At 36.1% G+C, this 72,089-nt stretch overlaps 2 protein-coding genes across 4 annotated transcripts in view; one reads left to right on the top strand and one right to left on the bottom strand.

The window, feature by feature from the left end:
* Positions 1 to 977, top strand: part of IL12B (interleukin 12B) — a 16,966-nt gene extending 15,989 nt beyond the window's left edge. The window contains exon 8 of the mRNA XM_072630872.1: positions 1 to 977. This exon is cut by the window's left edge and continues 1,006 nt beyond it. The gene's annotated coding sequence lies outside the window, so the exon portion shown is untranslated.
* Positions 978 to 49,384: 48,407 nt separating this feature from the next.
* UBLCP1 (ubiquitin like domain containing CTD phosphatase 1) lies at positions 49,385 to 71,465 on the bottom strand. 3 transcript variants are annotated; one of them, XM_072630869.1, is made up of 11 exons: positions 71,380 to 71,465; positions 68,681 to 68,870; positions 67,751 to 67,842; positions 67,226 to 67,311; positions 67,029 to 67,144; positions 65,534 to 65,632; positions 63,894 to 63,931; positions 63,225 to 63,323; positions 56,266 to 56,382; positions 52,047 to 52,174; positions 49,385 to 50,550 (listed from the first exon to the last, which is right to left on the bottom strand). In XM_072630869.1, the coding sequence occupies exons 2-11, from the start codon at positions 68,832 to 68,834 to the stop codon at positions 50,523 to 50,525; spliced, it is 957 nt and encodes a 318-aa protein (XP_072486970.1). In that variant the 5' UTR covers positions 68,835 to 68,870; positions 71,380 to 71,465; the 3' UTR covers positions 49,385 to 50,522. The 3 variants fall into 3 exon arrangements, with proteins under 3 accessions (XP_072486970.1, XP_072486972.1, XP_072486971.1); XM_072630871.1 differs by lacking the exon at positions 71,380 to 71,465 and adding an exon at positions 71,205 to 71,284; XM_072630870.1 differs by lacking the exon at positions 71,380 to 71,465 and adding an exon at positions 70,409 to 71,209.
* Between the last annotated feature and the right edge of the window lie 624 nt (positions 71,466 to 72,089).

The following is a 72,089-nucleotide window of genomic DNA, read 5'->3' as shown; positions in this document are numbered from 1 at the left end:
AAGAACATAATGTTCTGGACTTTGCCACAAGAAAAGGGCAAATGGAGTAATACATCTGTGAGAGATGGAAAGATTTTAATATTAGTAACTAGATACAAAGACAACATATTTAATGAGACCCTGGAGAAAGGGATCTCTTTTCTGTACTCAGATCTATTTCCTGATATCTCATACATGCTTTCTCAATATGACCTGAGTTCAAGAACAACCTTTTAGTGGCCAGATGAACTTTATTTGCAAGTGTTGCTACCAGAGTAGAAATTAAGCTTCTAACTTCCTATAAATTTCTAATTCCCACCCAGTAGTAAAGAACTAGACATGGGTAGGATATAAAATTGCAAAGGTCTCAGAAAAATGTCCTTACATTGTCTATAAAGGATGTTTTGAATCAGATGGGAGGAGAGATTCTGTGATTGTTGATGTTGTCTTGCTAATAACATCAAGACCAAGGCACTGATTACTAGACATTAAATTGACTAAGCCAAGAATGATCCATTCGGCTGAAACAAGGAAATGAGGATGAGCTTCCCAGGTGGGTCAAAAAGAAAGAAAATAAATATGTTTACATTATTCTTAAGCTCACCTTTGGAAAAATTCAAAGGAGATTCTGTACCGTAGAAGAACATAAGCCAGAATTATTCAATATGTATAAAAATATAGAAAGAAGATGATGCTGAACTAAAATAGAGAAAATAAAAAACGAATTGAGAACCAGACATCTATACTCCCATGTGAAGCTGTTTGCTGGGATACCAGACTTTATTTTACATGTGAAAATGCACAGATATACCTGTGAGAAAAACTTTTGTTCTTCAAAGAACAGTCCAACGTCATCAATGTATCTGATATTTAGATATGGACCTTATACCTTTCAATGTGTTACTTTTAAGTGTATGGAATATGCTTTTTAAAATAACATAATTAAATTTATTTATTTATTTTTATATATGTGATAAGCCTGAACTAATAAAAAATATCCTTTGCAAAATCTTCTGGGCTGAGAATTTATTTGTTAGGCTACAGTCAAGCACCAAAGGGTGAGGGAGAGAATGTGAGGGAGAGTTCAGGAACTTCCCTTTCAAGAAACATTTGTTTGCAGTTTTAAAAAGTTACCTTTATTCTTTCTAATCTAGCTTCGTGAGCTATCTCCTGAGCTCACAAGCTGTCCTCTAAACTGGTAGGAGTAAAAGGAATTCTTAGCAAGGCTGTGGATTTGTTATGCTTTATTTTTGTGGTTCAGATGGCCCTCCTTGTTCACTTTCCACTTTGGAAAACGCTATTTTTTTCCTTTATAAAATAATAAAAACCTATCCTCATAGGATCACAGGTGCTCTTTTTAATGAAGAATATCTCTTTTTTAAAAAAAAATAAATTTTCATTAACAAAAATTTATTTTTTCTTCCTACCACCCCTCCATCATGAAAGAAAGAAAAAGAGAAACAGAAAAAAGCTCTTACAACAAATGCACAGTTAAGCAAAAGAGATTCTCTTTTACTATAAGCAAAAATTTTTTCTCATTCAGCTGCTGAATCTATTAGCTCTCTGTCAAGTGGTATGCTTCTTCAGTGATATCCTGGAATCAGGGTTGGTTATAACATTAATCAGGGTTCTTGCAACTTTCTAAGTTGTTAGTTTTTAGCATTGCTGTGGTATAATTTATTCTGAAGTGGTGCTCACTTGACTCTGAATCAGTTAATAAAAGTCTTCCCAGATTTCTCTTTTGTAAATTTCCTATGGCACAATGATGTTCCATTATGTTCTATACCATAATTTGTTTAATTGATCCCTAATTGGTACCCTGTTAGTTTCCAGTTTTTTGCTACCACAAAAAGGGCTAATATAAATATTTTCGTACCTATGGGTACATGTCCTCTTTCTTTGATTTCTTTGGGATAGAGGCCCAGTAGTGATATTGCTGAGACAAAGGATACATACAGTTTCAAAACCTTATGCCTGAGTAACTGTCACTGGGCAAAGGTGAAATCTATTCCTCTTAGGTAAAGAGGAGTTTGAGGAGGATAACAAAGGAAAGAGTAATTACTAAAGGCAAATTTTATCTCCTTCAACATTTTGTCAAGAACTGGACCAACAGTCTAAGAACCATCACCTTACTACTCTCTCCCATACCCCAACATGAAATTAATTCATAAAATCATGACTTTACAGATGGAAAGGACCTTTGAGGTTATCTAGTATAACAGCCTTATTTTACAGATAGGGAAACTGAGGCCCAGAGAGATTAAGTGATTTTCCCAAAATGGAAGAGCTGGAATTTGAAGCCAAGTCCTCTGATGCCAGACCCAGTGCTCTTTCCACTGAACCACACTGCCTTTCTTCCTTCTGATAGAGGGCTTTCACCTTTCACATGACAAGCCCATTTTTTCTCACCTTCCTGGCTGTAATAATTTCAGCACCTATTTACTAAGCTATCCTGCCTATAAAAAAGATCTGATCATCTCTTTCTATTCCATTTAAGCATGGTCCTTCTACTAGGGCAGGATTTGTGAGCAAAATATATTTGGACATGTCTTTCTCTAGAGTGTTATATTTTAGGAGAGAAATTAATTCCCTCTCTCACCCTCATAAATGCTAAAATAAAATAAACATTCAGTGTGAAAGCAGGGAAAACCCAGAATGCATACTGAATAACCTGATTATGCTCCCAGTCCTTCTCTCTGCTTCTAATTTGCATTTACCTTCAGCAGTGGCTTGGTGTTAGGAGGAGTTTTGCCTCATCTGTATTCCTAGGTGCAGCTGCTTGCTAGCAACATCTTCAGGATGGTTTATGTCTATTGTAATAGGTTGTGAAGCTACCCAGCTACCATTAATCTCTCTCATCCCCTTAGATAAGGAATGCTAACCATTTATCTCCTGTCTTTCTGGGCAAATCAGAAAGCTCCTGTGACTGGGTTTATAATCAGAGCCAGACTCATAAGGAAGGAAAGATGGCTCTGGCCTACACATTGTGATTTCAGGGTCATGGAGAGGCCTGCCCAGAACTCTCCCCATAGAGATGAAGAATGATTTCTGGGCCATCTCCAGAGGGGTGATGGTAATGCCAGAGGCAAAGCTTTCTTTGTGAGCTCCTGGTTCTCATTTCCATAGGATTTGCATAGAAGGAAGAAAGGGAAGTGCTTCCTTCTTTGCCTTGTGGCTAGTGAAGAAATTATGAATTGGTTCAATATATAAAATTTTTTATACTATCTTGCCAGACCTACCTCCTTCTCCACTGGAGGGGTTAGGCAGTTGACCTACTCATTCCCCAATAGACAATATTTAGTAAGTCTCCCCCAAACTCAAGAACCAAGGTGAATATCCCAGTTTGATTACCATGGGATGGAAAGATTCTTCTGCTCTGGATACTTCTCATCTCTAATGTTAATACTTGGTTGCCAAATTTATTATGGGAGAAATATTTCCTCTCCAAGTTCATATAGATGATTAACTACTGCCAAATATATTCATTTACCACAATCCAGAAATTACAGAGGTAAAAAATTAGGTTTTATTATAACGCTCAAGCATAGATTCAGGCTTCAAAGAAAACCTGAACCCCATTAGGACTCTTACAAGTGCTCCTGTAGGCAAAATTACATCATACAAATTACATTATGAATGTAATCTGACAAGAAATATGACAAAAGAAATAATCCTTTTGCATATTGCAATCTTGTACATTCCTCTTGGGCCATGTGACAAATGAAAACCTCAAGAGATAGAGTTTCTGGGTAATTATTAATCAGTTTATTAATTGGGCTAACCAGCAATCAATAAATTAATGGTCAGTGGTTTCTCTCAGTAACCAAAGATGTCAAGGGAGACTCTGAAATGCCCTAAATCGGTTCTGAAAGGGAACTCCTTTGACAAGTGAAAATCAATCCTGATTAGTGAACATTTAATGAGGAGATAGGCTAAAAGTCTTCAGCTCCTCCTGCTGAGAACATGGCTTGATCAGCAGCCTCAAGGCATCCAGGCAGGGCAAGCCATCTCCAGCTGGTCCTTTCTAGCTAGTTTTCTCCTTCATGAGCTGGGTTGCTCATGAACTCTAATGGAGGGGATCAGGAACAAGGGGTTCTTCCCTCAGCCAAAGGCTGATTCAGAATGGATTCCATTTATACTGTAAACAGAAATGGATCTCCCAGTTAATTGAGATCCCACTCAACGAGCAGGAGCCTTGAGAGCTAGGAGAACCTCATCAGCCAGCAATGCCCTTCAGAGGCTGGCTGACCTTTTCAGGAGTTGAGCCTTGACAAAAATGGGAAGAAAAGAGTAGATTCCAAATTAACAATTTGTTGTTAATATAATAGTATAATATTAATTTCTCTTAGTCATAATAGTTAAAAAGAAAGTATATCTGCAATCCCATATTCCCATCAACGTCATAAAAGTTGAAACTACTTAGTTACACAGAGTCATAATTTTATATATTCCCTAAGGAGACAAACTTCACCAAACAAACTCTATGGATAAACTAAGTCGGGTTTCAGACTAAACAACATTTAGAGGATTCTCAAATAGGATGACTGAAAAAAAATTATTTATCTCCAAGGAGTCAAGAACACTTTAAATCCCTCCTCTGACTTCTTAACTAAGGAATAATATTTAAGGCTCTAAGTATAATTTCACATCCCATGGGACAAGCTTTAGCAAGATATGGTTAATATTAAGACAGATTTTTAGTTAATCAAAATTTGCAGGAGGATTGGTTCTGAGTCCCAAATAATAAAAGGAAATCAAAAACTCCCATAACAAGTAAGTCACTTACCCTCCATGGGCCTCACTAGGTTTCCTTATCTGTAAAATGGGGGACAGTGAGGGGAAGGGTGGGACTATATGGCCTCTGAGGTCTCTTCCACCCTAAATCTACAATCCTATAGTAATGACATTGGTAATAATAACCAGCATTTTTATAGTGCTTTAAGGTTTGCAATATACTTAACAAATGTTATCCAATGTATCCTCACAACTGAGAGTTAAGTGCTATTATTATACCTATTTCACAGATGAGGAAACTGAGGCAGACAGAAGTGAAGTGACCTGCTCAGGGTCATGAAGGTGGAAAGAACTCTCACTTAGAGACAGAAAAAAATACCAAATCAAACTGCCCAGAATTCAAAGGCACAGTTATAAAGTAAATATTAGAAACACCAGAAGTTTAATTGAAGGGGGCAGAAAGAATAAACATGAGGTCACACTCACTTGGAATTAAGAGAGGCCCCTGTTGCATGCCTGTGGACAGTCTGAAGCCCTCCTGCAACTCTGCTCTCCCTCTATGCCCTAACAAGAAGGCCACCAAGTTGACACGGTGAGTGAGTTCAGACCAGCCCTCTTTGCTGTTGTTGAGTTATTCTCCACTCTTCATGACCCCAGTAGGGGTTTTCTTGGAAAGATACTGGAGAAGTTTCCCAATTTCCTTCTCCAACTCACTTTCTAGATGAGGAAACAGAAGCAAACAGGATTAAGTATCTTAGCCAGGGTCACACAGATAATACATGTCTGAAGCCAGATTTGAACTCGGGAAGATGAGACTTCCTGACTCCAGGCCCAGCACTCTATCCATTGTGCCATCTAGCCATTCTTAGAGCAGCCAGGGGAAGCAAATAACTAGGAATTTACTATCAGAGACACCTAGCCTGAACTTCTGTGTCTTCAGAAGAGACTCCTCAGGTGTTACTGACCGTGCCATAGTTTCAGTCCTCCATCCTCTAGGATCCATGAAGGTGGGGCCCTGATCAACTGTTATGCAAGAAAATTATGAAAAAAGAATCAGGGGGAGAAGCAAAGCTTGGAAAAGGAAGCACAAAAATTGACTGAAGAAAACAACTCCTTAAATATAGAATTGATCAAATGAAAAAATTCACAAAAATCCTTTAAAAGTAGAATTGGCCAAATGGAAAAAGAGATACAAAAGCTAACTGAAAACAATAACTTCAAAATTGAACTGGGCAAATGGGAGGTAATGACATCAAGAAACATTCAAACAAAATAAAAAGAATGAAAAAATAGAAGAAATTGCAAAATACTTCACTGGAAAAAACAACTGATGTGGAAAATAGACCCAGGAGAGATAATGTAAGAATTTATTTACAATTTTATATATATAATTTACATATTATATTTATATAATTTAAGAATTATTGGACTACTTGAAAGCTATGATTAAAAAAGAAGCCTGAACAGAATCTTTCAACAAATTATCAAGAAAAACTCCAATATCCTGGAACCAGAGGGGAAAATGGTCATTGAAAAAATCCACAGATCACTTCCTGAGATACCAAAATGAAAACTCCCAGGAATATTGTTACCAAATTCCAGAGCTATCAGGCAAAGGAGAAAATACTACAAGCAGCCAGAAACAGTTTAAATATCAAGAAGCCACAATCAGGATTACAGAGGGCTTAGTATCTTCTACCATCAGAGGGCTTGGAATGTGATATTGCAGAAGGCAAAGAAGTTTGGATTACAACCAAGAATCAACTACTCAGCAAATCTGAGCATAATCTTTCAGAGGAAAAGATGGGCATTCAATGAAATTGGGGACTTTCAAACTGTCCTGATGAAAAGACTAGAGTTTATCAGAAAATTTGATCTTCAAATACAAGACTCAAGAGAAACATAAAAAGGTAAACAGGAAAGAAATGTTCATTAAGGTTAAACTGTTTACATCCCTACATGGGAAGATGATACTTGTAACTCTTAAGAACTGTATCTCTATGCAACATGACTAATGTGAAAATGTGTTTAATAGGAATGCATGTGTAGAACCCATATAAGAATTCATGCTGTCTTGGGAAGGGAGAAGGGAGGAAGGAGGAGAAAATTTGGAACTTATGAAAGTGATTTTTGAAAACTGCAAACAAATAAATTAATAAATTGGGGGGGAAGAACTGTATCTCTATTAGGAGAATTAGAAGGAGTATACTTGGACAGAGAGTGTAGGCAGACTTTGATGTGATGATAAAAAAAATTAAGGGGTGAAAAAAGGATTGTATTGGGAGGAGAGTGAGGCAGAAGAGCGTAAAATATACATCACATGAAGAGGCACAAAAGATCTATTACAGTAGAGGGAAAGAAGGTAGATGGGGTGAATATTGTTTGAACCTTACTCTCATTTGATTTGACTCAAAGAGGGAATAACATACCCACTCATTTGGATAAAGAAATCTATTTTACTCTATTGGGAATCTGAAGAGGAAAGGGGAAAGAAAGTAGGGGGAGGGATGATAAAAGGGAGGGGAAAAGTAGGAAAGGAAAAGGGAAAAAAAAAGGAGGCAGGGGCTGATAGAAGGGATGGCAAAAGTAGGAGGGGAAGGGGAAAAAGGGAGGGGGGCTGATAGAAAGGAGGGCAGATTGATGGAGGTAGTGTTAAGAAGCAAAACACTGGTGAGGAGAGATAGTGTGAGAGGAGAGACAAAAGTATAAATGGGGGAAAATAAGATGGAGAGAAATACATAGCTAGTAATTATAACTGTAATGTTAATGGGATGAACTCTCCCATAAAATGAAAGCAGATAGTAGAGTGGATTAAAAACCAGAATCCTACAATACAGTGTTTACAAGAAACACATTTGAATCAAAGAGACACACACAGAATAAAGGTAAAAGGCTGGAGCAGGATATATTATACTTGAGATGAAGAACAAATTTAAAATCTCCAATTGAACTTCAAATTAGAAATTCTGAAAATCAAAGGAAACCTTAATAAAATTGAGAGTAAGAAAACTATTGAACTAATAAAACTAAAAACTATTTTCATGAAAAAAACAATAAAATAGATAAACCTTTGGTTAATTTCTAGTATCAAAAATTAAAAGGGTGAATTTACCAACAAAGAAGAGGAAAATTAAAGGAGTAATTAAGAGCTATTTTGCCCAGCTTTATGCCAACAAATCTGGCAATCTAAGTGAAGTGGATGAATATTTAAAAGAATATAAATTATCCAGATTAATACAAGAGGGAATGAAACACTTAACCCCACTTTTGAAAAAGAAAATGAACAAGCCATTAATGAACTCCCTAAGAAAATATCTCCAGGGCAAGATGGATTTTACAAGTGATTTCTACCAAACATTTAAAGAACAATTATCTATATAAACTATTTGGAAAAATAGGTGAAGAAGTCCTACAAAATTCCTTTTATGACATAAATATGGTGCTGATACCTAAACCAAGAAGGGCCAAAACAGAGGAAGAAAATTATAGACCAATTTCCCTAATGAGTTGTGATGCAAAAATGTTAAATAAAATATTAGCAAAGAGATTACAGTGATTTATTACAAGTATAGTACATTATTCCCAGGTGGAATTTATACTAGGACTGCAAGACTGGTTCAGTATTGGGGAGACTATCATCATAATTGACCATATCAATATCAAAACCAACAGAAATCATATTACTATCTCAATAGATGCAGAATAAGTTTTTGACAAAATACAGCACCCATTCCTATTAAAAGCACTGAGGAGCACAGGAATAAATGGAGCTTTTCTTAAAACAATACATAGTATCTATGAACCATCAGCAAGCATAATCTGTAATGGGGATAAGTTAAAAGCCTTCCCAATAAGATTGGGGTGAAATAAAGATGCCCATGATTGTTATTATTATTCAATATTGTACTAGAAATGTTAACTATAACAATAAGAGAAAAAAAGAAATTGAAGGAACTGTAATAGGCAATGAGAAAACAAAACTATCACTTTTTGAAGATGAGATGGTATACTTAGAGAATCTTAGAGAATTAACTACAAAACTATAAATAATTAACAACATTAGCAAAATAACAGGATATTAAATAAACCCATATATCAGCAATTTTATATATTACCTCAAAGTTCAGCATCAAAAGATAGAAAGAGATATTCCATTTAAAATAACTGTAGACAATATAAAATATTTGGTAGTCTACTTGCCAAGGCAAACCCAAGAACTGTATGAACACAATTATAAAACAATTTTCATGCAAATAAAGTCAGATCTAAACAACTGAAAAAACAGCAATTGTTCATGGATAGGTGAAGCCAATATAATAAAAATGACAATTCTACATAAATTAATTTACTTATTTGGTGCCATACCAACCAAACTACCAAAAATTATTTTGTAAAACTAGAAAAAAATAATAACAAAATTCATCTGGAAGAACAAAATGTCAAGAATATCAAGGGAATTAAGGGAAAAAAATACAAAAGAAGGTGGCCTAAGAGTTCCAGATCTAAAACTACATTATAAAGCAACAATCATCTATTTGGTACTGGCTAAGAAAAAGAATGGTGAATCAGTGTAATAGATTAGATACACAAGACACAGTAGTCAATGACTATAGTAATTTGCTGTTTGAAAAACCGAAAGTCTCCAGCTTTATATGTCATTCTTCAATATTTGACAAAACTGCTGGGAAAACTGAAAAATAGTATGGCAGAAAGTAGGCATAGACCCACATATCACACCATATACTAAGATAAGGTCAAAATGGGTATGTGATTTACACATAAAGAGTAATACCATAAGAAAATTAGAAGAGCAAAGAATAGTTTACCTGTCAGATTTATGGAGAAGGGAAGCATTTATGACAAAACAAGAGGTAGAGAACATTATGAAATGAAAAACTGATAATTTTGGTCACCTTAAATTGTAAAGTTTTGCACAAACAAAACCAATGCAACCAAGGTTAGAAGGAAAGCAGAAAGATGGGAAACATTTACAGTCAATGTTTCTGATAAGGGCCTCATTTCTGGAATATGTAAAGAACTGAGTCAGATTTATATGAATACAAGTCTTTTCCCATTTGATAAATGGACAAATGATATGAACAAGCAGTTTTCAGATGAAGAAATCATTGCTATGTTCTAAAAAATGTTCTAAATCACTATTGATTAGAGAAATACAAATTAAAACAACTCTGAGGTACCATTTCACACAGACTGGTTAATATGATAGAAAAAGAAAATGAAAAATGCAGAATAAGTGATAAATGTTGGAGAAGCTGTGGGAAAATTAGGACATTAATGTATTTTTGGTATAGTTGTGAACTAATCCAACTATTCTAGAGAGCAATTTGGTACTATTTCCAAAGGGCTATAAAACTGTCTCTGGAGAAGAGAGTAAGGCTTGTGACTTTGCACAGCCTTCCCTCACCTAAATCTAATTCACTTGAAAGTCATGGCATCCCCTTCCTGATGCCATGGTCCACTTTGAGAATGAAGGACAAACAGTGGTAGCATCAGCAAGATTCACTGGGGTAATGCATATATGATCTTCCCAGGCTAGAAAACACTCCACAAAGGCTTTCTGACTAACTGCTATAAATGTAAGGTATTATTGTTATCATCATCATCATCATCATCATCATCATCACAGAGGGAGCATGAGGTAGTGGATTGAATGCTGGGCTTAGAGTCAGGAAGACCCATATTCAAACCCAACCTCTGATCCTGGATGAGTCATTTATCCTCTACTTGCCTCCAGTAACAACCTAGAATTTTTCTTCTAATATTTGCTGATGGAGATATTTGCTGTTGGAGAAAGCTCCCTAATTATTGATCTAAAGATCAGAGGCCATGTAATCTAACCTCTTCCTTTTACAAATGAGGAAAATGAAACCTAGGGAAGTTTAGTGGCTCGCCCAAGGTCAACCAAGTAATAAGTGTCAAAAGTAGGATTTAAACCAAGTTTTTCTGACTCCAGATCAGTGTTTCATCCACAGTACCAAGCCTCTCCCCTCTAATCTTGAGTTAATTATAATCATCAGAACCAGTTCTGGATATGAAATAGGCTTATTAAATGAAAATAGATATTTTTCTTCCTATTTCACATCCCAAAAATACTCCAGTTCCTGGAATAATGCCAAAAAACTGAGGGGTATACGATAATTTAATAGAGTAAAAAATAATTAGTTACTCAAGGGGGATAAATAATGAAAGTGAAAGGAGAATTATTTTTCTTAAATATATAAATATGATGATGGTAGATAGATATGGAATCAGGTACATGCTGCCAGAAGTGGTCAGTTGGTTTTGTCTAACTACTTTGTTACAAGAGAGGAAGATTCTAGGGATGTAAGATTTTGGAAATGACAGCATTTCTGTTCCTTTTTTTAATGTCAACACAACATTTTTTAAACTGTGCAACAGAGAAAAGGCATGCGCTCTCTTTTTCTTAACCAAATTAACAGCTCACCCACCCCAGAAGCTATTCTCCCAAAGGTTTGTGCTTAATGAACTGAAGGAGGAAGTGGCAAATCACTCCAGTATCTTTGCCAAAAAAATCCCCAACTGGGGTCATGGAGAGTTGGACATGACTGAAATGACTGAGCAACAACAAAATTTATCCCACATTTTCACTTCAATTGGCTGTGCACTCTGAAAGTAGAAACCAGCTTCAGATGGCTAAGGCTCTTTTCCTGCTAAGGTTGTTTCACAAGATAAGCTTTCAGTGTTTCCAAGTAAGCAGAGATTCGTTTTCATTCATTTGTAGTCAGGGCTGCTCCCCACACGTAGTATGGAGAGTGTTGTGGGACTCAAAGGGGCGCAAAACATCTCTAGTCTCTTCTCCCTCCATCCTCCTTCAAGGAAGATTTTAATTTCTGCCAGAAGGGGAAGCAAGCTGGAAGCTGGAGCCAGAAGCTTGGTCCCTCTGCTCTTCTTAGAAAGAGGGAGTACCATGTTAGAATTATATCCATTTAATTCCTTAAATAGTGTTGCTCTAGGGAAGGAATGTAATTTTTAAGTTTAGGCTAATATTCTGAGTACTGTTCATTCATTATGGAGAAAGAAGAATGTCAAGCTTTATATCAAAGGCTTGACTCCCTTTCAATCAAATATCGTGTTCCCCAGTGGAAACATAAGTAGCAAAGAAACCAATATATGCAAATCAATGAGAAAACAGAAATCAGAGAAAGTATATATATAGAAGAATATATATATACCAGATAATACAGAATGAAGCAGCTCTCGCATTGGTAGCAAGACAACTCTGCTCAACCAAGAGGGTCCCAGATCTCACTAGAAGGGGAAATTCCCTGAAGTCTCTATTGTAGCAAACTGGTGACAGACACATGACAAAGACTACACACTCCTTTCATGTCAGCTTCTTCTGAGAGTTTTATTTTCCCCTCAGCAACCTGAAGTGAAGTTGGCATCATTCATCTTCTTTCTCAAATCTGGAAGCTAGAAGTGCACAGAGTGATTGCAGAGATCAAAGAAGCTGCATAGACTGAAGAGATACCAAAGAAGTAGAGACTGAATTTTTCTTCTCTCCAACTTTATTCTAGGAATAGGTCATTGATCCCCATCAGTGAGGAGAAAATCTCATACCAATGGACTTTGAGACTTGAGCAATAATAGCAAAGCAAGTCTCTGTTTTAGTCTCAGGGGAGAGCACAGAAAATATATCACAAGGAAGCAGGGAATGATCAGGAAATTTTTTTCATTTCACTAACATATGTGGGTCATAAAGGAAAATGATCTAAATATAACCAGATTGATGGACAATTTCATGTTAAATGGAAACTCTTCTTACGGGTAAATGTCATTTTGCAGCCACTCTTTGCTTTGTCAAGGTAAGTGACATTCCCCCCACCACCCTCACACCACTTAATAGCATTTTATTTTTTTTCAGTTACATGTAAAGATAGTTTTCAACATTCACTTTTATAAAATTTTGAGTTACAAATTTTTCCTTTCCTCCCCAAGAGAGCAAGCAATCTGTACAAGCAAGCATGTACAGTTAAGTCAGTCATATTTCTATTAATCATGTTGTGAAAGAAGAATCAGAACAAAAGGAAAAAAACACAAGAAAAAAATTTTAAGTGAAAATAGTATGCTTTGATCTGCATTCAGACTCCATAGTTTTTCTCTGGATATGGATAGGATTTTCCATCCTGAGTCTTTCGGAGTTGTCTTAGCTCCTTGCATTGCTGAGAAGAACTAGGTCTATCAGAGTGGATGATTTCACAATGTGATGCTGCTGTGTAAAATGTTCTCCTGGTTCTGCCCACTTCACTTAGCATCAGTTCATGTCACTCCTTCCAGGTTCTTCTGAAATCCACTTGCTCATCATTTCTCATAGAATAATAGTATTCCATTATATTCATATACCACAACTTGTTCAGTCATTCCCCAATTGATGGGCATCCCCTCAATTTCCAATTCTTTAAGGCAAATAACTTTAGAAGGTCAGTAGGAGGAGGAAGTCACACACTGTCCCCAATGTTCCCTAGGAAATGGGAGAGCTGGTTCAAAAAAAATGCCAATGAAGAATAGCGATATCTATCAGACAGATTATGAAGCTAGATAGTGTAAGAATCATACTTAGAAGGACAATTCTTCTGAACTTAGTTTTAGGACTGTATAAGAACATTTCTATTCTAGCGCAAAACCTCATGAGTTCAAACTCCATTAACATAGAATCTGTGATTGTTTGGTCATGTTTTCTTGAAGTTTAACTTTTATTATCTCTGAAGAAAGTCTGCCAAATACCTTGGCACCAAAAGGGGGGATTGCTTGATGCTCTAGTGACCCCAGGTTCTGTCCTTATACTCCTTCCCTGAAGGGAAAGGAAGGAGAATCCTCAGCACTACAAATTTAGAGGATTACATAGGGCTCTTTGGGAAGGTGGAGGTCTCTGAAAAGACTAAGGGAATTTTCTTGCCTTTCCAGGACCTTGGGTGCAGATCTATATTCTTCATATTATGTTAAATAAAATCTGTCCCATTTTGGGGAGGAGCCCAGAGCAGTCAACCTTCATTTCCCTCCCTACTATATTTTTCAATTTACAGTCTTCAATACCATGTCACTGCACTGCGTTCTTCATCTCATCCTACCATTCTATTCTACTTTTCAACTCCTTTGTAAGCATTGTCTTCCTCTGTTAGAATGAAAGCTTTTTGAGGGTATAGACTGTCTCTTTGCTTGTATTTATATCCCCAGTGCTTAGCATAGTCCTAACATAGTAAGTACTTAATAAATGTTTCTCAATTTGCCTTCTTGCCATCTATATTTTACATATTTTTAGCCTATGTGTTTGCAGAGGGGCTGATAAGACCTTTTTTTCGAGAGGTGCCATAAGTTGTTGCTTCCAAATGCTTCTTGGACTGGGGCAAAATAAGCTAGACCCTGAAGTTCCCAAGGCTTACCTGAGTAGAGACAAATGAGCCCAAGAGAATGTGTGAAAGTTCCTCTGACATCTGGACTTTCATATCTAGAGCCAGATCTTCCTGCAGTAGAGTTACACTTTTTTTTTTAAAGTAGGACCAAAAATATGCTCGTGACATTTAGTCAACCTCGTTAAAAAATGTTTATTGAACTGAATGATTAGTGCTATTTAACACACTTGAAAATAATAAGACTGTATTGTTTTTAACCAGGGATTCTTAACCTGAGATTCATTCATTTTATTTTGTTTTTAATTTTGATAACTATATTTCAACAGAGGTGGCTTCTTTTGTAATCCTATCTATTTTATTTTATGTATTTAAAAAATATTATTCTGATGAGGGGTCGTTAGACTTCTCCATACTACCAAAGAAGTCCATGACACAAGCAAGATTAAGAATCACTGTTTTAAACTATGTGTCAATTCAGACTTTTCAAAAACACTCATTTACATTGGCCTTCCCCAATTAGTCCACATTCGTGGTATGTGTAAGTCCCTCTTTTGTGTAGCTATAAGCTTCCAATTCAACCTCTTAATCTATTCCTTTCCCCTTCAAATGAAAAAGTTTTACAAGCCCTACCTACTGTATGACTCCCCAAATCAATATATTGACAGGCACAATTTGCCCCCTCTCTTCCCCCTCATCAATGCCCATCAGTCAGCATTTCAGTAACTGAGAAGTGACTTGTTGATCATTGATGTGGCCACAGTCACAAGAAATATTCTTAAGTGTAAATCTGTTTTCATAGTAACTAAGTTAATGTATATGATGATAGTTTCTGATAAATAATGGAACCCTACTTGGTTTTTTCCATTCAGGTAAGAAACTTGTAGGTTTAGGATTCTGAATTAGTCAGGTAAGAAAATGTGGAATCCTCTTCTCCTTAATATGTACCATTGAAACTGTTGTCATTTTGGTTCAAGAGGCATAATAGTACCGTGGGAAAAGTGATGGATTTGGAGCTGAACACTTGGGTTCCAATCTCAGTGCTGAACCTTATAACTTATATGACTTTATCCCCTCTGTGCCTGACTATCCTCATTTGTAAAATGAAGAGACTGGACTTAGATGACCTTTGAGTTCCCTTTCAGCTCCAAATCACTGATCCTGTAAGATGATGATGAAGTTAATAATAACAATGAGGATATGGATGATTGCAGATGAGAAACATTTGAGAAACAATGTGGTGTAACAGAGATTTGGACTTATAATCAAGAATATAGAAGCAGCTGGGTGGCATCATGTATGGAGCACTGGACCTAGAACAAGGAATCTGAATTCAAATCTGGCCTCAGACCCTCACTAACTGTGTGACCCTCCACAAGTCACTTAACCTCTGTTTGCCTTGGTTTCCTCATCTTTAAAATGGCGAAAATAATAGCACCTGCTTCCCAGGGTTGTTGCAAAAATCAAAAGAGGTAACATTTGTAAAGCACTTTGTAAACCTTAAAGCACTAGGAAAATGTTAGCTATCATTATCATTATTATTATTAAGAATAAGTTTCAAATCCCAACTCCTCTAGCTGGTCATCTATGTGACCGTGGGCAAGTCATTACCCATTTTGATGCACAGCTTCCTCATCTATAAAATAAGGATGAAAATTCTTGCACAATATGCCTTTGTCTTGGTGTGAGATGTATTTTATAAAGCCTAAAGCATATACAAATCTGTTATTACTTATGTACTACATTACGATTTAAGAAATATTTTCACAGAGACTCAGAGAACAGAATGAGACATATTCTTACACATGCATGTATGTGTGTATGTATGTGTATGTATGCATGTATATATGTGTATACATGTATATTTTTTCTTTTAGATATAGCCAATAGGATAATTTGTTTTGCTTAACTATATTCATTTGTAACAGGGGTTTTGCTTTTATTGCATTCTCAATGGGAGGATGGGTGGAAATGATGGGGTGAAGGGACCTGAACCCTTAAAAAAGAATAGACCTTGTCTTTGAACGCAGCCCAGTCCCTGAATTTTTCCACATATTTCAGCAGTCCAGATCACTGGCATCTCACCCAAGGCTTCTGGCTCAGCCCAGCCTACCTAGATACTCAACAATCCTTTCACAGTAGCAATCAGACCACCCTTTCACTGTCCTCTTGACCTACCCCAGAACATACCTGGGCCACCCTAGGCTATCCACCAGTCCTTAATCCCAACCAGATCTCCTTACTGGTGTTTTTGTATATAAGTATCAATCTCAGCCCTATCAGGGTGCAGATTCACTAGTAATCTCAGCAGCACTATTGGCGTTACAATAAACCTTGCTACTTTAACTGAAGAAGGCTTGAGTGTTTGAATTTTTTCCAGACTTGCCCTGTACTCTGAAATTTCAGGGTTCCCAGCACCCCAAACTGTATCAGAGATGGGAGGGAGAGAGAATGGATTTTTGCTGGTTGAAAAACATTAATTTTAAAAAAGGAAGTATTTTCACATTCATTTTCTCACTTAATTCTGATAATATCCTTATGCTTATAAGTCATTGCACTCTGTTCCTTGAGAGCAAGCTCTGCCTTCTGCCTTTCTTTGTGTCCCCAGCGCCTAGCACAGTAGGTGCTTCATAAATGCTAGCTGACTCACTGGTTGACCACAAAGTAGTTACTGGATTATAGGATATACCATCTTAACAAGTTGAGCTATTAAAAATTAGAACAGGCTTCTTTAAAAGATGAGTTCTTCTTCCTTGGAGACCTTTTAGTCAAAGCCTGGATGACCATTTATATGGAATGTTGTTCCACTCCATGAGTATTCAATAAATGCTTTTTCAGGTATTCATTTTCTCCTGGTCAGATACAAGTTGAACCAGTCCTTTCCATCTCTGACATTCAATGACTATAATTCAGATTATTTTGGCTAGACACAACCCACATTCTGTTTAAAACCCAAGCTCCAGACTTCCATGTGCTTTCTTATAAATAAATACAAGTGCAATTGGCTTAGGAAGGCCATTTAGCACAGCTGGTGCTACTTTGCAAGGAAATGGTTCAAAACAAATGCTGTAAGCTAAAGCAGGCAAGAATTTTATGCCATGAAATAGGTCAGAGCTCAGGCTAAAAAGAGGTTGGTCAGACAACCCAGCTTTATCACTTGGTAACTCTAAGGAAGGGAGTTGGGGGAGAGATATAAAAACCTCACAACTGCCTATTTGGAGTTTAACAGTTTCTTTCTATTAGGGTCCTTTCCTCTACTCTGATTCTTTCCATTAATAAAAATGACATTTAAAAAAGAAAACTGCTAGGGCTTTTATGTGTGTGAACATGGAGTCAGTTATACCGGAGTGAAAATCCTGCCTCAGACAATTCACTAGCCCTGTGACTCTGAGCAAGTGACTGAATCTCTGAGCTGCTGTTTTCTCATTTTTATTTTATTTTATTTTATTTTTTTAACTTTTAATATTCATTTTCACAAAATTTTGGGTTCCACACTTTCTCCCCTTTTGTCCCCTCCCCCCACCCCAAAACACCGAGCGTTCTAATTGCCCCTGTCTGCCAGTCTGCCCTCCCTCCCTCCCCACCCCTTCCCTTTGGAAGGCAAGCAATTCAATATAGGCCAGATCTGTGTAGTTTTGCAAATGACTTCCATAATAGTAGTGTTGTGTAAGAACTAATTATATTTCCCTCCATCCTATCCTGTCCCCCATTACTTCTGTTCTCTCTTTTGATCCTGACCCTCCCCATGAGTGTTGACCTCAAATTGCTCCCTCCTCCCCATGCCCTCCCTTCCAGCATCCCTCCCACCCTGCTTATCCCCTTCTCCCCCACTTTCCTGTATTGTAAGATAGGTTTTCATACCAAAATGACTGTGCATTTTATTCCTTCCTTTAGTGGAATGTGATGGGAGTAAACTTCATGTTTTTCTCTCACCTCCCCTCTTTTTCCCTTCACTAAAAAGTCTTTTGCTTGCCTCTTCTATGAGAGATAATTTGCCCCATTCCATTTCTCCCTTTCTCCTCCCAATATCTTTCTCTCTCACTGCTTGATTTCATTTTTTTTTTAAGATATGATCCCCTCCTCTTCAGTTCACTCTGTGCACTCTGTCTCTATGTGTGTGTGCATATGCGTGTGCATGTGTGTGTGTGTTATCCCACCCTGTACCCAGATGCTGAATAGTTTCAAGAGTTACAAATATTGTCTTTCCATGTAGGAATGTAAATAGTTCAACTTTTGTAAAGTCCCTTATGACTTCTCTTTGCTATTTACTTTTTCATGCTTCTCTTCATTCTTGTGTTTGAAAGTCAAATTTTCTTTTCAGCTCTGGTCTTTTCATCAAGAATGACTGGAAGTCCTCTATTTCAGTGAAAGACCAATTTTTCCCCTGAAGTATTATATTCAGTTTTGCTGGGTAGGTGATTCTTGGTTTTAGTCCTAGTTCCTTTGACTTCTGGAATATCCTATTCCACACCCTTTGATCCCTTAATGTGGAAGCTGCTAGATCTTGTGTTATCCTGATTGCATTTCCACAATACTTGAATTGTTTCTTTCTAGCTGCTTGCAATATTTTCTCCTTGATCTGGGAACTCTGGAATTTGGCCACAATGTTCCTAAGAGTTTCTCTTTTTGGATCTCTTTCAGGCAGTGATCTGTGGATTCCTTGAATACTTATTTTGCCCTCTGGTTCTAGAATCTCAGGGCAGTTTTCCTTGATAATTTCATGAAAGATGATGTCTAGGCTCTTTTTTTTGATCATGGCTTTCAGGTAGGCCCATAATTTTTAAATTGTCTCTCCTGGATCTATTCTCCAGGTCAGTTGTTTTTCCAATGAGATATTTCACATTATCTTCCATTTTTTCATTCTTTTGGTTTTGTTTTGTGATTTCTTGGTTTCTCATAAAGTCATTAGCCTCCATCTGTTCCAATCTAATTTTGAAAGAATTATTTTCTTCAGTGAGCTTTTGAATCTCCTTTTCCATCTGGCTAATTCTGCTTTTGAAAGCATTCTTCTCCTCATTGGCTTCTTGAACCTCTTTTGCTAATTGAGTTAGCCTATTTTTCAAAATGTTATTTTCTTCAGCATTTTTTTGGGTCTCCTTTAGCAGGGAGCTAATCTGCTGTTCATGCTTTGACTGCATGTCTCTCATTTCTCTTCCCAGCTTTTCTTCCACCTCTCTAACTTGATTTTCTATGAGCCCTTCTATGGCCTGAGCCCATTGAGTGGGCTGGGATATAGAGGCCTTGACTTCTGTGTCTTTGCCTGATGGTAAGCATTGTTCTTCCTCATCAGAAAGGAAGGGAGGAAATGCCTGTTCCCCAAGAAAGTAACCTTCTATAGTCTTATTTCTTTTCCCTTTTCTGGGCATTTTCCCAGCCAGTGATTTGACTTCTGAATATTCTCTTCACACCCACTTCGCCTCTGGATCCTCCCAGCCAGCGTTTGGGGTTTGAGATTCAAATGCTGCTTGCCAGCCTCAGGGCTTTTGGCGGGGGCAGGGCTGCTATTCAGTGTGTGATTAAGTTCAGGTGCTCAGGTCAGGGCAGGGCCGCCTCTTAGGCTCAGTTCCCTCAGGGGGTTTATGCAGAGACCTTCAACAATGGATCCAGGCTCCTGCCTGCTTTGGGAGCCCAGGTCTGCTCTGCTCCCGTCTCTGCTGTTGCCTCCCGAGGGGGCCTGAGTTATGGGGGCACCCCACTCCCCTCTGAACCCGCCAAAGAGACCCTCTCACTGACCCCTGTCACCTGTGGGTGGAGGGACCCGCGCGGCCGCTGGAGATTCTGTCCCTGAAGCCTGCTTGGATCTTTTCCTCTCGGTGCCGGGGCTGCGGCAGGGCTGTACTCAGCTCCCAGTCCCGGCGCCCAGTCCGCAGCGCGAATGACCTTTTGTGAGAGGTTTGCAGGTCTCTCTGGAACAGAAATCTCCCTCGCTCCAATATTCTGTGGCCTCTGGGTACAGAATTCGCCGTGAGTTACTTTTTTGTAGATGTTCTATGGGTTGTGGGTTTGGAGCTATGTGTATGTGCGTCTTTCTACTCCGCCATCTTGGCTCCCCCCTCCTGTTTTCTCATTTTTAAAATGTAGCTGAAGTCCTCCTGTTCATCATTTCTTATAGCACAAGAGTATTCCATTACATTCATATACCACAACTTGTGCAGCCATTCCACAACTGATAAGCTTCCCCTCAAATTTCCAGTTTGGGGCCACCACAAAAAAGAGCAGTACATGCGGATCTTCTTCCCATTTTTATGATCTCTTTGGGATACAGCCCTAGAAGTGATATTGCTGGGTCAAAGGGTATGCACATTTTTGTAGCCCTTTGGGCATAGTTCCAAATTGCTCTCTAGAATGGTTGGATCAGCTCACAGCTCCACCAACAATGAATTAGCTTTCCTATTCCCCCACATCTTCTCCAACATGTATTATTTTCCTGTTTTTTTATGTTAGCCAATCTGATAGGTGTGACGTGGTACCTCAGAGCTGCTTTGATTTGCATTTCTCCAATCCATACTGACTTAGAGAATTTTTTCACCTGACTCTGGCCTGGAAAAATTTATATGAACTGATGCTGAGTAAAGAGAGCAGAACCAGGAGAACATTATACACAGTAAAAGCCACAGTATTTGAGGACTGTATCTAATAAACTTAGCTCTTCACAGGAAAGAAAGGACCTAAAATGTTTCCAAAGAACTCATAATGCAAAATGCCATCCACAGCCAGAGAAGAACTATAGAGCCAGAGTGCAGAATGAAGCAGACCATTTTCTCTTTTGTTAAAAACAATGAAGATGAAAACAGCACCTACTTCACAGGGTTGCTGTGAACTTCAAATGACAAAGCATTCTAACTCTTGAGTTCACACACTAGCACAATAGCCCTATCAATTTTCAGAGAAATTCACTCTCCACGATCATTCCAAAGGCATTTCCTCCCAAAATGAAGAATTTTATTTGCATGAGAATTACAAAATCAAATTGGAACAATTTCAAGTCTAAAGGTAAAATACATCACTAAGGTAAAGGCACATAAGTATAATCATCTCAATATTAGATTTATAAACAGATAAAGTGCTGCCTTTTATTCTATCTAATACATTCTCCAGGAATATAGAAGGATAGAATTTCACCCTGGGATAAAAGAATAGATATTCAAAAATTTGAATTAAAAAAGAAACCACCTGCATGACTTTACCATTCCAGTCATACTGAGTAATGCCCACCATTCAAAGGGAATGACATTACTTACATGGTATAATTCATAAGGATATTATGTAAACCTTGAGTAACCTCACCTTGACATTGTTATAAAACCCTTTTTCAAATTGTTAGAATTGTTTTGAATGACCTTTCGTGGTCCTCAGAACCAAGAGAAGGCATAGTCTATAAACAATGCAAGTTCTTTATGACCAGGATTTGGTTTAAAAATCAGGTAACAAGGGAAACATGACAAAACAGTGAATTTTGGAATCAGATAACTTGCGATCACATCCTACCTCTCATTTATTGGTTGTATAACTTTGGGCAAATCACATAGTCTCTTGTCTCACTTTCCTCATCTCTAAGAAAAAGGAAGTAGACTAGTTAGCCTCATTCAGCTCTAATTCAACAACACTATAAACCTGAACTTTGGGTTTCAACAACACTGACCATAAAATAAATTGATATATAACCCTGTGGGAAAATCTGATCTCGAATCAAGGTAACCATAGAGATGCAGATACTTTCCCTGAATTCTACTAGTTGCTTAATTCATTAAGACTTTTAGAAATATTCAGGGGGGATTCTGAAAGAAAGGAGAAAGAAGACAAGAACACAACTTCCATTTTGGGAACACATGGGAAGACTCTGGTGCCTAGGTCCCTCCCTGAGTTCCTCATCAAGACTGTGATGAGGTAGCTGAAGACAAACAGAACCTATGCTACTTATGAAACAGACCTAATGCCATGATAATCTCATGCCCTTGTGACTCCAAGCTACAGAGAAAGCTGTTGTGTTAAATGGTCCCCACTTCCTCCTCCCACCAGTGACTGAGCACGAAAAAGGCATTCTCTGCCCATTCATGTGTGTTTTGCAATGGCTACCATCTTTTACTAACTGTTAGTAAAAATGCCAGCGTCTTCTATAATGCAGAGAGAAGCATAAAAGTAGAAAGGGGAGAGGCTATTAAGGATTTTATTTGATTCTGGACATGATAGGAAGTTCTTATTACTACCATTTCATACTTTACAAGCAGGTGCAACCATCCAACATATTATGTACATGAATCTGAAAATTCCTTAAGTTTGAGGCTTTTTTTTAATAAAATGAACTACAGACCACTCTAAGTTACTTGCACAATGATTTTTCTATGACAAATATTTTATCCTTAGAATGTGAGCAACTTGAGAATAAGGGTTGTTTCATTTTATTTACTTAATATGCCCATAGGGCAAGGCATATAGTGGCAAATACTTCATGACTGATTGATTAACAGAGAATCCTAATTTATATGTGTCAGTAGTATATTAATCAACAAGTTTTTATTAAGTGCTTTCTATCTTTCAGATACTGGGGACATTCACTGATAAAATTTTTAGATGTCTAGTCTGTTATTACAACACATGCTCAAATGTTTCACCACAGTCTTCCTCTGAACTTTTAATCTAAAGTATCCACCAGCAATAACTTACCTTGAGGCCCATCATCTTTCCATCTTGCTGTGTCCTCTCACTGTAAAATTCAATATAATGTGTGTTTCTCTGGGATCCTGAGGATGAGGAATTTGTTACCACTAAGTCCTGGAAAGTCAGCAAGTCAATCAGTAATTATGGTGCTAAATTATTTATTTACTGGTTGACTTTCCAGGACTAGTGATAGCAACATCTTCATACCATAGTTGTGCCTCCACGGTGGGTGTAGCGCAGACAGCTGCATCCCGGGCCATCATCAGTTGTCTTGACTTTTGTCCTGCCTCTTGACTTCCATGATTCCAGAAGATAAAGTGAGGCTGCCTCACTTAAGTCCAATTTGCACACAAGTCAAGATATGACCCATCACATCATGATACGTTGGCCTGCGAAGGATAAACATTAAGCTCCTACTATATACCAGCCACTGTGCTATCCACTGGGAATACAAAAGAAAGGCAAATCACCTCAAGGAGCTCACAATATAATGGTGGAAACAGCAAGCAAACAATTACATAGAAGTAAGTTATATACACGATAAGTAGGAAATAATTAAAAGAGGGAAAATACTAGAATTAAGAGGAACTGGGAAAGGCTTCTTATAAAAGGTGGGACTTTAGCTGGGACTTGAAGGAAGCTCAGGAAGTCAGGAGGCAGAGTTGAGGAGAGAGAATATCCCAGGCCTAGGGAACAGCTAAGGAAAATGCCCAATCCTGAGTAATGGAGTGTCTTACTTGAGAAGTGGCAAGGGCAATGGCAGTGGATCAAAGAGGTGGTATAAAAAGACTGGTAAGGAGGAGGGTAAAGGGGACTTCAGTTATGAAGGGTTTTGAACAATAAACAAAGAATTTTGTATTTGATCTTGGAAACCATAGGGAGTTTATTGAGTGGTAGGATGATATGGTTAGAGCTATGCTTTTGGCAAGTTAATTCAGTGCATCCTGTTCTTTAGGTGAAGTGAAAGTGAAAATGAAATGTGGATGCAAAAAGGAGAGAGGAACACACTCTCTTCTTAGTTGAATTTAATTATGGTGCCTTTAAAGAAGTAACTTCAAAAAATCACATATTTATCACTAAATATTATGACTCATAGGGACTCTGGCTGCCCATTTATAATTCGGTTGATTCATTCGTGCCCTTTAATTCAGTAAGCATTTATTAAGTACTAACTATATCCAGTTCTCTGCTGATAATGAAGCTAGAAAGAAAATAGAAGCAAGTTTTGCCCCTCCCAGAGTTACCATCTTCACCCACTGTCAAATAATGAGATAGATACTATCTATGTACACAGAAAAATTTAAGGTACTGAAATCTAGTAAAAATTAATTATGACACACAGACTTTTCTCAATTGATTTTGAAAGGGTAAAAAACTGGTTCACATTAAGGAAGATATAATCTATCAAATTTAAGTCAGAAACCAACCAATTCATTTCAATAGGCATTTGTTATATGTAAGGTACTGTTTTGAGCTCTGGAGATTCAAAAACAAAGGAAAAATTCCTGTTCTCAAAGAGTTTACATGGGGAGAGGATTTGGGGTATAGAGAGTTGGGAAAGGTATAATTTTTGTACAAAGTAAATATCAAGCATGTAAAAAGTAAGTGAAAAGTAGTTCAGTAACAGGGAAAGCACTAACAGCTTTAGGTCAGGAAAGATCTCATGAACTACTTGAAAAAATAAGCAACTTTAGTAAAGTTGCAGGATATAAAATAAACCATCAGAATTTCTATATAATTACCAACAAAACAGGAAGAGACAGAAAGAGAAATCATTTCAAATAAGTACAGACAATATCTTGGGAGTCTATCTGCCAAGACAAAGCCAGGAACTACATGAACATAATCACAAAATACTTTTAATACAAATAAAAACAAATCTAAACAACTAAAGAGATATTTATCGTTCGTAAGTGGTCCAAGTCAATATAATAAAATGACAATTCTACCTAAGTTAATTTACTTATTCAGTGCCACACCAAACTACAAAAGAATTTTTATACAGAGCTAGAAAAAATAATAACATAATTCATCTGGAAGAACAAAAGGTCAAGAATATCAAGGGAATCAGTGGGGAAAAAGTGAAGGAAGGTGGCCAACAAGAACTCGATTTCAAACCATATTAAAAAGTAGAAATCATCAAAATAATCTGGTACTGGCTAGGAAATAGAGTGGTGGATCAGTGGAAGAGATTAGATATACAATATACAGAAGTAAGTGACCATAGTAATTCAGTGTTTGATAAACCCAAAGATTCAAGTTTCAGGGGAAGAACTCACAATTTGACAAAAATTGCTGGGGAAACTAGAAAATTATGCATAGACCATTACCTCACACCTTGTACCAAGATAAAATCAAAATGGGTAGGTGATTTAGGCATAAAGGATGATATAAGCAAATCAAGGGAGCAGGGAAAATTTTACTTGTCAAATCTATGGATAAGGGAAGTTTATGACCAAACAAGAGAGAGAGGATCATAGGAAGTATAATGGATAATTTTGATTACATGAAATTAAAAATCTTTTACATACTCACACACACACATACACACACTCACACACACCAATGCAGGTAAAATCAGAAGGAAAACAGAAAACTGGGGAAGGGGGCAGAATTTGCAGTGATTTTCTCTGACAAAGGACTCATTTCTGAAATACATATAGGGAACTGAGTCCAATTTATAAAAATAATAGCCATTCCCCAATTGATAGACAGTCAAAGGATGTGAACAAGCAGTTTTCAGAAGTCTAAGTTATCAATAGTCACCCAAAAAATTCTCTAAATCATGACTGATTACAGAAATGCATGTTAAAACAACTTTACAGAACCATATTCAGCCTACCAGTTTGACTAACATGATAGAAAAGGAAAATGACAAATGCTGGAGAGGACAAGGGAAAATAGGGACACAAATACACTATTGGTGGAGTTGTGAATTGGTTGTGGTTGAATTATTATGGAAGACAATTTGGAACTATGGCCAATGGACCATAAAACTGTACATACCCTTTGATCCAGTGATACCATTATTAGATCTGTATCCCAAAAAAATCAAGGAAAAGGAAAAGGATATGTTTGTACAAAAATATTTATAGCAGCTTTTATTGTGGTGGCAAAGAATTGGAAATTATGGGGATGTTCATCAGTTGAGCAACGGCTAAAGAAATTGTGATAGATGAACATGGTGGAATACTTTTGTGCTATAAGAAATAACAAGCTGGATGGTTTCAGAAAGACCTAGGAAGACTTTTGTGAATCTATGCAAAGTGAAGTGATGCAAGAGAACATTACACACAGTATGAGCAATATGGTAAGCATGATCAAATGTAAAACACTTAGTAACTATAATCAATACAATAATCCAAGATGAGTCCAAAGGATTCATGATGGAAAATGCTAACTACCTCCTAAGAGAGAACTGATAAACTCTGAGTGTAAGTTGAAGCATAATTTCTTTTTTCTTGCTGCTTCTTTTTGTAACATAGCTGACATGAAAATATGTTATATGATTTCCAATATATAATTGATATCATATTGCAATGCATGGGGAAGAAGCTAGAGGGAAGGAGTGAATTTGGAACTCAGATTTTTTTAAATTAACATTAAGAAATTTTTTAAATGACGATTTTAAAAAAATACAAAGAAAAGGTCTCATGTACGAAATAGCACCTGAGTCGAGCCAGGGATTCCAAGAGGTAGAGACAATAAAGGGAATTCTAGGCATAATGTAAGTGCAGAGGCATGAGGTGGTTGGTTGAATGTTGTATGCAAGAAACACCAAGTAAACTAGTGTGGTTGGAATACAGATGGCTAAGGGGGGAATAAAGAGAATTTGGTTTAGAAAGATAAACTGGGAAACAAATCATAAAGGGTCTTAAATAGTAGAGTACTTTGAATTTTGTCCTGTTAAGTAAGAGGGAGGCATTAAAGATTCTTGAGCAAAGTAATAACATGGTAGGTTGTGTCTGTGCTGTGGAAATGTCAATTTTGTAGCTGTATAGGAGATGGAAATGAAAACCTAGAAGTAAGGAGATTATGATATTTGAATTACAGAAGGAATTTGTTAGAGCCTCTTCTTTTCCTATTTTTTCAAAACAGCTTATGTAATATTAGAATTAAGTTTTTAAAACGTTTGATAGAATTTGCTGCTGCTGTTTGTGGGGTTATTTTCTTAAGAGCTCATTTTTTACTTCAATTATTTCTGAGATTGAGTTATTTAAAGCTTCTATTCATTGTTCTATTTACATTGTAATGGTTCGGTCATTTCATTTAAATTGTCATTGTTTCATTTAAATTGCATGTAATTGGGCAAAATAGTTTACAGTAGTTTCTTTTATTTCTTCTTCATTTGTTGTGAGCTTACTTTTTTCATTTTTGATTCTAATAATTTGATTTTCTTCTTTCTTTTTTAAACATCAAATTAATAATTATTTATCAATTTTTAAGAATAGATTCTAGTTTTATTTATTAGTTCAATGTAAGGAGTTTTTTGTTTCAATTTTGTTAATTTCCTTTTTGATTTTTAGGATATATATTTTGGTATTTAATGGGGTTTTTAATTTGGTTAACTATCAAAATTTTTAAAATTGTATGCCCAGTTTGTTAATCTGTTCTTATTCCCTTATATTGATGAAAGTGCTTAGAGATATAAATTAACTTCTAAAGGCTCTTTGCCTGCATTCCAAAAATTTTGTTATGTTGTTTCATTGTACCTCTTCTCTTTAGTGAAACTATAAATTGTTTCTATGAACCTTTAACCACTTAGATGGTGTAGTGCCAATGTGATAACCACAGTGGCCACTATGGAAATGCATGTGTATTTCCAGGGTAAATTTGCAAAATATAAACTCTCTTTCTCAAAGACAAAACCAAGACATTTGTTCAAACACCAAAAAGCTAAATCCACCATAGTACAAAGTACTATATACTACAGTACATAATACAAAGAAATCTATACACATTATCAATGCAAGGAGCACAACCATCCCCAAGCCTTCCCCACAAAGAAGCTCCTTAGGCAAAATCTTTCTCTCTCTCACTCATGCTAGCTGTTCTCCTCTGCTCTGCCTGCTCTCTTCCAGCTCTGCCCTTCCTGCTCCACCCCTTCAGCAAGTCCCTCCCACCATCGGTTCCATGTGACTCAGACTGTGAGCTGGACCAAGGCTCAAAGCAGCTCACAGAGGCCTATTAAGGGGCAGGGAAGATCTTCAAATTCCCTTACCATTACAGATGTTTTACCATTTTGTGTATATTTGTTTAATATTGATGTTGCCTACAACACCTTTGAAAATGTAGTTTCTATGTTCCTTTTAATAAATTCTATTTTTGCTGTTTCCTTGTCTGACTTCATGTTTGTTCCCTCTGTCCTTTTTTACTTCGTCTGAAACATAAATAATCTTGCTCCAGCTGCCTTTTTTAAACTCTGTGTGAATCTTTGTGCTCAACGGTTTATCTTAAACACACTTAATGATTCCTAATCAATTCTGCTTTTTCCATTTTATGGGTAAGCTTGTCCCATTTGCATTCATAATTATGATTGCCTGTTCTATTCTATTTCTATTTCTATTCTATTTCCCTCAAATCTATTCCCTTATCCTTTTCCCTCTCTTCACCCCACTCCCTTTATAAAAAAGTAAAAGGGTCGTAAGGGAGGAGCATATTCAGTAGGAGTGCTCTAGTGGATAAATCCAGTGGCCTTTTCTCTATCTTCGCTCTCCTTAATGTCTCTATAGCCTTTGACGCTGCTTCTCATTCTCTCTTTCTTGATACTTTATTCTTTCTTGGTCTTCTGGATACTACTCTGTCCTGGTTTTCCTCCTACCTACCTACCTGGCTGCTATTTCTGTCACCTTTACTGGATCTTCTTCAAGATTATGCCCTCTAACCATAGGTGTCCCTCAGGATTCTGTCCTGGACCTTTTTCTCTTTTCCCTCTATACTATTTCACTTGATGATCAAATCAGCTCCCATAGATTTAATTACCATCTCTGATGATTTTTAAAATCTACCTATCCTGCCCTACATTTTCTGCTAACCTTCAGTCTTGTATCTCCAACTGCTTTTTAGACATCTCAAACTGACTGTTCAACAGATATCTTAAGATTAACATGTACAAAACCAGACTTATTATCTTTTCTCCCTAAAGCTGCCCTCCCACACACACACATTTACATCTTCTAATACAATAGATACCACCATCATCCCAGTCCTTCAGGCTTGCACCATTAAGCGTTATCCTTGACTCCTCATTATGTCTCATTCCCCATATCCAATATGGGGATAAGGCCTATTGATTTCATCTTTGCAACATCTCTCAATTACATTCCCTTCTGTCCTCTGACCCTGACTCTAATACAGGCCCTCTCTCCTCACATTTGGACTTTTGCAGTAGCTGCTGGTAGGTCTGTCTACCTCAGTCTTTTCCCACTCTAACCCATCCTCCATTCAGCTATCAAAGTGATTTTCCTTAAACGCAAGTCCAATCAAGTCACCTTCTTATTCAATAAACTCCAGTGGCTCCCTATGGCCTCCAGGATCAAATACAAAGTGATCCAGTTGACACTCAAAGTTGCTCATATCCTAATACCCTCCTGCCTTTCCAGTTTCCTTATACCTTACTCCCTGACATGCACTCTTCAATCCAGTGGCCCTGGCCTCCTGGCTGTTCCATGAACAAGATTCCATCTCTTCACTTTGGGAATTTTCTCTGTCTATTCCCTATGCCTGGAATGTTCCACTTCCTCCATTTTATCTACTGATCTCCCTGGCTTCTTTTAAGTCCCAAAGTCTCAATTATAATCCCTTATTTTGCTGAAAGCTTTCCCCATCCTTTCTTAATTCAAGTGCCTTCTCTTTTAATAATTTTCTACTTATCTGTACGTAGCTTTGTTTTGTATATATGTTTGCATGTTATCTCTCCCATTAGATTGTGAACTCCTTGAGAGCAAGGTCTGTCTTTTGTCTCCTTTTGTATCACCAGTGTTTTAGTGTAATGCCTGGCACATAGTAGGAGCTGAGTAACTGTTTAATGATTGATTGGTTCAATTTTTCTTCTCCCTTATTCATCTTTTCTTTCCCTGGCCCATAGACCAATCATACGTTCTAATCTTTTCTCATACTCTTTACTTTTCCAATTATTTCCTCCAAAATTTTCATTTCATTTGTAAAAATATTTTTAAAATTTACATTATTTCTTCTAGGAACTCTAGTTGAACCTCAAGGAACACTATATCTGACTTAGCTTTGGGGTATGAGAAACAGATCTTCCAGTTAACACTTGTTTTTCCTCCTTGCACAAGGTCATGCATGATTCTGGCTAGACTCATTCTCAGTGTTGGCATATTTCACTATTTCCCTATGCCAACCTAGACTGGGAAACTTACTCCCTGTGATTTTTTTTTTCTTGGATTTCCCAATCAAGACTTGGTCCAGTGCATTTTCTGGATCTTTGTGGAGTGCCTATGGTATAGAGCTGAGCCATACTGTTTCCTTCTACTCTGTCGTCTTGGCTGGTCTTCCTTCTCTTATTTCTTTTCTACTTCTTTACTGCTTTCATTTCATTTTCATTTTAATTTTTTTAAAGCTTCATGCTGAATTTCTTCTAGGAATTTCAGTTGATCTTGTAGGCATACTGTGTTTTTCTTCAAAGCTTAGCTTGTAGGTGTTTTCAAGTTATTCTTTCCGTGGGTTTGTGTCTCAAACATCTTGGGATCACAATGAGCTCTATCTTTTTTTTATTCTTTCTTCTCAGATTGAGACTTTATATTAAGGTCAGGCTCTAACCACTTCTATTAGGATTATCATTGCCTTGTATGGTCCTAGCATGTTTCCTCCAGAATCTTGATACAATATTGCCCAGGTACTAAGGATCATAGGGAAGGTTCAGGGCAGGAATAGCAAACTTTCAATGAATTGCCTGAGATTGGATCAAGGTCAAGGTATGATTACTGCCCTCCTGGACTTTCCAGGCTCCTAATTCTGATTTGCCTGTGGGCAACATAGCAGATTTGCACCTAGGTAGAAATCCCATAGACAGCTACAAACCTCATTCTCTCTCAGGAAGTTGCAAAGCTTTGTAGCTTGAGTTACAGTGTTGCCTGTTTGCTTGTTCTAACTTTGAGGACTGAGATACTGTTCTAGGGTCACGAAGATAGCCAGGGCTGCAAGCCCCTGTCTGAGTCCGAGGGACAGAACTGCAGTCCTTTCCTTTGTCCTGGATCTGGAGATCCTGGACCACTCCTTTTCTATTGTTCTTGTTCTGGTTACTTTTTATGGGTTAATTTTTGTGATTTTCAACTGGAAAGTTGACCGATTACAGTTTTTCTTATATATTCCAATCACGAGTCCATCTGGCACTCTTCTAAGAACTTTTTTGGAGTAGCTATGAAAGGAGCTGGGCTATACTGCTTCCTCCCACTCTACCATGTTGACTGGCCTCCCTTGTCCCTTGTATAAAGGAAAATTAGGACTTTTGAATTGCTTTATCCTCATATATTGATAGAATATCTTTTACAGTATATAATAATGTGCTTTTAGGTCAAAGAATGTAAGTCTTATAAAGGGTGGATGGAAACCTACCTTTTTTGCTGACAGGCTTTCCTTGGTTCTGAGAAAAACAAAAATCATTTGAAACAAGTATAAATTTTTACATGTTGAAAAAGAGTTGTTTCTTGGGGGGTGGAGCCAAGATGGCGGAGTGAAAGCAACGACTCACCTAAGCTCCTGGAAAAACTCCTCTGGATATCTCTGGGGGGAGAGTCTGACCAGACTTTGGAGGTGTAGAATCCAGTGGGTGATGGACTTTGACGGATTCGGAGCCCAGGTTGGACTGGAGGGTCCACGGGAGGGATCTGTTCTGCGGGGGTAAGACCCTGGCGCACAGCACAGCATGGTCAGCGCGGCAGGGCGGAGGGGACCTGAGGGGCCCGAGAGTGGCGGGCGAGACCAGCGGAGCAGGAGATAAGCCAGGCCGAGCCAATGAGAGCCGCTGAGCGCCAGATATCAGCGCAGCAGCTCTTGAAACCTTCAGCCTGAAGACTGGACTTCGGTGGGTCAACTACTTGAACTTCCAGGAGCTGGGATGGCGGAGTGATCAGTAAGTGCTCTCTCCTCCCCCCTGATGACCGTGAGGGAACCATAAAATTCTTCCCCAGATTAATCCTGGATCAGTGGGAACAGCAGAAGGGGGCAGGTGGTCTCATAACACCAGAGGCTGGAAAAGTGGCAAGGGGGGATTCTTCCTACTGTGGCAGAGGCGATCTGGAGGGACAGACGACCCAGGGCAGAGAAAATTCGCACTGAGACCCAGGCAAGCCTCAGCGCCGGGAGACGAGCCCCAGGAGGGGCGGGAACACGCATTAGCTTCTAGGCGTGCCCCAGCCCTCCAGGGGAAAAGGGAAGACAATAGGGAAGCTGGGATCACCATCCCCTGACCTTGCCTTTGCCTCAAGTCAGCTGAGGAGATCTCCTGAGACCAGACCACCCCTCCCACACACCTAACAAGCTAACCCCAGGGTTGATCTGGGAAACAAAAAAAAAAAAAAAAAAATCAAAAAAGCCTGCTTTTAGCCTAGACACACATCAACTCAACTTAAAAGATCTGTATCTTCTGACTGAAAGAACCAAAAGCTACAACACTTAGCCAACATCACGAATCGGAAAAAGCAGACGAAAAGTGAAAAAACCATAGAATCTTTCTATGGGGATAAGGACCAAAACACAAACACCAAAGAGGTCAGAGCTGAGACTGTACTTCCATCTGAAACCTCAGATGGGACTATGAATTTCTCGCAAGCACACCTAGATTACCTGGAACATCTGAAGAAGGATATAAAAGAAAAACTGGCCAATGATTTTAAAATTATAAAAAAAGAATTCACTGATGAGAACATCACTCTGAAAAAGAAAATTGAAGAAATGGAAAAGGAAGTTCAAAAATTAACTGGAGAGAATAATTCCCTAAAAGGAAGAGTTAATCAAACAGAAAAGGAAACCCAAAACCTAATTGGGAAAATTGATCAGATGGAAAAGGAAACCCAAAACCTAACTGGGAAAATTGGTTGAATGGAAAAAGAAGTACAAAAATTAAATGGAGAAAATAGCTCCTTAAAGGGAAAAATTGGTCAGATGGAAAAGGAGATGCAAAAGCTAACTGAAGAAAAAAATACGATGAAGATTAGAATTGGGCAAGTAGAAACTAATGACTCAATGAGGCAACAAGAATCAGTCAAACAAAATCTAAAGAATGAAAAGATAGAAGAAAATGTAAAATATTTAATTGGAAAAACAACTGACCTGGAAAATAGATCCAGGAGAGAAAATTTAAGAATTATTGGCCTGCCAGAAACCCATGATGAAGAAAAGAGTCTGGACAATATCTTCCAGGAAATCATCAAGGAAAATTGCCCAGAAGTACTAGACTCAGAGGGCAAAATAGTCATTGAAAGAATCCACCGTTCCCCTCCCGAAAGAGATCCCAAACTCAAAACCCCAAGAAATATAGTTGCCAAATTCCAGAGCTATTAAGTGAAGGAGAAAATACTACAAGCAGCCAGAAAGAAACAATTCAAATATCAAGGACACACAGTCAGGATCACACAGGATCTTGCAGCTTCTACATTAAAAGATCGAAAGAATTGGAACCCAATATTCCATAAGGCAAAGGAGTTGGGACTTCAACCAAGGATCAACTACCCAGCAAAGTTCAGCATAACATTTCAGGCAAGGAGAAAGTCATTCAACGAAATAAGGGATTTCCAGAGCTTCCTGACCAAAACACCAGAACTCAATAGACAATTTGATCTTCAAATGCAGGTCTCCAGAGAATCATAAAAAGGTAAACAGAGGGGAAAAAACTAAAACAAAAACTTGCTACTCAATTAGGGCAAACTATTTACCTCCCTATAAGGGAAGATGATACCTGTTAATCTTGAGAACTGTGCAGCTATTATGATAAAAGGGATATATGTAGAGGGAACGGGCATAAAGTAAATGATGTCATGTCAAAAATATGATTTAAGTATGAGAAGTGAATGTAATAGGAGGTGTGGAAAGGGGGAAGCAGAAAATGGCAAATTATATCACAGGAAGAAGTACAAAACTATAGTAGAGGGAAGGAGGGGAGGGAGATGAGCATTGTTTGAGAGGTACTCTCATCTGATTTGTTCAAAGGAGGGAACAATAATCTTAAGTAGATAAGCCTAACTAGCTCTATAGGTAGTAGGAGGGGAAGGGGGAAGAAAGGGGAGGGTGGCTAAAAGGGAGGAAAGAAGCAATAAGAGTAAAGGGAACTAAAAGGGAGGGGGGCTAAAAGAAGGAGGGGAAGGCTGCAGGAGGAGGGGGAGAAAAGTGAATACTATTGAGGAGGGGAAGGGAGACGGGAGAGCTAAAAGCACAAATGGTGGGAAAGAGGTTGGAGGGAAATGCACAGATTGTAATCATAACTGTGAGTGTGAATGGAATGAACTCTCCCATAAAACGGAGACAGATAGCAGAATGGATTAAAAGCCATAATCCAACAATATGCTGCTTACAAGAAACACATTTGAAACGGGGGGATACACATAGGATAAAGGTCAAAGGATGGAGCAGAATATATTGTGCTTCAGCTCATGTAAGAAAGGCAGGAGTAGCAATCCTAATCTCAGACAAAGCAAAAGCAGAAATAGATCTAATCAAAAGGGATAAGGATGGAAACTATATCCTGCTAAAAGGCACCACAGACAATGAAGCAATATCATTACTAAACATGTATGCTCCAAGTGGTATAGCATCCAGATTCTTAGAGGAGAGGTTGGGGGAGTTGAAGGAAGAAATTGATAGCAAAACTATACTAGTGGGGGACCTCAACCTCCCCCTCTCTGAACTCGATAAATCCAACCTCAAATAAACAAGAAAGAGGTTAAGGAGGTAAATAAAACTCTGGATAAGGTAGATATGATAGATCTTTGGAGAAAATTAAATGGGAATAGAAAGGAATATACCTTTTTCTCAGCGGTACATGGAACATTTACAAAAATTGACCATGTACTAGGACATAAAAATCTCACAATCCAGTGCAGAAAGGTAGAGATAATCAATGCATCCTTTTCAGATGATAATGCATTAAAAATTACATGTAATAAAAGGCCATGGAAAGAGAAACCAAAAATCAATTGGAAACTAAATAATCTAATTCTAAAGAAGGGTTGGGTTAAAGAAGAAATCATAGAAACAATCAACAATTTCATTCCAGAGAATGACAATAGTGAGACAACATACCAAAACTTATGGGATACTGCAAAAGCAGTTATTAGGGGAAGTTTTATATCTTTGAATGCTTACATAAATAAAATAGAGAAAGAGGAGATCAATGACTTAGGCTTGCAGTTGAAAAAGCTAGAAAAAGAACAAATTGAAAATCCCCAAGTAAATACCAAATTAGAAATACTGAAAACCAAAGGAGAGACTAAGAAAATTGAAATTAAGAAAACTATTGAATTAATAAATAAAACCAATAGTTGGTTTTATGAAAAAACTAATAAAATTGATAAACCTTTGGTCAATCTGATTAAAAAAAAGAAAGAAGAAAACCAAATTACTAATATTAAAAATGAAAGGGGTGAACTCACCTCCAATGAGGAGGAAATTAAAACAACAATTAGAAACTACTTTGCCCAACTTTATGCCCACAAATTCGATAATCTAAACGAGATGGATGAATATTTTAAAAAATACAAATTGCCCAGATTAACGGAAGAGGAATTTGAATACTTAAACAACCCCATCTCAGAAAAAGAAATTGAACAGCCATCAATGAACTCCCTAGGAAAAAATCTCCAGGGCCAGATGGATTCACAAGTGAATTCTATCAAACATTTAAAGAACAGTTAATTCCAATACTACATACACTATTTTTGAAAACTGGGGAAGAAGGAGTCCTCCCAAATTCTTTCTATGATACAAATATGGTTTTGATACCCAAACCAGGAAGAGACAAAACAGAGAAAGAAAATTATAGACCAATTTCCCTAATGAATATAGATGCAAAAATTTTAAATAAGATTTTAGCAAAACAAATACAGCATCTTATCACGAGATTAATACATTATGATCAGGTAGGATTCATACCAGGACTACAGGGCTGGTTCAATATTAGGAAAACTATTAGCATTATCGATCACATCAACAACAAAGCTAACAAAAACCACATGATTATCTCAATAGATGCAGAAAAAGCTTTTGACAAAATACAACATCCATTCCTACTAAAAACATTGGAGAACGTAGGAATAAAGGGAACTTTCCATAAAATAATAAGCAGTATCTATCTAAAACCTTCAGCAAGCATTATATGCAATGGGGATAAGCTAGATGCATTCCCAATAAGATCAGGGGTAAAACAAGGTTGTCCATTATCACCACTATTATTCAATATGGTACTAGAAATGTTAGCTGTAGCAATTAGACAAGATAAAGATATTCAAGGAATAAGAATAGCCAAAGAAGAAATTAAGTTATCACTCTTTGCAGATGATATGATGATTTACCTAGAGAATCCCAGAGATTCAAGTAAAAAATTACTTGAATTAATAAACAACTTTGGCAAAGTTGCAGGGTACAAAATAAACCCACATAAATCTTCTGCATTCCTATATATTAGCAACAAAGTCCAACAGCAAGAGATAGAAAAGCTAGGGTAGACAGTATAAAATACTTAGGAGTCTACCTGCCAAAACAAACCCAGGGATTATATGAACACAATTACAAGACACTTTTTGCACAAATAAAGTCAGATTTAAGTAAGTGGAAAAACATTAGTTGCTCATGGGTAGGCCATGCTAATATAACAAAAATGACAATTCTACCCAAATTAATATACTTATTTAGTGCCATACCAATTAAACTATCAGACAATTACTTTCTAGAGCTGGATAAAATAATATCAAAATTCATTTGGAAAAACAAAAGGTCCAGAATATCAAAGGGACTAATGAAAAGAAATGCTTGGGAAGGTGGCCTAGCGCTACCAGACCTCAAACTCTACTATAAAGCAGCAATTATCAAAACCACTTGGTATTGGCTAAGAAACAGAGAGGTAGACAAGTGGAATATACTTGGCACTCAAGATGCAGTAGGCAAGAAATATAGCAACCTTCTGTTTGATAAACCCAAGGACCCCAGCTTCTGGGATAAGAACTCATTGTTTGACAAAAATTGCTGGGAAAACTGGATAACAGTGTGGCAGAAATTAGGCATAGACCTATACCTGACACTGTACACAAGAATAAAGTCCAAATGGGTACATGATTTAGGTATAAAGATTGATACCATGAATAAACTGGAGAAGCAAGGAATAGTGTATTTGTCAGATCTATGGAGAAGGGAAGAATTCTTTACTAAAGGAGAGATAGAAAGCATTATGAAATGCAAAATGGATAACTTTGATTACATTAAACTGAGAAGTTTTTGCACAACCAAACCCAATGCAACCAAAATCCGGAGGGATGTAGTAAATTGGGAAAGAATTTTTACAGCTAAGCTCGGGGATAAAGGCCTCATTTCTAGAATATATAGAGAACTGACCCAAATGTATAATCATACAAGTCATTCCCCAATTGATAAATGGTCAAAGGATATGAACAGGCAATTTTCAGAGGAAGAAATTAAAGCTATCTATAATCATATGAAAAAATGCTCTAAATCACTCTTGGTTAGAGAGATGCAAATCAAAACAACTCTGAGGTACCACATCACACCTATAAGATTGGCAAACATGACAGAACAAGAAAATGATAAATGCTGGAGAGGATGTGGGAGAGTTGGAACACTAATTCATTGTTGGTGGAGCTATGAGCTCATCCAACCATTCTGGAGAGCAATTTGGAACTATGCCCAAAGGGCTACAAAAATGTGCATACCCTTTGACCCAGCAATATCGCTACTAGGACTATATCCCCAAGAGATCATAAAAATGGGAAAGGGTCCCACATGTACAAAAATATTTATAGCAGCACTCTATGTAGTTGCCAAAAACTGGAAGTCAAGGGGATGTCCATCAATTGGGGAATGGCTGAATAAATTATGGTATATGAATGTAATGGAGTACTATTGTGCCGTAAGAAATGATGAACAAGAAGACTTCAGAGAGGCCTGGAAGGACTTATATGACCTGATGCTGAGTGAAAGGAGCAGAACCAGGAGAACTTTATGCACAGCAACGACCACAGTGTGTGAGAGTTTTTTCTGGTAGACTTAGATTTTTGTAATAACACAAGAACTTCTTACAAAAAAAAAAAAAATCCCAGTGGTGGATCTCAAGGCAAAATGCCTTCCACACTCAGAGAGAGAAATATGGAAGTCACTCACATAATGTAGCAGATCATGTTTGTGTATGTGTATGTGTTTGTGTATCATGTTCTGATTTGTTATACGATTTCTTTCATTTATCTTAGTCTGACTACATAGCATGACTATAGTGAAAATATACTCAATAGGAAAGTATATGTAGAATCTATACAGAATTGTATGCAGTCATGGGGAGGGAGGGGGGTAGTGGGGGATAGGTGGGGGGGATAAAATCTCAATTGTATGGCAGTGATTGTTAAACATTAAAAAATAAAAAATAAAATAAAAAATAAAATAAAAAATAAAAAAAAAAGAAAAAGAGTTTATGGTACTGACTCACATAAAGCACTTCAGGGTTTACATAACATCATCATGAAATAGGTAGTAATACTATTCTCATTTTGCAGGTGAGGAAATTACCTAAATGAACTAAAGTAACAAGCAATTTTACATAGCCAGGAAACAGAGCCAGTTTTCATACCTCCTGCCTCCAAATCCAGAGTTCTTTCTATTACACCATGTTACCTTTCTCTACTGAGGGCACCACCATCTTCCCCACCACCCAGCTATACAATCCTCAAATTTCAACTTTCAGTATATACATGTGTGTATACACTTATTCTTGTTAAAAACTACAAGGCTTCCAGACATAAAACTGTATTATAAAGCAGGAGTCATCAAAACCATCTTGTATTGGTTAAAAAATAACATAGACCCATGGGACAGACTAGATAAAGCAGAATTAGAAACGATAGAACTGTTTTGATAAGGTGGAAAATATAAATTACCTATGAAAAAAATCCCTCACCTGATTAAAAAAAAAACTGTTGGAACATTGGAAAGCAGTCTGGCAGAAATTAGGCTTAGACTAATGTCTTACACTATATTTCATAATGTATTCTAAATGGCTAGATGTCCTTAATATCAAAGATTATACCATTTAAAAAAGAGAAAAGAAGCAGATAATATACCTCTCACAATTACAAGTAGAAGATGTATTCTTAACCAAACAATATAGAAGCAGTCACAAAAGACAAAATAGATAATTTTGATTACTTGAAACTAAAATGTTTCTGTATAGATCAACTTAATGCACCTAGTATAAGAAGGAAAGTGGTTGAATGGGAAAAAAAAATCTTTGCATCAAATTTCTGTGATAAGGATTTGGTATCCAAGATGTGTGTGTGTGTGTGTGTGTGTGTGTGTGTGTGTGTGTGTGTAGATATAGATACATATGTGTATACACACACACATAGAGAGACAGACAGACAGACAGACAGAGACAGAGACAGAGACAGAGAGAGAGAGAGAGAGATGGAGAGATGGATATCCATTGATAGGACTAACACATATTCCCCACTAGATAAATGGTCAGTGAACATGAATAAACAATTTTCCAAAAAAAATAATCACAAAATATTCAAAACTATATGAAAGAGTGCTCTAAGTCACTAACAACAAGAGAAAAATGGAAATTAAATCAGTCCTGAGGTTTCACCCCTACACTCTGCAAATTGGCAAAAATGACAAAAAATGGCAATAGTCAACGTTGGAGCAACTATAAAATGATACGCACACTAACACATTGTTGATGGAGCTATGAAATGGTGCAACCATTTTGGAAAGTGATTGGAATTGATGGGGTGCTTGGACCTCAATTCTAAAATCACATTTCTCTTTAAAAATTACATTTCTCCCTAACCTCAAAACCCTATCCCAGGCAGTTTCTCCCCAGCCCAAGGACACAGCCTGCCCCAGCAACAACTGTTCTCTCCCTTCCGATACAGCAGCCAGCTGCACCTACAGAACTTATTCTGAGCCAGTTGTGTACTGGCTGAACTGGCTGTGCACTGGGTCATAACGACATTTATCACTCACTGACCAATCATATGCATCCTTACATAAGTATACTCCCTTACATTTATCTTGCCTAACAAGACATTGATGAGAGCAGCCTGGGTATTTCTCAGTCAACCCTGACCATTAGTTGACTTAGTGACATTTCAGGCCTAAAACCACACCTCCAGGTAGCCCCCCTTGGGCTATTTCCTAATGAACTCTGGATAAAATACCTGCCCAGGAGATATCTAAAGTGCATGTTCCTTTAAGAACTAACCGCTTCTTAACCACTCCCTAATCCTGCCCTGAATCACCTCGTTAGCATATTTGCACATGTTTTATTATAGAATATCCTATATAAACTTTACGTGTAACCCCCTAAGGTTGCAGGTTCCCTAAGAACTCTTGCCCGCTGAAAAACGAAATAAATCTTTACTTTGACCTCAACAATGCTTGAGTCCGTGAATTTTTTTCCAGAAAGCCCATGCAGGGATTTCCATTCTTGGAGTTCTTGTTCTGCTCCTCTCCCCTCATCAGAATTATGCAAATAAAGTGACTAAAATGTCCATACTCTTTGAACCAAAGAGTCCATTATCGGGCTTATACTGCAAGGAAGCCACTGATAAGAAGAAAGTCCCCAAATACTCCAAAATATTGATAGCAGCAATTGTTGTGATAGCTACAAATTGTAAACAAAGATATCCATCAATTGGGAATGGCTGAATAAATTGTGGTATATGAATGGAACAGAATATTACTGTTAAATAAGAGATTATATATGTGATAAATATAGAGAAACATGGAAAGAGCTATATGAACTGATGCAGAATGAACAAAAGCCAAAAAAAACCAGTGTACATAGTAACTACAATGCAAATGGAAAAAACAATTATGTGCCAGAAAATTAAAAGTAAATGTAATAAAATTTTCAAGATCAAGCAGGACTTGAATGAAGAATATAAGAAGATACTCTCAATCTGCCCCTTCCTGGAGGTAGGAAGCCCACAGGTATACACATTGCATGTATTTTTGGAATTTTTCAATATATTGGTCATCTGTGCTCATTGTTTTTCACTCTAAAAAATACTATTTGCTATTAGGGATGGCTCTCTGGGAGAGGGAGAAGGAGAAATACTTAGGACAACTACAACAATGTAAGAAAAATTAGATATCAATAAAAAAGTTTTAAAACATTAGAAAGCATAGGCACAAATGGATCTTTCCTTCATAAGACAAAACAGTATCTATCTAAACCAAAAAGCCAGCATTATATGTAATAAGGATAAATTAGAGGCTTTTCCAATACGATCGGGGCTAAAGCATGTATGACCATTATCACCACAGTACTAAAATTTCCAGCTATAGTAATAAGACAAGAAAAAGAAATGCAGGGCATAAACAGAGTCAAAGAGAGAAAAAAATATATTGCCTTTTGTAAATGTTAGAGAACTCTAAAGAGGCAACTAAAAATTAATTAAAACAATAACTTCAGCAAAGTTTCAGGATATAAAATAAACTTACAAATTATCAGCATTTCTCTATATCAACAATAAACCCCAGCAGTAAGTGACAGAGAAATTACATTGAACATAACTACAGAATGTACACAACACTTGGGAGTTTTTCTGCCAAGAAACACATGAATAATATAATGTAAATACAAAATATTCTTTATACACATACACACAGAGAAATAAGTAACTGGAGAAATACTAATTGCTCATAGGTAGGTTAAAACAACATAATAAAAATGACATTATGTAAGTTTATTTATCTGATGCCATTCCTATAAAACTACCAAAGGATTACTTTATAGAACTGTGGGGCAAGGGGGGATCATTTATCTGGAAAAGCAAAAAGTAAGGAATCTCAAGGGAAATAATGAGAAGGAAAAACAGGTGCAAAGGAAGGAGACATAGCAGAACCATATCTCAAAATATAGTACAAAACAGTAGTCATCAGAACTGTTACTTTTTGGCCTAAAGGGCCCAAGATCTCCCAGTGTATTCTGGACCTTCTCCAGTCATCCTGATGAATATCTGGTCACAGGACTCAGATGGCTCTGGAGAAGAAGTGAGGCTGGTGACCTGCACATCCCTCACTCACTCAAAACAAAGTCAAGTGCAAGTTACGTCATTTCTCTGATGGCATAGTCTTCTTCAACAACAAAGGATGAACACAAAAACAACTTTATAAGAGAGAAGATAATCAATGGAACAGATTACATACACAATACACAGAAAAAAATGTACCTAATTGATGAGTGTTTAATAAACCAGATCTCAGCTACTGGGTTAATGGCTATCTAAATGACAAAAATTCCTGGAAAAATTGGATAACAGTTTGTCAGAAGTCAGGGTTAGCCCAACACTTCACCCCTAGATATGCTCCAAGTGGATATATGACCTAGACATAGAAAGTCACATTACAAACAAATTACAGGAACAAGAAATTACCTTTCTTGTTTCTTGTTTCTGATCTAAGAATGTGAGAAGAGTTTGTGACCAAACAAAGGACAGGGAGGATTAAAGAAGATAAAATATACGATTTGATTACTAAAAAAAAAATGTTTTTGCACAAAAGAATCTAATGCCACTAAGATTAGAAGGAAAACAGGTAACTGGGGGGGGGGGGGGCGGAATCTTTGAAGCAAATTTCTCTGACAAAGGTCTCAATTTCAAAATATCTTAAAAGCTGATTCCAATTTGTAAGATTAAGAACAATTACCATAAGTTCTTGATAAATTGGTATATATAATAAATAGAATGTTATGTTTCCACTTGAAAAAAGGATTTATTAAAATGCACATTTCAATTATATTCAAAAGCATTCTAAAGATATATTTATACACAAATGTATTTTGGCTTATATTTGGGGGACTTTACGGAGTTTAGAATTGGAAGACACATTAGGGATAATCTCATTAAACCTCTTCATTTGTAAAATGAAGAAACCTAAAGAAGGAAAGTAAAATGCCCAATGTCACATAGACAACGACAATCTAGGATTTGATCCCAAGTTCTTGGACTGATTCATGGCTCTTTCCAAAATACCATGCTGCCTTCTGATGTTTCCATATCATAACAGTGTACATCTTTACACTTTTTAATTTAGATTTCATGTCTCATCTTAAAGTGCAGCATTAAGTACATTTTGAAATTCTTTTAGAGATCAATTTAGAAAAATGCAGATTTAAACCAGAGAAAAATGCAGATTTAAATGTGACTTCCCTTTCAAAAATCTAGAAAAGAGACTTGAGAAATACCTAATCCCAAACCAAGAGAGACTGTGACTTGCTTTGATGATGAAGCTGGGGCTAAATCCAGATCTACTGAAATTTCTGGAATACCTTGGTGCATTTAGAAACTATGTCCTGGGAAACAGATATCCAAAAATTAAAGTGGAATTCCCTTCTATCTCTCCAAAAATTAAAAGACACTTTTCTAAATTGTGGGTACTTATAGCACATTTAATCTCAATAAGAGCTTTATAAAAAAAAAAATTATTGGTATTGTTTGTCTTAGCAATTGATGTGAAGTTTTGATAACCTAAATTTAAATTCAAATGAAGTTACACAGTACATTCCAATGCCTATTAAAGATAAGCATGTATAAACTAATTTGCCTTTATTATAAGTTACAGTGAATAGGATTAAATTTTGCTTCCAAATAGTAAATTCTAAAAATAGAATTTAAATGATATTTTGAATACTTGTAGATTCTAAAGGTATATGGTAGTAATTATGAATTCCATAAAGTTTACTTAAGAATGTTAAATTATTATTATTATTTATTATTATTATATTTATTATTAATTATTTTAAATATGCAATTATAAAATCACAAATTTAGGAATATTTTTTCAGGGAAAATAAGCATCTGAATAATTTTTATAATAATTCTTCAGGTCACCTTGGAGAGGTAGACTATCCAAATATAAATAATGTAGCCAATTCAAAAAGGAGGCTGTGTAAGTACCATATATGTATTGTTTTAAACATATTAATATATTAAAATATTTACTCACAAAAAAGAGCAATTCCCCAAATGACAAATAGTCAAAAGATATAAAGAGGCATTTCTTAAGGGAAGAAATCTAATTTATTTGTAACATATGACACAAAATGTTCTAAGGTAGTTAAGTGGCATCATGAGGACCTGAGTTCAAATCCAGCCTCAGACACTTGACACTTACTATGTGACCCTGGGCAAGTCACTTTACCCTGATTACCTCACCCCTTCCAAAAAAAATAATTATAAAAATTACACAAAAATGTTCCAAGTCATTAATAATAAGAATTGCAAATTAAAGCAACTGTGAAGTTCTACTTCATATATAGCAGATTGGCAAAAATGACAAAAATGGAAAATGACAGATGGTGGAAGGGCCGCAGGAGCACAGGCACATTGATGCTGTTGGTAGAACTATAAATCGGTATACACATTCTGCAACGCAATTTGATATTATTCCCAGAAAGTTATTAAACTGTTTTGCAAACCTTGTGACTAAACAATACTACTACCAGACCTATAGTTCTCCAAAGAGGATAGAAAAAAAGAAAAGGTCCTTTAAGACAAAAACATTTATGGCAGCTCTTTGCGTAGTGGTCAAAACCTGGATACTAAGGGGGTGCCCATCAGCTGAGGGACAGCTGAACAAATTAGGCATCTATGAATGTTATACATACTGTATATAAGAAATGGTAGTTTTCAAAAAAACCTGGGAAGACTTACAGAGTGATAAGCGGCATTTGAGGAACACATGATATTATAACAACACTGTCAATAAGAAATTTTGAAAACTTATGAATTCTCACAACATAATGACCAACTATGATTCCAGAGGATCAGTGATGAAGAAAGCTACCCACTTCCTGACAAGAGATGACACATGCAGAATAGGATGCACATTTTTTGGACATGGTCAATATGGAAATTTGTTTTGCTTGACCATGTATGTTTGCTAAAAAGATTGTTTTTAGTGAATGCATCCTTCTCAGATCATAATGCAATAAAAATTATATGTAATAAAAGGCCATGGATAGACCAAAAATAAATTGGAAACTAAATAATCTAATCCTAAAGAATGAGAGGGTTAAACAACAAACCACCGAAACAATCAACAACTTCATTGAAGAGAATGACAATAATGAGACAACCTACCAAATCTTATGGGATACTGCAAAAGCAGTTCTTAGGGGAAGTTTTATATCTTTGAATGCGTACATGAATAAAATAGAGAAAGAGATCAATGAATTGGGCATGCAGCTGAAAAAGCTACAAAAAAATCAATTGAAAATCCCCAAGTAAATACCAAATTAGAAATACTAAAAACCAAAGGAGAGATTAATAAAATTGAAATTAAGAAAACTATTGAACTAATAAATAAAAGTGAGTTGGTTTTATTAAAAAAACAATAAAATTGATAACCTTTGGTTAATTTGATTAAAAAAAGAAGAAAACCAAATTACCAATATCAAAAATGTAAAGTGTGAACTAACCTCCAATGAGGAGGAAATTAAAACAATAATTAGAAATTACTTTGCCCAATTGTATGCCCATAAAATGTGACAATCTAAATGAGATGGATGAATATTTTAAAAAATAAAAATTACCCAGACTAACAGAAGGAGCTGAATACTTAAATAACTCCGTCTAGAAAAAGAAATTGAACAAGCCATCAATGAACTCCCCAGGAAAAAATCTCCAGGGCCAGATGGATTTACAAATGAATTCTATCAAACACTTTAAAAAAGGTTGTTTTTGTTTGCTTTTTTCCAGTGGGGGAGAGAGATAAGAAAAATACATATCCATGTATATATATGTAAATACATACATACACACTTAATAGCAGAAAAAAAATTTAGTTAAAAATTTAAAAGTTGGGATATACAAGGTCTTTTAATGTCAGTAGGAGATCAAGCATTTTTTAAGCACTTACTTTGTACTAAGCCCTAGAGAAGTCACTTTATTAAATGGTCCTTGATAGGCCTAGAAGCAATAATAGCCCTCTTTCCACAGGTGACTAATTTCCTGGAGTAGTTTCTTAACTCTGCAATCTATGGTCCAGTGTTTAGATCTTAAGAAACTCTATAAGCATTTGCAAAAGATATATAATGTTCATGACGAAATTCCCTGATGGTGCAATTCTTGTTATTCCTAATTTCAAGAGTTACATGCACAAAATATTTGCCATGTGCTTGGTTCCTCATACCACCTTATTAAGTAAATAACTGTTGTTTCCTATACTTAAAGATGAGCAAGAGAAGTTGCATAACACCCTCAGAAGTTCCCCAAGATGTTAAGGGTAAAAATGGTTATAGCAGAAAAATTGCTTTCACTCTGTAATTTACACGTGCCTCACTTTAAGTAATAAGCAAGTCCTCAAAAAGACTTTATTTTAAATGCAATAAGAGATCTTTTTAATGAAAATTCATAGAGAATCATAAAGTAAATGGTATTTTTGTTAGCAGTCATCTCCTGATTTAGCTATTTCTTTATAAACTTATTTTCGTTAAAATTATGTCAATCTATATAACTATCTCATTGACATGAAGCACTGTTCAGAAAATCAAAAAGAATCTTAATATCTATGTCTCTGAGTTCTATGTTCCTGCCTTTTATAGAAAATCATCTTGGCCTGAAATAATTTTGCAGGTTTATGGTCACAGAAACAAAACATTTTTCTGAAAGCTGTTTAAACAAACATTTTCTATTTGGAAAAATATTTTAAAGTAATACAAATATTTAATTGACTTAATAAAGTATGATATTTCAAATGTAATATTTTCTACATGCTTATTTAAATAAAAATATTTCTAAATAGTATTCATATTATCCATTACTTCTAAATAGCTCATGCAAATAATAATGGGACAGCACTACCATCTTACATGCATCTTTTTATAGTGAGTTTTTATACAATGCTTTTCCAACCATTTTTCTATATTGCTAAGACATTAGACACCTAAAACTTGCATCCTAATTCTCAAATTTCATACTGTTTGCAGAAATTGTCCACTGTTTGCTATGAAACTAACCTTGACTCCTCCCCTAGCTCTGAGCACTTAGCACTTTCTTTAAGATGAATACATATCCTTCCCCCAATCAAGCCCAGAAGCATGAGTCCCTATACAGTGTTAATAAGTGTTTAATGCCTTTTTAGAGGGCCCCTTGGGTTGATATTCAAGCTAACCTGAATTAATTAGATGAAGTATGTAAACAATTTAGAGGGAGTTATAATAATGTGCCTCTAGAGAGATATGTGTTGATTACCTGAAATAAGAAGAGTATATAATGACTGTCTTATTCTACATGCACACTTTAGGGCAGCTAGGTGGTGCAGTGGATACAGCAACAGTGCAAGAGTCAGGAGGACCTGAGTTCAAATTTCACCTCAGACACTTGACACTCACTAGCTGTCTGACCTTGAGCAAGTCACTTAACCCTAATTGCCTCATTCTGGGTCATCTCCACTCTTCCTGATGAATATCTGGTCACTGGATTCAGATGGCTCTAGAGGAGAAGTGAGGCTGGTGACCTGCACAGCCCTCTCTCACTCAAAACAAAGTCAAGTGTAAGTCATGCCATTATTCCTCTGATGGCATGGTCTTCTTCGACAACAAAGGACGAACACATATACACTCACATTTTAGTCCTACTTTTTGTGAATCATTTTATGATTCAAATATCAAATAACACTACAATAAACACAATAAAGAACTCCTGGCGTAGGATCATCACCTACCAAATGGCAGAAGACAAATGTTTATGACTTCCAGCCTAGAGTCAGGAAAATCTGAGTTTATACCCAGTCTCAGATACTAGCTGTGTGAGCCTGGGCAATTCACTTAACCTGTTTCCCTCAGTTTCCTCAACTGTAAAGTGGGGATAATAACACCTACCTCCCAGGATTGCTATGAGAATCAAATGAGATGTCTGTAAAGCCATTAGCACAGTGCCTAGTATGAAGGAAACACTACATAAATGCTAGCTAATATTAATAACAGATAAATCCAAATTAATTCTCACCCATTACCTTTAATTCATACTTTTCCACCATTTCACATATTTTCCATCAGTTCCCCAAAATGAAGTTGAAAAAGGGGAATTTTGCTCTAATATGAGATATAAATTAAGACCATTTCCTACTGGTGACATTGTAAAGGCCTATTTTTCTACCCTACCAGATCCAAATTATATTGTAAACTACCTAAAAGCAGGACCTCCTTTTGTTCACTTTTTGCATGACTCATGCTCTCATACATACTGCCTCTAAAATAAACAAAGTGGACATTTTTTCCTTAATGATAGTTGTTTCAAGAATAAAAATTTCTATTTAGTATCCAGAGATTCTGAACTTAAAATTTAAAAATCACAATACAGTAATTAGTTTTCCCTGGAAATCTATTATCCAAAATTTTCTAACTCTTAGGTACTCCATCAGTACAATAATTAATGTTCATAAGAACTCTTAGCATTTCAAATCCTGAAATTCTCCTATTTTCAGGATTAAATCATATCCAGTAATCTTAATAATATATATTTAATTATATTTTAACTAGGTGAAAATTGGAAGGCATATATCTTTAATATTTAAAGTAGTAACTGCCTTGTCATTATAGTCAATCAACTAGACCACCGTTTTCTCTTAACATTTTGGTTAAAATTTTCTGAATCTCCAAGTAGCTGATGTTATTTGGCAGTCAACTCTGAAGAAAAATAGTATATACCAATTTTGAAACTGTACTTTCTTACGTCAATATTCTATGTATTTTCCTCAAATGCATTTCCAAGTAAACCTTCTGAACATATTCTAAAATTTGTTATGCTAGTCTCCCTCTGCTGTTTAATTAGGCATAGTGGCTAATTAACTGGGGCTTTGGCACCACCTAATGGCAGAAAAGAAAGTTTAGATTCTTTTATCAAATTTTCTTGAGTTATCATTCTGAATTATTCCATTCGAAATAACTTATAAACCCCAGATGTTTGCAATTTAATTCTTTAAAATAATTAGTTTTTAAAGATAATAAGTCATTTCAATCAGTAATGAAGATTAGAATGATGATAATGTCTTCTGTAAGTGAATGTATACCAAGAGGAAAATTCAGGGGGTAAAAAAAAAACAAAAAAAAACCACCTTTATCTTTAGTTTAAATGAAGTTTAAGATCTTAAATTATCTTCTGACAATATTTTAATCTCTAAGTAAAGGCACATGATAGCTTCTCAGTTTAAAAATAAAGTCCTCAAAATATTTAACCTCTAATAAAATGAAAGGCTTCAATGCATTTCATTTAGCAACTACAGCCTGTTCTACATTATTCTACATGCAAAAAGATACTGATACACTTTTTAAATCACAAAAATTTAATTGTTTTTCAAGAGGTCATGACCTGATGTTAATGTTTCTGTATAATGTGGCAAAAAAGGCAAAACACACAAGACTACGTAAAACAAATATCCAATGTTTTAAGAAAAGGTATTTATTATTTACACCACTGCTATAGTCCCTTAAGAACAATATATACCATGTTTATTTGAAAGGCTTGGACTTCTTTCAAATACAAGAACTGTATAATGTAACACTGTCAATAACGCAAAACAGCAGTCACATCACACTTCTATAGTGCAGGCTTAAGCATCGCAAGTAAATGACTTTTTGAAAACTGTATGGCTAGGTATTTCAATTGAGACATAGTGTTTGCACTTGGACAAGGTTTAACTAGAACAGAACAAGGGCTTTTGTTCATGCTTTACTAGGGATGAATCTGTGACGTCCTATTTGAAATTTAGTGCTTTTAAACTGCTTATGACAATGGATTTTAGGCAGAAATGCTTCTACTCAGCCATCAAATGCAGCTGGACTTTTTTCCCTTCAAATTTTGTTTGTCAGTAATTATTTTCCAGGAATCCACCTCTTCCCAATACAGCACATTTGCCTTAGGGCTGGTGCTTTCCACTCTTACACAAAGAAACACTGACACACAAATACAAACCAAACTGAGATAGTTTGTATTTAGAAATCTAAATATTGGAACAAGGAAGGAAAACTGTGTCTAAGACAGAAAGATGGAGAACCTTGGTAATATAAAATAGGACACCAAAATTGGCTCCTGGCACAAATTTTTTGGTCTTAAAAATATAAAATAAAATCTTGCTTTCCAGTTTCAAGACATGTTTTAGTCTTTGGAGATTTCATGAACCAAAAACCTAAAGGCTGAAGTTGTTTCCAAAGATACTGAATGATTTCATTAGGAAAATTGGTAAATATATTTTCCTCCATTTTTGTGGGGAAAAACAAAACAAAACATTTACAAATAATACCTTGGTAGCAGTGCAGAAGTAGGTATTATTTTTAAATAGTAACATTGAAGTATATATAAGAAAAAGAAACTGGAATTTTTTTTTCTTTTTAGCTTATTGCTGTGATCTTCAAAAAAATACAAAATAAAATTAAAAAAAACTGGAAGACCAAGTATAAGCAGTCAGTCAGTCTGGTGTTTGCTTCAGTGTCCAGCACTATCATCATAATATCTAGCAAAAAGCAAGGAAAGGTCCATAGATCTCAATTATCTTCGGTTAAATGCAAGCATCTTAGAACTACTGCCCTTGCTTCTTTGAGAGATACCTGCAAGAAATGAAATTATCAAGATTTAAAAGCTATCTCACACCAAGATTATTAAAACAATACAAATATAATCCCTAAAACCAAATTTTAGCATTTATTTCCTCAAAGAAAAAAAAAAGTATGACATTAAAGTAATGCTTAAAACTAATGAGGATTTGCCTGCTAAAGCAGAAATAAACGTTGATCTACTGCAGCGGTACTTGATGGACTCCTTTTCAGAATAAAGCTTTTAAACGCATAAAGTAAAATCCATAAGATTACCAAAGAAACCAATTATATTCAAATATAATTATCAAATATTTTTTTAGAATGAGCTCACAATCCCTAAGTGAAGAAGTGTTTTTAAAAACCTTACTGTAGATGACAATCATCACATAAAATAAGCCAAAAGATCTTGATCATGAATATGAAATGGGGAAAGATATCTAGATAATAGAGACAAAGTTTTTTCCTCCCTATTGCCATAGTGAAATTACATTAGACTACCATATATGCTTCCAAATCTTTTTCACATTTTCTAATTATAAATGGCATACTACAGTGAGTAGTAAGAGGGCCAGCCTGGGAACAAAAAAAAAAATTGATTTGTAATTCATGCTCCGCCACTAACTACATAATGTCAGCTAATCTCTCTAAGACTCAGTTTTCTTTGTAGGAAAAATGGAGATAATCACAATAATCACAGCTATTCTACACATCCTTCAGCATACTTGTAAAAATAAAATAAAACTTTATATGCGTATGTGTATGTTTATATTATGTACATATATATGAAGTTTTATAAACTGTAAAGCATTTTAAATATATAATATTATTAAATGAACAACATTTTATTTTTCTGTTCCTGAAACAAAAATAACATTAAGTATTGTTAAATACTTACGCTATTAAAATACTAAACTTTAAAGATTTAATTCCAGTAGGAATTCAATTACTTGCAAGACATAAATAACTCCTTGAATTTCTCTGGAGTTTTAACTTTTGATGTGTTTTTAAATGCTCTATTTTATCTTCACAACTTCCCAGATCCAGTAAAATTGTTCTTCCATCAAGTTGTGCTAAGTGGTTTGCCCAAAGTCATAGAGCTACTTACAAGATATAAGACTATGTGTTAAACCCAGTTCAGTGGGGGATTTGAACTAGATACCAAACAGTACCTACCTCAGAAAATCTTTGCAATAAAGAACAGACAACAAAGTGCTCTTTCCCATTCTTCTAAACAGAAATTCATGACAGGCTATTTTCCTAAATTCTATAAAAGGTTTTTAAAGCATGTACTTCTAGAGCATCAAAATGTTTAGAAGACAGTTTCTGAAAAAAGTGAAATTTCTGAGATAAGGAAGATAGAATTCTCTTTGGTTTCTAAATTGTAAAACATTTTTTAAATGACCCATTACAAATAAAAATGAAGTTATAGTGTCAAGCATATTTGAGATTCCAAGTTAATTCTATAAACATGCTGGTATTAATGAGGAAAATGGAAATTTAGTGCTTACCGTTCCCAATGTTTGTGATTCAGTTCCAAAAAGTCATCTAGTTTTGCTATTTCCTTGAGGTATTGGGTTAACTTTAAAAGTTCTTTATCTTTATCTCTATTTAGATGAGCTTTCATAAAAGGCCTTATCTATGAGGAAAAAAGATCATTCAATGCGTTACACTGAGATAAGGAAATCTATAGTAATAGTAAGTATTTTTTCTTTTTTTTCTTTAATGGTCAACTATTTAATAATTAATTTTATAAAAATTACTGAGTCCTCTGAACACTAACAGCAACATTTCTACATGAATAGTCTCAGATCATTAAACTGACAATCAAAGAGTAAACTGAAAACTTCAGAATCTAACAACATTGTGCCACCTCCTTCACCTTAAAACATCAATTTCAGGGATTGAAAATACAATTCTAACTTTCTTCTAACTTTTGTATCCCCCAAGATGCTACTATGTACAGCAATTCTATGCTCTATATTTCCCCTTCTAATATTCAAGTGGCTCTCAACTAAATCTTATACTACTTAAATACAGATCATTTCATTCAGATAAAATTAGCCAGAATACAATCTAACCTCATTATTTCTCATCTTTTACCTGAATGTCAGGCTAGAATGAAATGAGTTTAATAATAAAAAAAATGAAAAAAATCTGTTCATAAGTATTCTTTCAGAGCTATAAGGATAGGGGCTGGGACAAAGTAATGAAGCCATAGGATGTCAACTTCAAACTAGATTCAATTTCGTTTCAGTAAACTAAAGAACTAACGACCTCTCCTGTTCTGTTTCAGCAAAACCAACTATATGTAACTATTACTACTATCTTCTGTTCAACTAGGGGTTCATGGACATATTTTGCAGATTAAGAGCAAAGCATTAAGAATGTCAGCCTTCAAAAAAGTCCAAGAATTATGTTATGCCACGAAACATTACTTTGAGAGCCAAAATATTTCATTCAACATATCACACACATTGCTCAAACATTTATGAAGTGACTTTAAAAAAAAAAATCTTACTTTGATCTGCCCTTATTTTGACAAAATTAAGGAAACAAAGTCACCTCTAAATTATAAAGATTACCATTCAGAAATAAGGATGGCAATGACCTCAAATAGTCTTTGTTCAATCACTTCTCTCATTCTGTGGCCACTAGTAACAAGTACAAACAAGAACTGTGTACTACCTACCAATAAATGAAGAGGAAGGGTTAGGTGAACTAAGTGGCTGCCCAGCACAACTCTACCACACTTCAACAAACATTTCTTAAGTGCCTACTATGTATAAGGTAGAGGTTGCTAGATGGCTCAGGAGATATAGCACCAGACCTGGCCTGTGATTCTGGGCAAGTTCCTTAGCCTGTTTACCTAATCCACTAGAGAAGGAAATGACAAAGTATCTTTACAAAGAAAATTCCATGGATAGTACTGGCATGCTGTGGTCTACAGGGTCACAGAGTCAGACAACTGAAAAACTCAACAACCATGTGTATAAGGTCCTATGGAAGACACTAAAGAGTCAGAGAGAAAACATGAAAATTGTGCTCTAAAAGAGTTTATAGTCTACTATAACAGGTATGACATATATACAAAAAACTTCAATGCAACGTAGAGTGGGATGGGTACAAAGGAAAGATCTAGCAAAGTATCCTAAGACAACCTGAGGAAACAAATGCTCTAAACTGAAATAACAGGGAAGATTTCGAGGTAGCTGCATATCAAAGGAAGAGTTATAACAGGCAGAGGGAAGGCGTATATTCTAGGCATGGAGAATGTCCTCTGTAAATACACAGAGATAGGAAATGGTGGAACCAGATTAGAGAGCAGTTGGTCGTTCAACCTGGCTGGAACATATATGAGTGCAAAAAGGAGTAATGTGACCTAGAAGGAATAGAACAAAAATGGTCAATAGGGAATCAATACTCAAGATAAAGAGAGAGATAATAAGAGAATACCTAGCTACTTACTCCAGTCACTTAACCCAAACCACATTCGTGAGTACTGAAATGACTACTGAATGTGACTGATGTGCCAATATCATGAAGAATGTGACAAGTACTATAGAATTAAAGGTGAAAAAGAAGATAGGAATTTGATATCCAAACTACAGGCCATGGAGCCTGATTCCTAGCAAAATGCTACTAAAGAGACGTTTTAGAAAATGATGCAGTATACGCAAAAGAAATTCAGTTTCATATACAATTTTCTTTTTTTATTCTTTGCTTGCCTGAGTACCTGAATTTGTGGATAACTGTTAGGGTCACAATAAAAAAAATCAAAAAAGGAAGCAGTATTTGTACATAAAACCAGGATGATTTTATCAATAGGTCATACATACTAAATTAATCTTATTTCCTTCTTTTACCATGTTTTTAAACTGCTAGATCAGAGGGATGCTGTAGATAAAGCTTATCTATGTTTTAGCAAAGGATGTGCTAAAGTCTTTCCTAATATTTTTGTGGGAAAGGTGTACCCTAGATGGTTGTACTTAATGCAGTTGAAACTGGATGAATGGCTAGACCTTAAGAGCAGGTATGGACCAATGTCAACTTGGAAGGTCTCTAAAGAAGTGCACCAAGATATGTGCCTCACCCTGTGCTATATTTAGCATTTGTATTAATAACATGAATAAAAGCATAGAGACCATATTCATCAAATTTACAGATTCACAAAGCTAGGTGAAATCACTAGCACAATGGATGACAAAATCAAGGTCAAAAAGTATTTTGACAAACTATAATAACAGGCCAGATACCACAAGATCAAATGGATTTCCCAAGTACAATATGGGAAAGGCATAACTAGACAAGAGTAACTTGTTTCATTGAACTGCAAGCTGAATACAAGTCAACAATGATATGGCAGCTAAAAAAAGCTCATGACCTTTGGGATTCATTCAGAAAGGCAAATTGTCCAGGAACAAGGAGATGTAGTCTCCTGTAGTCTGCCCTGATCAGGCCACATCTAAAGTACTGTGTTCCAGTCTGGGTAACACATTTTGGAAAGAGCACTGAACACTTGATGAACATTCAAGAAGGGAAATTAGAATGGTGAAGGGCCTCAAATCCAGGCAAACTGGTTGAAAAAACTAAGGCTTTTTAACCTAAACAAGACATCAAGACATGATACTATTTTTAAATATTCACAGGGCTTGTTCTCGTTGGCCCAAGAGAGTAGAATTAGGAACAGTGAAGTGGAAATCACAAAGAAACAAATAGGGCTGACTTAAGGAAAATTTTCCTAATAATTGCTATCATCTAAAAGTGGCATGAGATAATAGGTCCTCAACTTCCTAAATATTTTCAAGCAGATACTAGGTTAACCACTTTTCATCCAATAGAGTGGATTCTTTTTTCTCAAAGGTCATGCTTTTGACAGTCATTAGTTAACACTCCTGTCCATACAAGCAAAAATCCATAATTACTGCTCTTCTATTAAGATAAAATCTTGTGGGAAAAAACAAACACTTATACTTCCAAATACATGTTGACCTTCAAATTCCTGAAGGGCATTTTCCCCTAAGCATTATATATTATTTACTTAAAGAGGTAAAGCCATCACTACCAAATATGCATTACACTATCTTCAAGTACATTCTTTTCCAAGCCTAAATTTCAGTTCTGTCCCATTCATTCAATAACTAGCATCCTTATCCAATGTCAATTTATGCATCAAAATTTTGCTTGCCTTAGGCTTTTTTTTTAAATTAACAATCTATTTTTATTGTTGCTAAGAAAAACAGAAGAACTAAAAATTTTATTGCCAATATTTCTATTTTATGCTAATAAATAAACTGATGATTTTACTTTTGATGAGAGTCAAATGCCACTTGGTATTTGTTGTTCTGTGGTCAGACTGCTTTCACAGTAATTAAAAAAAAAGTGGATGAATAGGTTAATCAAGGAGACATGACTCAAACATACAGAGTGCATGAAGTAATAAGGTATTTTTAACTACCTTACATATTTTGCTATAAACGTCTCATATGATAAAATTAAACTGTGAATATTCAAGTGCTCAAATGCTATTTTAATCTGACATACAGATTTTATAGAGTTTAAAGAAACAGTAAGACAGAGGAGAACTATTCAGTTTGATGAATTTTTCTAAACAATTTAACCTTCTTTTGGCCTGTGGTCTTAAGAACAGTTCCAAACAATTGTTCCTTCAAATTTCATTTACTGGCATTTTTTATAGGTGACATAAAATAACAATGAATTACTGATTACCTTTAATCCGTTCTGTGGGTTCATAAGAAAATTTCTTCCAATATCATCAAACATAATGGTATTTTTTTTGCTGTAAAACTCTGAAAATTTTCCCCATATAACGCCAAGAGGTTTTACCTTGATAAAAAGAAAATTCTGTTTACATATGACCTCAAGGTCTTAAACAAAAATTCTCCCACTTAAAAAGAAATGAGAACTAACTAAGACAACTTGCAATGCCAAATGGCAGTTGGGTTCATTTTCTCTGGTAACATATAATAGTAACTGAAAAAATGGAGTCTCTGTTTTGGGTAACTTCCAAATTCTATAATAAAAAACTATGAGGCTTAGGCATTTTCCTCAAAGTAAGAAAATACAAAATCAACCTCTGAATAGTTCACTGATGTCCAAACAAAATTAAAACCAAAATAGTCTCTCAGAAATAAGAAAATGAAAATCTTCTACCATCAAATTGAGTCAACCTTCTGATAAATAAAAAAGCCATTTGTGGTCTCTAAAATGTATACCAAGTAGAAATACACTCAAGTGGCCTGTGATATACATGGGCCTATACTTTTGGATATTTTCTCTTCTTCATCTGACATACAAAATCACAGAATTTTGATTAAAATATCCAAAAGTATCATAGTGAGGAAAATTTTAGATCCTAATTTTTCTAGTGTGTTTTCACAATTTCAAAATTTTGTACTATAAAAAATCATTATTTTGTCTTTAATTTGGTAGTGATATTGGATTTAAAAAAAAGGAACCCCTTCCTGACAGATGATAGATTTAATGATGACAACTACTTCTTAATAAACATAACCAGTTTCAAAAACTTTTTAAATTCTAAGTTTCCTGTTTTAAACTCATTATACTTTTTAATTCAGTTTTATTTTATTTTTAGCTCCTAATTCTGTCCCTTCCACTCCAACTGAGAAAATAAGAAAAATAAAAACTCTGCTAACTTGTATAGTCAAGCAAAACAAATTCCAACCTTAGCCATGTCCCTCCAAAAAATACGCCTCAGTCTGTACTATGAGTCTAACTCCTCTCTACCTGGACATGACTAACATGATTCCTTCTTCTGGGAGCTATGGGATGTTACTATATGGGATGTTGACTATAACATGTATGTCTTTCGAAGTTGCTTGACTTTCCAATAATACTGGTCTTCCAGTTCTGCTCTCTTCATTTCGCATTAGTTCAGACAAGTCTTCCCAGATTTCTCTGAAACCATATCCTTCATCACTTTTTATAATACAATAGTATTCCATCACATTCATATACTATAATTTGTTCAACCATCCCCCAAGTTGATGGGCATTCCCTCAGTTTCCAATTTTTTACTACCACAAATGAGTTGCCATAAACATTTTTGCATATCTTTTTACTCTTTTTTAAAAATTTCTTTGATGAGGGAGGAAGGGAGAGAATGTGGAACTCAAAGTTTTAAAAACAAATGCTAAAAATTGTTTTTACATGCAACTGAGAAATAAGATATACAGGTAATGGGGTATAAAAATCTATCTTCCCTATAGAAAAATAGAAGGGAAGAAAATAAGGGGGGAGAGTGATAGAAAGGAGGGCAGATTAGGGGGAGGGGATAATCAGAATGGACGGTATCTTGGGGTGGGGAAGGGGAGAGATGGGAAGAAAATTTGGAACTCAAAATTTTGTGGAAGTGAATGTTGAAAACTAAAAATAAGTTAATTAATAAAATATTGGAAAAAAAAATCTCTTTGGCCTAATAGTGATACTGCTAGGCCAAAAAGTATGCATAGTTTAATAGCTCTGGGGGACATAGTTCCAAATTGCCTTCCAGAATGGCTGGACCAGTTCACAGCTCTACTGATAGTACATTAATGTACCTGTTATCCCCACAGATACTCCAGCTTGTCATTCTCCTCTTTTGTCAACTTAGCCAAACTGATGGATGTACCTCAGGTGTATTAAGGTGATACCTCAGAGCTTTTTATATTTACATTTCTCTAAATGTGAATTAGAGAATTTTTTTCATATAATTATTGATGACTTGGATTTGTTCTTCTGAAAACCACTTATTCATGTCATCTGATCATTTATCAACTGGGAAATGGCTTTCAGTCTTATAAATTTGAATCAGTTTCCTATATAGCTTAGAACTGAGACAGAGAAATCTACTGCAAAAATTTTTCCCCAATATCTTGTTTATAGCCAAAATTTAGCTGAGTTATTTTTGCTTGTAGAAAAATTTTTAATTTTATGTTACCAAAATTGTCCATTTTACCTCCTATGAACCTGTCCATCCCTTGTTTGTTCATGAACTCTTCTCTTATCTGAAAGGTAGTTTCTTCTGTGCTTCTGATTTACGTCACCCATCCACTACACTTTTAAAAATTTTATTGACATCTCTTATATTTATGTCACCTTCACTTTGAAAACTATGCTTCTCCCTGTCTCTCCCTAAGAACTTAATCCTTGTACCCAAGAATAAAAGAGGAGCAAAATGCATCTCAACAAAACTAACACATTAACCACGTCTGACAACATATGCAATGCTCCACATCCATAGATTTCTGTCTCTGCAAGGATGGAAGATAAGTGCATTTTATCACTGCATCCTCAAGGTCAAACTTGGTTAATGTAATTACATAATCATTTGTGTATTTTGTTCTCAAGGTTCTGCTTCCTTCATTTTTTATATCAGTTTATATATCTTCCCATTCTCCTCTGAATTTTTCACAGTAACATTTCATTCAACTCATAAATCACAATTCATTTAACGATTCCCCAATTAATGAGTACCAATTGTGTTTCCAATTCTTTGCTACCATAAAAAGTGTTTCAATGAATATTTTGCTGTATATGAAATCCTTCTGTCTTTGCCTCCTTGGGGCATGTGCCTAGCAGCAAGATCTCTGGGACAAAGGACATAATTACTTTCTTAGCATAATTTCACATTCCTTTCCCTAAAGATTTGACCAATTCATAGTTCTACCAATGGGATTTTGATATGTCTATCTACTTATTCCTTCTTTGTCAATTCTCTGGATGTGAGCTGAAACTTCAGAGTTCTTTTGATCTATATTTTTCTTATTATTAATGATTTGTATTTAAATGGCTAATAATATTTAGAATGGTTAATAATAGTTTACAATTTTTGGAGAATCATTTATTTACTAAGGGAAACCACTTAACCATTACTACTGTACACTCATTGGTGGCAGTGTAGTATGGTGGACAGAATCCTGAAATCAAAGTTCCCTGACAGAATCTCACTTACTATTCTTTCTGGAAAAGCCTACTATTCAATTTTACTCTCTATTCACTGCAAAGAAAACTGTTGTTGACAACTTTCCTTCTTACTAATTCTGTATCTACATCTAAATTAAAGTTTGGTGGATTAAAAAAAAATACAAAATAAATATTTAAAGAGAAACATATAGGGAATATCACATTGGGACAATACTAGATCTGTAGTCTTTTGCTAACAAAATACATAAGGGATATGCCATGAGAGGATACAAACCACAGATTTAGGTCATGTATATCTCAGCTTCTCTTAGTAGCCTTTCCTCATTTTGTCAAAGTCTTTCCGAATATAAAAATGCATCTTGGTATAAGTGTGCTATGTTAATCAGAGTTAAAGATCTTCCCCACTCATTAATAGGCCTGCCCATAAAGGGAAGTTTGACTAGGTGAGGCCTGCACCTTTTGTTAATTTTTGAAGGAGGCACTGATTCTCAAGGCTTATGATGCCCTCTGGCTCGGAAAAATGTATATATACTCTGAGGTGAGGTTTTACTTTGGGGCTTAGTTTTTGAAAGAAGGTTTGTGTGATAGATGAGACTCTGAGAAGCTGCTAAGCAGCCCTCTGGCTTTGAAAACTCAAATGTTGGTGCTTCTCTCTGGTAACTATGTATGTATGTAATGGTCAGACAGTTGGATCTGTCTGTTGATCTGTGATGTATGTATTGCTTACGGTCAGGCAGCTGGAAGACCTGTCTGTTGATCTTTATTTCTCTGTATTTTCTCTGAAGTTTAGGGTACTGACTTTTTCCCCTGAACTAAGTGAATGATACATGTGCTTGATTAAAGTGATTGTTGACTCCTTAAAAGTTGCTTTCCTTCAGAAATGCAGAACTAAGAACCTGTAATAGCAGGGCCCCCTATGTAAGTTGGAGTCCTTGCCAACACAAAGTGAAATATCTCTATCTATAGATAAATATAAATATATGGATATACACACTTTTCTACTATATATAGTTTCACTTTCATTTTTCATAGACTTAAATTGCTGAGATTTCAATGGTAAATCTCACCTCAGACACTTGACACTCACTAGCTGTGTGACCTTGGGCAAGTCACTTAACCCCAATTGCCTCATCCTGGGTCATCTCCAGTCATCCTGATGAATATCTGATCACTGGATTCAGATGGCTCTGGAGGAGAAGTGAGGCTCGTGACCTTGCACAGCCCTCCCTCACTCAAAACAAAGTCAAGTGCAAGTCATGTCATTATTTCTTTGATGGCATGGTCTTCTTTGGCAACGAAGGACAAACACACACACACACACACACACACACACACACACACACACACACACACACACACACACACACACGTGTCCTCATCCATTATACTCTCTATTTCAGCTATACTGGTCTACATGTAGTTCCTCAATCATGGCATCCCATCTCCAGTCTCTATGCCTTACAGTGGTTCTTTCCTGGTGCTGGCTATGTTCTTTCTCCTAATCTCTGCCTCTTGGCCTTCTCAACTCTCTTCAGATCTAATCCTAAATTATACAAGATGCCTTTCCTTCTGATGCCTTCCCTCTGATATGACCTTCTACTTCCACTAGACAGAGATAGAGATCTACATAGAACTTATACGTATACAATTATTTGCATGTTGTCTCACCCATCTGCAATCCTTAAGGGTAGGGATTATATTTTTTTGCCTTTCTTTATATCCTCAGTGCTTAGTACACAGTAATAAGATTCTTAATCATTTTAATCTATCCACACATGGCTGCTCCCTAACGTCTATCTTTTTAGCTGCTCTTCTCTGGACTTTTTATTTCATTATGTCTTTTTTGATGGCAACAACCAAAACTACACATGTAAATTTTAGATTTCAATGAATCACAATTCTATACAGAGGAAGGGAAATTTTTTTCATTTTTGTTTTTATTACTTTCCTTCATTTATTTTAATATCTAATATTTTGTTACCTTTTTTTGATTGTGGTGGCATACACACACACACAAAGGACTGCGGGTTCTTTGTTCTATGAGGCTGTCAGTTTAGTGTGCTATGTAGATAGATGCATATCTAACTATCTATCTCTCTAGTTAGCTAGCTAGCTGTGTTGGCTAGCTGAGAAAGACAGAGAGAGACAGAGAGAGACAGAGAGAGACAGAGAGAGAGAGAGAGAGAGAGAGAGAGAGAGAGAGTGAGTGTGTGTGTGTGTCCTCCACAACTGCATTTCCTTATACTGGCCCAAATCAACTCATTTGCCACTTTGTTGTCCATCTGCATAAATTTATAAGCTCTTTCTATGGTACATTAGTGTGATGGCAATCAAAATGGGATCTTTTGCTGTTTTTTGGTTTAGTATAATCAAGTACCTATGATTGAATCTGGCCCCAAGAGTCTTTACAAGGAGTAAAGTACAGAAATAAGAGTTTCTTTAACTAGAAACAGTGTATATATTTGTATTGTTAACTATTTTAATGTGATTAAAGATCTTTCCTGCCCATTGTGGGAAGCTTGATTAGGGGAGTTGTTTTGTAAGAGGGTCCCAAGTACCTTTTGTTTTTCCTAATGAGGCACTGAGTCAAAGGGCTGTAATGTCCTCTGGCTATAAAAAAGGTATAAATACTCTTAGCTGAGGTTTTACTTTGGGGCTTAGTTGTTGCCAAAAAGTTTGAGTGCCAGATGAGGAATCTGGGAAGTGCTAAGGAGCCCCCCAGCTTTGAGAACCCAGATGTCATGCTTCCCACTCTGGTAACAATGGTCAGACAGTTGGAGTCCAACTGTCTGTTGAATTCAGACAGAGGAAACCATGTCTGTTGATCTTTTGATTTCTCTGTATTTTCTTTGAAATTCAGGGTGCTGACTCCCTGAACTAACTGAATGACATGTGTACTTGATTAAAGCAATGATACCTGTGCTTGATTAAAGTGATTGTTAACCCTTGAAAGTTGCTTTCCTTTTACGAATGCAGATCTAAGAACCTGTGATAGCAGGGCCCCCTGTGCATGTTGAGGTGCTTACTGTTACAATCAGTTTAACTCTTTATGAACCCAAAAAATATAAATAAAAATCATCATATACGTCAAATTATATTGTGTGGGCATTCCTTTTATCAACTGATATCAAAATTCATCTATTGTAGAAACAATATTCCTAGGGTCCTGTCACAAAAGATGATTTAACTTTTCATAAGGTTCTCTCTGACACAGGCTAGACTAGGTTTTTTCTTAAAAGGCATCGAGACAATCCTTAAATCTGACTCATTCAAAGGAGTAAAGACTATTTACAGCAGATGATAACTCAAACTTATGGTCTCCTGACTCCAAAAGCCAAAGCATTCTCCTCCTTCAGTCTTCTATCAGACTATCATAGACAATACAAAGCCAAGGAAGCCGCACCCAAATCAATCAATCGATATTATGTCATTATTATACAGGCTCTGCATATCTCTCCTTTGATATGGTTAAGTAAGCCTCTTTCTGATAACTATAGGATGCTCAATGAGTATCCCATTCTGCTTTAATTACAAATCTGAAGCACCAGAATGGCCTAAGTCAGGCCTGGCCTATTATACCGTCCATACCTTCTTATTCCGTTCAATTCTTCGGTTTCTCTAAGTCCTGCAAAGATGATGTACTCAATATACCATAGGCCTTCGTCTAATTCTTTTACTATTTTGTGGGAACACAAGCAATATAACAAAAGGTAAGCAGATTTTCAAATGAAAACACTTCTTACATCTATTAGGCCTCTTCTTGGGGTATGCACTGTAATCATAGCAGCACTGTCCAACATGAAGGTGATCTTATAGTTAGTATTTGTACTTACTCCCAGCTCCTATAAACAAAAATACCTGTTACTGAAGTGACAATTGTTCCAGAAAGACTTTGCTGTTGTTCTCCAGTGCCTGGCTTGCTTTTTTTTCCTACAGTATCAGTACGTAGGAACATTGGTTCAATTAAAGGGAGATTCCAACTGTCATTTCCTGCATCTCCAGTTTTCTACCCATATAATTAACATTTTGCTGAGCTGACAAACCTTACCCAACGAAGTTAAAAAGATCAGTGAAAAGTAGACAAAATTGAACTAAAAAAAAACGAGAAACATATAAGTTCCTATTTGTCTGCAGTATCATTCTTTTTCAATCATTACAATCATAATAAATGAAAAAGACTCAAATTGGCATTTTAAGAGACAAAATAGATACTATGTATAAACAATTCTGTGTTGAAAAGTAACAAATGTCAAAATCAAATAAACTATAATAACATCTCTTCTTCTAGAACCATAGTGTTACTTTTTATCTTATTGGTTACATTGTAACGATACTTAAAATCATACATTTTTGATTATTTTCAGTAACTACTGAAATTTTGGAAATCATAAAATTTGTTTTCTAACATTTACCTTCATCTTAGCTTCAATCCACTTCATATTTGTAGCAGCTAAAATACAAAAGAAAACAATACAATATGAAAAATTTATATTATGTAATAGTAAAATCTTATTTCTCTTGTGTAAACAGCTTTCCTCTGAAAAATGCTCCAAGCAATCATGTTAGATATCCATTAGTGCCTTGATAGCATTACTGTCAATCTCTACAACCATAAAAAGTCCATCAATTGTTTTTGGTATATCTTCAAGAAAGAAAATTTTGTACCACTGTGCAGAGTATATGATAGACTTAGAGCTGGAATGAATTTCAGTTTATCTAACTCAATCCCCTCATTTTACAGACAAATAAACTGATGTCCAGAGACGTTAAATGACTTGCCTAAGGTCACACATAGGAGAGGCAAGATTCAGTCTCAGATCGTCTTCCAGCTCTTTACATTATAGAACCACTGAAATCTTTCCCAGCTCTAAATCTATGCCCCTATTATCTATAACATATACAATCCTTTGCTCAAAATAATTACAAATGAAGAACACTTATAAGTCAGATTGAAAATTCCCTTTAAGAAATGGTACCATTACATTATAACTCCCAAGTCACATACTTGCACATTTTGGGGTACACAGGGCTCTATCTCACTTGTGCAAATGCTACCAAAGAGAATTCCTGGATGTATTATAACAATTATGAGTGCCCTACTAAATGTGTTAGCAACTGATTACTACTCAACTATTATCAATCCTCTTTCTGGGTTGACACACATTAACACTTGTTGAGCCTGACAGCCTTTGTTGATGACACCAAAATTAACAAAATACATATATACAATGTGCCCATTTTCCAACTATTTAGACAAGTGGTTCATGAGTAGGCCAAAGGTAAATCATAAGAGATGAGCTCCTCTGGTCCAAAGAACAGTGGAACAAGCCATACAGATCACCACTAGAGAATAATCTCTATGAGAGACAGGACAGTGTCTTATTTAATTTTTGTATATCCTCAGGAAACTAGTATAGTACTCTGTCCATGGAAGATACAAAGTAAATGTTTATGGAAGGAACATGTAACCATTACTAAGATGTTACAAAAGAGACCATTGAATTAAAGGTTTGGGGAAAGTTCAAAAGTGGTAAAAGAATTACTTTACATACATGATTGAAAACAATCAGAATATTTAAGATCAATAGAAAAATTTAACACAAATGCTAAACTTCTAAGGGCTGTTACCACTGCAATGGGAATAATGGTAACGTTGACAAATATGCTGCCAGAATACTACTATATTTTTTTAATTCCATATTTTTATGATAATCCCTAATAAAAAAAATATCAAAACACTAATCTAACACCATGTTCTGTGGAGAATAACATTTTTTCCCCTTAAAACATGTCATCATTTTAAAAGACTGGAAGAACAATAAAGAAAATGGTCCTGATTTAACCATTCTAACCCCACAAAACACCAGTGTGCCATATGAGAAAGTTAAAAAAAAAAAGTCTTGCATTCAACCTGACTTAATTCTCCTACTCTTACATAAGTCCAAAGGAGGCTTCCTTCTTTAGGTTTATACCAATTTATGGGCTTAAGAATTAGCATTCAGGAAGGCTAAATGACATGCAAGGAAATCTTTAAGTGAAAAATGTAGCTTACACCAAATAACTATGTCATAATCTTCATACGCAGATGTTAAGAATTCATGAAGATATGGCCGCATTAATTCTACCCCAGTCTCTGCACAGGACCTGTGATCTAAAAAGAAAATCAAGAAAATTAGTGAGACGATTATTAATTTAAGATTATTGCCATACAATCATCAATCTGTCTAATTTATCCCACCTTTTAATTCATCTTGGACACTACTGCAAAATTTTCCTTTTGCACTGTTCCCAAAACCCAAATAAATTCCAGTTCAAAATGGAAATCAAGGCCATTTACAATCTGGCCCCCAAACTACCTTTGTAGTCTTATCTCATACTATTCCCCTTAGTACAATCTATATGCTGGCCAAACTGGACTACTTGTTTGTCAATGAACATATCTTGCCTCTCCGCACTGTGCTAATCACAATGTATCACAGGCCTAGAATGCTCTTCTTCTTCCCTCTTTTTTCCTCCATACCCACTATTGAAATTCCAACCATTTTTCAAAATGCAGTTCTACTACTGCTTCTTGCATGAAGCCTTCGTTTAGCTCCCTGGTTAGAAGAGATCTCTTTTTCCCCTTAATTCTCACAGGACTTCATCTTTACCTCTTTTATACATATAATATGCTCCATTCTGCATAATAGTTATTTGTATTCATGTTTTATTTTTCCTACTAAATGAAAATCTCTTTGGAGGCAATAGCCAGATCTTAAGTTATTTGGGTTTCTCTTTTACTTCCAGGATTTAATAAAATGTATTGTAAATAGTGGATGCTCAGTGTCTGCTGAAATGAAGTTTATTGAAAATAAATATGACTGAAACATTTGTAAACAACAGAAAACAAAAGCATGGATCCAAGTTAATACAGACTGTATAAAATATTTGTTAGTGAAGAAATTCCTTCTTTGGTGATGGAATTATTCCCTTGGAGTCTAAAGATAAGGGTTTGATGCTAGTTTCATAAATTCTAAAAGAATACTGCCCCTTTAGTAAAATTGCTCTTTGATCTACATTCTGTCAAGTCAGTAAGAACAGAGACACATTTGTATGTCAGTGTTTGAAGTCAAATGGGAAGGAAAAAGAGGGTGTAAATATACAATTAAATTTAATTATTTTGAAAAATATATTTGGATTACTTCCATCAATTCTCAGTACAAACCAAACCCAGCTCCCCTCCTTTAAAAAAAAAAAAAACCAGGTTAATTCATTGATAAAGTGGTTTCAATTTTGAGTAAGCATTAATTTACTAATTACAAATATATTTCTAATAAACAGGATGGCAATATGTCTAGTCTTCTATCATAAACTGTACACATTCATTTGGCAATGTTACATAGTACAATTTTTTTTTAAGTTGTTAATTTCCAAATCAACATGACAAATTCTAAAATCAAGAAACCTTCTTGAGCATAATTAAGAAATAAAAAGATAGGGATATAAAGTCAAAAATGAATTTAAAAGTCACTCCCCCAAAATGGAAAAATTCTTATTAGCCAACTTACCAAACAACGTATAATCAACATCTAGAACCAAAAGTTTTTTCCCTTCCCTAGGAGGATTCAAAATTTCCACTTTGTAATCTTTAACTCTTCGAGAAATTTTTAGCAGGTTTTCTTCCCTAATGCAAAAAGTAAAAACACAGTTGAATTTTTCAATTTTCATTTAAATCCAATTTTCTCTGAAAGTACTAAGTACTCACCTATTTTCTACTTCAACTACTTCCTCTTCAATATCAAAGTCATTGACAACATCATCATTGTCAGGTGGTGGGCCTAAGACATCTTCCTATAAATATGGAAAAGGAGAATAGCCTTGATATTAATACTCCTTGTCATTTTTATTTTAACAAATTACATCAAAATTATCTATAATCTTTTATTTTTAAAAATTATACATTATGAAGTTCAAATAACAGCAAGCAATTTAAGGGAGAATGTCTCTCAAAACATAGTGTGACAGATTTCTAAGGATAACATTTCACTGTAAGGTTGGCATATTAAATGTGATCCCCATTCCAGCTACTTTAGTACCTACATATACCTCTATATAAAACTCCATACATACTTATGTTCTGTTATGAGGTAATAGCTTACCTATAATATTATGTGACTTTTAAAAATTTACTCCTAGACTATGACAACCTTATCACAATTATAACTATGGTACAACAGTGTAAGGTAGATTGTAACATCTTCAAAGGAACAAATGGTTTGTAAACATTTACCAAGCTCTCCTCTCGAGTTCCCATCATCATGATTTTAGTATTTGGTTTCAGTTTGAGAGCTCCAAGCTTAACGTCATTTTCTGCAGGTTTGCCTACAATACAAGCAAATGACTGTTTTTTCACTAAAGTTCAAAAGCCAACTTCACTATTCCATGACACAAACCCTAATATAAAAATCTGTACAATTTCACAGCAGGTGAAACTAAACAATATGTTACTGTCCAAAGTAATAGCCATGTGACTAAAAACCTAAAAAGCAGCAGCTGATCTTAGTATTATTTTCCCTTTGCCCCACAAAATACCCTACCTTTATAAATTCATCCTTTACTAATTCAAAATAAAGAAAACACTCTTCTGAAGAATGAACAACAATACCATTCCTCCCCCAAATCAACATCACTTCAACTACACAAAATTTACTCTTCAAAAGTTATTATTACAAAAGATAAATGCTGTGAAAGATCCTTACAGAGCTGGTGTGAGTAGAACACCATCCTCACTTTAAAAGCAGAAAAGATTACATGAGATGAACAAAAGGCCCAAAACTTCAAGAAATACTCTGGATTCAGTTTCACCTAATGCTTCTGTGTAAGAAATTGAACTCTAAGAAAAAATAATTATAAAAATAAGGACTGGCAATTCTCAAGAGAATAAAAAGCAGTCTTGTCATTAGTGACTGTTCTTTCATATAGCTTTCCATATATCAAATATGCTAAAATGTTACAGGCTTATTTGTGCTACTTAAAGCACAAAAAAAATCTCCACTTAAAATACATATTCAAAGTGGAAGAAAAATACTGTACTAAAGAAAAATAATATTTAAATATTACAGTAAAATTTAAGAAAAAATACATATATACTTCAATGAAGAAGGGTGGGAAAGTACTACACAATTATTTATTATAAAAAAAAAAAAAGAATGTTTTTTACCTTTAACCTTGAGACCAAGCAACTTTTGGCGTTCTGGTAGTACTCCTGTAAGTGTCTTGAGGGACTGCTTGAGGTCTAGCACAGTATCTTCTTCGGAAAGTGTGGTTATTGAATATTCCTGTCCACCCCATTTGATTATGAGAGAAAGAGACATCCCTGAAGCATGCGATCAAGCAGTTTGTCAAAAGACCTAGAAAGGAAGGAATTGACAAAAAATTAAAATGAATACACATATATACACAATACTTTAAGATCTGAATAAGTGTTCTAAATTTTGGTGATATAATGTTTCTTAAAATGTGATCACTTAAAATTATTATTTAGAATACTGTGTTATTCAGTAGCATCATTCATTTCTCTCCCTCCACTCCCATATATCATCATCATCATAGCTAACATACAGCACTTACAGATTTTTTACAAACTCATTTTTCTTCATAAGTCAAGGTATTCTGGTTTAAAAAAAATAAATATAGCTATTTCTAAACGCTTTTCATTTGACTAATGAAACATTTAATTGAATTTTTCCAAAAAACAGTTCCTTACCTCCTCCTGTCTCCATTTATTACAAGCAAATGGCAGGGTAAAAGTAAACTCTGAATTTCAAACTCTCTTAGTATTGACATGAAAATTACCTGTAGGCATCTTCAACATGACCTTCTAGTAATAAGATCTCATATAACTGTTTAAATATACATTTTAAATAATTTAAAATCACTGTTAATATAATTAAAGATGCCAGATTCTATTTCAGTTACTCAACATTATGAGCCCCAATAACACTCTGAATAAAAGTGAAATGGTCCGTTTATTTAGCATAAAAACGATAACCTACAACTTGGTATAAAATCAATTTCCTCTGAGGAAGGGAGTCAAATTGTAGCATAATGCCAATTGCGGAAGTACTATTCGCTAGGATAGTATACCATATTTGGTAGTACAAGCATTACAATTATCATCTTTATAAATATAAAAGATATTTAAATATTCATAGACAATAAACAACAGATGGATGCTGAAATTCAAACCTAATGCTCTACGACTATGACTTCAAATTCTTGAACAACCTCTATGTATCACTTTTCTCATCTGTAAAACAGAAGAAGATGGGACTTGATGATTTCTAGCATCCCTTCAAGCTCCAAATCTCATAATCCTCAAAGGAAAATTGTAGAGTACAAAGCACACAATACTAAGAGCTGGGTTTATAATTTAAACTCTAATATTAATTAGCTGTGTGACCACATAAATCACTTAACCTGTCTGTCTTCAAGAAGTTCCCTCTCCGGAAAATGAAGGGTTTAACTGTATGAAGCCCTTTCAGCTGTCAAGGACCTTATAGTATACATCTTCAAATGAAAGTGGGCAAACTAACAATACTGAAGGTAACAATACTACCTTTTTTCTTAACCCCTTAATGAAAAGATTGTACTGTATGATGTTTTTCTGCTCGAAGGCCCAATAGATGTCATGTTCAAATGAAAATTAGAAAACTAGGCAATAATGCATGTTTATAATTAGATATACACAATCATGTTTCCAATAAGGCTTTTCTTTTGACCTTCCCCTCTACAAATATTTTCCATCAATAGTTACAAAAACTCATTTAAAAAACTTTTAGGGAAAAACTAACACATCAAACAAATGAAGAATCATAAGCAAAAGATCAGAAATCAAACTAGCATAACTGTAAAAAAAAAGTTATTAGCATTTATAATTAGAAGATACCTTAAGAGATCACCTAGCACAACCCGTTCAAAATCTAGACGAGAACAACGAGGCTGAGGCAGAGTATTCGACCTGACCCAAGTCATCCAGGGTATATGTGTAGCAGAGAGGGAATCCTTTGATTCCCTATCCAGCGCTCTTTTCACAGCATTACTACCTACAGTAATTTGTAATGGTTCTATAAATGGCATGCTAGCACCCACACGTTGAAGGTCAAAGACCACAGAAAAGGAAGGAAGTAGGGGAATGCAATGGAACAAACATTTATGAAACGTCTGCCCTCTGCAAAGCAATGAGCTTGGCGGACACGGACACACACTCACGCGCTCTCTCTCTCTCTCTCTCTCTCTCTCTCTCTCTCTCTCTCTCTCTCCCTCTCCCTCTCCTCTCTCTCGCTCTCGCTCTAGCCATACTGAGTTGGCACAGCAGAAAACGGTGAGAGAAGCGAGAGCGCCTTCATATTGGCGCTGCCTTCCGTCCAGTGCTGAAGGCTAGAGCTACCTCAGGAAGGCGGAGGGAGCTACCAGGGATAGAATGGAAGGGTCGAGGGGGGTTGGGAGAGAGGCAGAGGAAGGAGGATCGTGGAGGTGGAGGACTGAGACGAAGCTGGAGGACAGGACTTCAGCAAAGGAGGCTTTTAAAAAGGATGGGTAAACAAGTGATCTGAGAGGGGGGTGCTGAGGTTGCCACGGGCCCTGGGGCGGGGGGACGCCTAGGGGGGCTAGCCCAGCACCTCCAGCCCGCTTCACCAACACCCAGCTCCTGTCCTCTCCCCTCCCATCTCTCTCATTCCCACCGGGAGCCCGCGGGACAGCAGCGGATTCGGCCTCCGGCCGGGATCCCCGCACGGCAGGCCCCGCGGCCCCGCAGGAGCTCAGGGAAGGGAAGAGGAACGATCGGCTTCCCACAGAGGTTTCCACCGGTTTCTGTCAGTTCGCTTCGGGGCAGCGCAGCGCGTCCCGCCCCCTCACCTGGAACGGAGTCCCGAGTGGCAGCGGCGGCGGATGCAACAACTTGCCACACCGGAACCGGCGGCGCCGCCCGGAAGTGGTGGACAGGAACCGGAACTGCTCGCCGAACCGGAAGTCGGGGAAGACGTCGGGGTGGCTAGGGAGAGCTAGGTAGAGGGAATGGAGAGCCGCTGTGGTGGTCCTCAGCGGAAAACGGGCAACCTCCGGGGATAGCTAACGCTTGAAGCCGCTACTTCGAAGGGAAGTCAAAGCTTCGGGCCGCTGCGACCCGGATGTAGATGGCCCCGAGGCGCTGACGGTGGCCTGCGTCTTGCCAGCACTACGCATGAGCATGCTGCACGTCAGAGGCTGGGCGGGGGGAAGGGCAGGCAGGTCGTGTAACTGTCATTGCCCGCTGCGCGCTCCGGATGCTGTGCCTCCAGCGGCGTCTCCAAAGTCCCCGGTCCCGAGAGATCCCGCCCTCCACGGTCTGGGTCACGAGATCATGAAAGCAGGAAGCGTTCGGGTCCGAAGGCTTGGAGTCGAATTCCCGTTCCAGCATTTATCTCTGTGACTCGGGCTAGTCTCTTCGTATCTCTGAGCCTCAGTTTCCTCATCTTAAAAATGGATGATTGGCCCAGATTGTTTCTCAGGTTTCCTTCAGCTCTAGCTCTAGGATCTCATGACTTGTGAAATGACTCCTCATCCTCCTCTTTACTCTGAGACTTTTT

This window comes from Notamacropus eugenii, chromosome 1 (genome assembly GCF_028372415.1).
Source record: "Notamacropus eugenii isolate mMacEug1 chromosome 1, mMacEug1.pri_v2, whole genome shotgun sequence".
NCBI classification, from domain to species: domain Eukaryota; kingdom Metazoa; phylum Chordata; class Mammalia; order Diprotodontia; family Macropodidae; genus Notamacropus; species Notamacropus eugenii.
This window is presented reverse-complemented; position numbering and strand designations above follow the sequence as displayed.

What these genes read in the sequence shown, in the direction of transcription:
- UBLCP1 (XM_072630869.1), bottom strand. Translation starts at nt 68,834, where the DNA reads ATGTCTCTTTCTCTCATAATCAAATGGGGTGGACAGGAATATTCAATA. An exon ending in GAACTCGAGAGGAGAGCTTG is followed by an intron (nt 67,312 to 67,750) that starts GTAAATGTTTAC and finishes CCATATTTATAG; the next exon opens with GAAGATGTCTTAGGCCCACC. An exon ending in TGTTGATTATACGTTGTTTG is followed by an intron (nt 65,633 to 67,028) that starts GTAAGTTGGCTA and finishes TTTTCTTTTTAG; the next exon opens with ATCACAGGTCCTGTGCAGAG.